Source organism: Chelonoidis abingdonii, chromosome 6 (genome assembly GCF_003597395.2).
Source record: "Chelonoidis abingdonii isolate Lonesome George chromosome 6, CheloAbing_2.0, whole genome shotgun sequence".
Lineage (NCBI taxonomy): Eukaryota > Metazoa > Chordata > Testudines > Testudinidae > Chelonoidis > Chelonoidis abingdonii.
The window spans coordinates 93,834,207-93,893,332 of NC_133774.1; the positions used below are offsets into that span (position 1 = coordinate 93,834,207).

Consider the following 59,126-nt stretch of genomic DNA (forward strand, 5'->3'; position numbering starts at 1 on the left):
TTTAGCCTCCGATTTTACAAAGTTGATGCTGTATGTCCCCACTATGCACATTCTATTGGTGGAGCACATCCTTGCTACCATGGCTAGCAACGACTCACGGAGCAAGGCACTGTGGGCAGCTATCCCACAGTTCCTGCTGCAAATTTGGACTTTCTGGGTTAGTCTCCCAATGCCTGATGGGACAAAACATTTTTGCCGGTTGTTTTGGATACATGTTGTCAGCCTCCCATGATGCACTTGCCTCCTCCATCCCTTCCTGCGGTCCCTGAAAAAAACAGCCAGCAGTCATTTTCGCGTCTAAGCTTGGGTTACCCGTGCAGATGCCATAGGATGGACCCCGCTCAGCTGTACACTGTTGTTGTGAGCATTGCAAACACTTCATGCATCGTCCTGCGGTATTGCAGAGCCTAACCAGGAGCAGCCACGTGGAAGAATGTGATGCCATGCAAATAGCCGAGCTGGAAGCCATGGAATGGAGCAATTTGCAGATGCTGGTGGCAGCAGCTGAGCTTGTTGACATGGTGGAATGCCGCCTTTGGGCCGGGGAAACGAGAACAGACTGGTGGGACTGCATTGTTATGCAGGTATGGGATGAGGAGCAGTGGGTGCATAACTTTCGAATGCATAAGGCCACTTTCATGGAACTTTGTGAATTGCTTTCCCCAGCCCTGAAATGCAGCAATACTAAAATGAGACCTGCTCTGACAGTTGAGAAGCGAGTGGCAATAGCCTTATGGAAGCTTGCAACACCAGACCACTACCAGTCAGTGGGGAATCAGTTTGGAGTGGGTAAAGCTACCATGGGGGCTGCTGTGATCCAAGTAGCCAGGGCAATCAATTCATTTCTGCTAAGAAGGGTAGTGACCCTGGGAATTGTGCAGGACACACACATGACAGCCCAGCCCTCCCTCTTCACCCTTCCCCTCCACCATGCTCATTTATGTCTCTACCAGCTACTCTAGGGGTATGTCTACACTACCTGTCGGATCGGCGGGTAGTGATCACTTTATGGGGGATCGATATATCATGTCTCATCTAGACGCGATTTATCAATCCCTGAATGCTCTCCCGTCGACTCCGGAACTCCACCAGAGCGAGCGGCGGTAGCAGAGTCGACAGGGGGAGCCACGGCCGTCGATCCCGCACCATGAGGACGGGAGGTAAGTTGAAATAAGATACTTTGACTTCAGCTACGCTATTCACGTAGCTGAAGTTGCGTCTCTTACATTGATCCTGCCCCCTAGTGTAGACCAGGCCACAGTGTCCAAACCAACCTGCCTAGTGCCGGGGAGGGGTGCCTGTCCGCTCTTGTGGCTTCCCTTTGCTTCCTCTTCAGAAATCCACAGGATCATGAATTCTGTGCACGTGCAGTGATGCACAATTCCCCCAGGAGTAGAAGTGATATTGAGACAATGAACTATTTGTCATGAACAGTAAACCAAGAAAATGAATAACTCTTTCTATATCTCAACTTCAAAGCCTTCTGTCTCCTGCGTGTACATTAATCAGAACCAAATCACCTCTGAGAAGACTCTCTCTTAAAGGGCATGTCTACGCTGCAATGTAAGCCCAAAGTTAGTGGGACTCAAGTCAGCAGACCCAGTGTTTGAGAACCCATGGCTTGAGCATCTAAATTCATGGCCAACCCTAGCTTAAGAATGCAATTGTGGTCAGTGCCGTAACGAGGGCAAGGCAAGTGAGGCACTTGCCTCAGGCGTGGAAAGTGAGGGGTGCAGAAAGTCTCTCCTTCAGCGGCAATTTGGCAGGAAGTACTTCCTTCCGAGAGGGACTGAGGGACCCGTCGCCAAATTGCTGCCGGTGGTCGGCAAGGGAGAGGGGCAGCACATCTGTCTCTGGCCAAAATTCAGCGGCTGGTCCTTCCCGCCGAGAGGAACCCATAGCTGAAGAGCCAGACGTGCCGCCCCGTCCCTTGCCTCAGGCGCAAAAATCTCTAGTTACGGCTCTGATTGTGGTTAATGTTTAATCTGAGGTAAACAATTGGGATACAGTGGTGGCCAATCCACCTACACAAAGGGTGCTCCCTGGAAAAGCCTGTTTATGTGCCAAGAGTTTCCACACCAAAAAATTTCCCCAGGGTGCCCTGACACCACCTACCCTTTTGTTTATGCTTACCATGCCTGCCTGCAAACTGAAATATGATGTCCAGCACTCTGCCATGTGTTGTACCTTACTGGTCGGTCCTTCGTTTAAAAGACAAAATGTGGCTGTGTACCTCAGGGAATGTATTTACTGCGGTGAAGTGTTTCATTCATTGCAAGAGTTAACCTTCTGTTTTCAACAATGTATGTTCTGTAAGGCTACCCTTGTGGTTTTTGTTTCCTTGCAGCTGCAGCCTTGTCTGTGGGTGCTTCCTCCACACTAGCACAAAGGCTTTCCCAGATTACAAGGCAAAAAAAGCAGACAAGGGAAGACATGTTCTGTGATTTGATGTGTTCCCCCGAGACTGACAGGGCTCAGCTGAATGCATGGAGGCTTACACTGTCGGAGAGCATGCACTCCAACCAAGAGGGCTGGAAAGCATGCCAGGAACAGGAGCGTAACACGCAAGAGATGTTGCAGCTTATGGGGCAGCAAACAGACATGTTGAGGCATCTGGTTGAAGTGCAGTAAAGGCAGCTAGACCATACAGTCCTGCTGCACCCAATGATGAACCAGCTGTCCTCCTCACCAAGTTCCATATTCTCCTCTCCCAGATGTCCTGTAATGTGGGGGAGAGGAGCTTCATTATCCCTTGAACTCAACTCCAGGGGATTCTTTATGGAGCAGAAGGCTCTCATTCTCACAGCTTTGATTGCTAGACAGTGCAATTGTAATAAGCTACGTGTCCTTGCCCTTCCTTCCGTGTCATCTTTGCTATTCATTGAGGTCTCTGTTCAATGTTTGTTAGCATAATGAAAATGCATGGATTGAGGACAACAGGCTCTTTATTCACTGTGCACACTATGGTTGGTGGGGGTTTAGTTTACAGGGCAGTACATGCAAAAAAGGGGGCAGCTTGCTAAGGAACAACACACAGAACTGTCACATCAGTGTTGTGTCATTCATGAAACTGGTTTTCAAAGCCTCTTGGAGATGCAGTGTGCCTCAATATGCTCTTCTCATTGTCCTTGGGGCTGGCTGCTCATAACTAGCAGCCAGGTGATCTGCCTCAACCTCCAACCCCACCAGAAACTTTTCCCCCTTACTTTCACAGATATTATGGAGCACACAGCAAGCAGCAACAACGAGAATATTGCTTTCGCTGAGGTCTAACCTAGTGAGTAAACTGCGCCAGCGCCCCTTTAAACATACAAAGGCACATTCCACCACCATTCTGCACTTGCTCAGCCTTTGGTTGAACTGTTTCTTATTGCTGTCCAGGGTGCCTGTGTACGGCTTCATGAGCCCTGGGAGCAAGGGGTAGGCTGGGTCTCCAAGGGTAACTATTGGCATTTCAATGTCACCAACAGTAATTTTCCCATCTGGGAAGAAAGTTCCTTCTTGCAGCTTTCTGAAGAGACCGGAGTTCCTAAGGATGCACACATTATGTACCTTTCCCGACCATTCCATTTTGATGTCGGTGAAATGGCACTTGTGATCCACTAGCGCTTGCAACACCACTGATAAGTTCCCCTTTGAGTTCACGTATTCTTTGGCAAGATGATCTAGTGTCAAGATAGGGATATGCATTCCGTCTATCACCCCACCACATTTAGGGAACCCCATCATGGCAAAACCATCCACTATGTCCAGGGCCGTCCTTAGGATTTCTGGTGCCCTAGGCGAGATTATTAAACTGGTGCCCCTGTGCCTGTCTTGCTCTTAGCAACACAAACATAAGCTTACAGTATTGGAAAACTTGCCACATGCATGTTACTAAAACCAGTTTAACTTAATTAAGCACACTGTAATGCTGATACATTTAGGATATATGTCAACAAGTTTGCTTGGTATGAAATCTGTAACATGCCATCATCGATTTTGCATGTGCAACAACTCAATTTTTCGTACAGTTCAAGTCCATTTAAATCAAAACGATCACAGTGCTCAGGAGCTCTCTAGGTCAGGGCGTCCCTACGTGGTCCGCAGGTGCCCTGGTGCCCGCAGGGCCTTCAGTGCACCCACGTACTGGCGAGGATGAGCATCTGCCGAAACGTCCACCAAAATTCGGCATCATTTCGGCGATGCTTCCTGCCACCACGGTCCTTCATCTGCTGCCCGCCAGATGAAAAGGTTGGGGACCACTGCTCTAGCTTCTTGCACTTTGTCATAGTTGCTCTTGTTTTCCTATTTTGTTGAATTTAGTCCCGCTCAGGCCCACTCATAGACTCATAGGTCAGAAGGACCAATATGATCATCTATCTGACCTCCTGCACAAAGCAGGCCACAGAACCCTACCGATCCACTTCTATAAAACCCCTAACCTATTTCCGAGTCATTGAAGTCTTCAAATTGTTGGTTTGAAGACCTTCAAGCAGAGGAATCACATCAGCAAGTGACCCATGCCCCACGCTGCAGGGAGCGAAAACCTCCAGAGCCTCTGCCAATCTGCCTGGAGGAAATCCTTCCCGACCCCATGGAATGGAACCCCAGTCCGACAGTGGGTTGAGTGGCTCAGCCGGGGTCTCAGTCGCCGTCCTGCTCACCGCTGCCAGCCTGGGGTTCGTTGGGGTCCCCAGCCCAGCAGTGGGAGCTGAGTGGGGCTGGTGGCCAGGACCCTGGGTGCCAATGGGGCAGCAGCTGGAACCCAGAGCAGTGGCGGGTTGAGCCACTCAGCTCACCGCTGTGTGCCATCAAAATCAGCTCACGTGCCACCTTTTCATGTGGTCCGTAGGTTGCCAACTCCTGCCTATACACTATGTAAGGAGATGAAGCATATACAGTATTGGGAGGGCTCATTAGCAGTTAACAGGGCTATAGGAAAGTCATTCACATTTTTTTGTTTCGAGACTGAAAACTTGGCCCACTCCCTCCCCACATACCAAGTTTGTACAAATAATTGTCAACAACTTAATTTTCTGTTTTGGCTAAGATTATTGATTTTTTTTTAAAAAAAATATTGAAATTGAATTCAGGATTGTTAGCAAGCATTTTGGCAAACAAGTTGTTAAATGAACTTTAACATGGCAACACAGTACTGCTTTCATGCTTGGTTCACTTTCAGCCTGCTGTCCAACAGCTGCGGTAGAGGAGAAGATAGGTAGAAAACTGCAGGACCCCAAAATCCACCTCTTGTGGTGCAGAGTGGCAACAGCAGCAGCAAACCCTAGGTCCGATCACACGCCAATGGGCACCGCCGCCAGCCCAACGGACCATGGTGAAGTTAGCACTGGCATCTGATCTCACGGATGGGGCACCTATGGAGCCACAGCAGCTCATCCTGCCCTGTGCAGCTCCCCTGGATGAGATGGATCACTGCCAGCCCAGGAGAGATACACTTCCCTAGCTTGGGTGACCAGATCCAGATGTCCTGATTTAAAGGGCCAGTCCTGATATTTGAAGCTTTGTCTTATTATAGGCACCAATTACCCTATCTAGGTGACCAACAGCAACTGTGAAAAATCAGGACAGGGGTAGGGGGAATAGGAGCCTATATAAGAAAAGACCCAAAATTGGACTGTCCCTAAGAAGTGGGACATCTGCTCACCCTACTCCAACTCCTGTCCTGATTTTTCGCACACACTATCTGGCTATCCCCAGCCCACGCCCTGTGCGACCATTCCAATCCTGGCTGCCTGCCGAGGAAGTGAGTTACTTTCACTTTCATTCCTCAGCAGGCAGCCAGCCAGTCTCCTCTCCCCGCCAGCACCTCACCAACCCAGCCCTGATGGAGGGGAGGGGAAAGAGAGGGGTGCTCATGAGGGGGAGGGAGAAACAGGGGGGTGGTCTGTGGGACAGAGGGGAGAAGAATGGACGTTATGGGGGACAACAAAGGATACTGCCAGAGCTGCCGAGCCTGCCTCACCTCACACCAGGGGAAAGAGTCACACTCACAGGTGATTTCCTTCCCAGAGACACCAGCAGCCAATCCTCTACCTCAGACTGTGCTGCATTCGGCTCTCTCTAGGACCCAGCAGCCCTGCTCTTACATGCTCCACTGCTTCTTGTCTGTTCAGGCTCTCCCAGAGTGGTGCCCCCAGACCTAGTGGTGTCCTAGGCGGCTGCCTATTCTGCCTATGGCTAAGGACAGCCTTGTGTGAGGGAGAGAGAGACTCTGTCCCTCTCGCTCACTATTGCAGCATGTTGGGTATGGAAAGGCAGGGCTTTCGGGGTGTTTCTGAGGAGGTAGGCATGGGACAGGCTCTATCCCCTCCAGCAGAGCAGACTGTAGTAGCCTGCCTGCTTAGTGAATTGTTCCATTGTTCTTAGTGAATTCCCCCTGGAGTATGAAACAGGTGTAAAAATTTTAAAGCTCCTTTACATTGCCAAAGTGGTGTAGAGGAGCCTTATTGTAAAGGAAAGTGTGGTCTTATAAATGCTTATGGTGTTTTAGTGATTAGAACTGGTCTAAATTTCTGGACTGAAAACATTTTCTATCAAAAGGTGCTTCATGAACTGTTTGCTATTGACCTTTCTGGAGATGTTCAGTAGCCAGTATAAATTTGTGAGTTTGAGTCCCCAGCCCTCACTTGCTCTTCAGTTGTGTATGATGTAACACTGAGCGTATGGCTGCATATATTTATAGACTAATAACTGGAAGTAAAGGGTCAATACCAGTTACATTATTAGAAGGGGTTTGTGGATTTCCTCCAATGCTCCCAAGCCCCATTCTCCATCCATTGTATTTTACTTTAAATAAATTACCAAAATAATTGAGACTAGCGTGATTATATTGTATAATTTTCCTCTGAGAGACTTGCTGTGCTCTGTATTAGTGTCACAGCTTCTGCTGTTTGTTTATTCAGTTAAAGTTAACAGACAGTTATGAAAATGTATGGAAATACATGAGACATATTTGCTCTTTGGACAGGCAGCTTTGTGCAGTACTACCACCTGAATTCTCTTTTCCCCTCTTCTGGTCCTTTCCATAGCCCAAAATAAACATGCCCCACCCTCTTCACTTTTTCATGAGAAAATGTTGGGGATAAAAGAAAAATCTCTAGACTGTTGAAACTAATGTGAATTCGATTTTGAATTCCTTTTGCATGTAAGAGTTTTGTACTCTACTAAGAGGCTTTTCTTGTATTATGACCTGTTTCAGTTTACAAGTGAAAGATGGAGGGAATGCCCTCTACCGGCTGGCTGCAAGAGAAATGACCTCTGATCAGATCCAGCCTCAGTCAGCTCAGCTTCTGACTGTATCAGGAGTTAGGCCAGGTCTACACTGCGACTTTAAATCGGTTTAATGGCCGATATACCGATTTAACGCTGTATCCGTTCACACGACGTCGTCATTAATATTGAGTTAAATGGCTCCTTAAATCGATTTCGGAACTCCTCCCAAACGAGAGGAGTAGCGCTAAATTCGATAGTGATAACTCGGATTAGGGTTCATGTGGACGGAAATCGACGTTATTGGCCTCCGGGCGGCATCCCAGAGTGCAGCACTGACCGCTCTGGACAGCAATCTGAACTCGGATGCAGCGGGCAGGTAAACAGGAAAAGCCCCGCGAACTTTTGAATTACATTTCCTGCTTGCCCAGCGTGGAGCTCTGATCAGCACGGCTGGCGATGCAGTTTGAAATCGAAAAAGAGCTCCAGCATAGACCGTACGGGAGATACTAGGTCTGATCGCTGTATGGGGAGACAAATCTGTTGTATCCAGCTCCGTTACAGAACACGAAATGCCAAAGCGTTTGAATTAAAAACTCCAGGATACACAGCGCTGTGTGACAAGCGTAACGGGAAGCCAGAGACTCAAATGGACGCTCATGAAGGGAGGGAGGGGGTACTGAGGACTCCAGCTATCCCACAGTCCACAGCAGTCTCTGAAAATTATTTGCATTCTTGGCTGAGCTCCCAATGTCTGTAGGTTCAAACACAGTGTCTGGCGTGGTTCAGGGAACAGCTCCTCAGTTTATTTCCCCCCACCACCACGTGAAAAAAAAAAGGGAAAGATTGCTGTGCTATGGCGTTTGCTCAATGCACTCCGCGAAAAAGGCGCCAAAGGGTTGTCTGCTGCCTTCACAAAGGGAGGGGTGAGGCTGTACCCAGCACCACCCGGGGCAGTGTTTTCTGCCCCATCAGGCACTGTGCTCTCAACACGGAAGTGGGAACTATGGGATAGCTGAGGAACAGCTACGCACAGTGCACCGCTCCTGAAATCGATGGTAGCTTTGGACCATGGACGCAAACAATCGATTTCGGCATCCCACTGTGGACACGCTAAACCGATTTTATTAGATCTGTTTTGTAATATCGGTTTAAGCTAATTCGAAATAATCGTGCAGTGTAGACGTACCTTAGTTTCTTCTCTGCCTGTGTGAATACGCACATGGTTCTTAGGGCTTTAACCATGTCACTGTTGCCTTAAGTGTTTTTTGTATGGTGATGGGGAGCTGTGAGGCTAATGTAGGGGAAAGGAAAGCTGATAAAATACACTTCCTGTCTTCTGCAACTCCTTTTGCTGTACCTCCATGCCTATACTCCAGTTTGTTGGAGCACCACAGTGGTGGTGTTACTTTTACAGTGCCCAGGCTACAAGTGTTTGGATAGCTTTACAGAACAACTAGTAAAAAACAAACCCTGCTCCCAAGACAAGTTGCAGCAAGTGATGGTAAGAAACATTACGGAGGGTATGAGGAATGGCAAAGTCATAACAACAAGATCACACAGTTACCCAGTTTAAGGATGTGATTGTCACAATGACTGAATTAAAAGTGCTTTTTTTATGTTTTTCTTCTTTTTAGTGTGTGATGTTATTCACTGACAAAAAGCATTGACTAACTCGGTGGGAGATAGGTGCCTAAATACCTTGAAGGCTCTGGGCCTGGGAATTTTGTAGTTAATTTTAATAGGAGCAGGAGCAGGCCTCAAGTCCCTAAGGATCAAATACTGAATTTTTATTCTCCTTCTCCAATTAAAATAATGCTTAAAATCAAATCACATGCTCCAGTGAACAGGCTTTCCTGACAGATTGCCCTGTGGGAAAATGGAGTGGCAGTAAAAGGATTATATCTTAAGATCAGCATATATTTACTTGACATAAACAAAGTCAAACTGAAAAACTGCTGAATCATTAGGTCCAAAATTAGGTCAAATCCTTTTGTTAAGAAACCAAACTTCCTTCCTGAGAAACATAGCTTAAAGGCTCTGTTCCATGGTATTTTTGATTGACGTTCAGGTCATATTGGAACATATGTATGGTGCAACATCCATCCAGCTGGACACAGGTTACAAAGTGCTATGCTAAGTGCTGAGTCAACTTTTCCGAGCACATAAGAGTGTTGTCAGTTGGTGAAGTCTCACAAAACTCTCTTCAATAAGGCAGAGAATTGGTTATGAAGTTTTAATTGACAGAATAATAAAATGTATGCAGTATTGGTGTTGTTTTGGTCCAAAGATAGTAGAGAGACAAGATGGATGAGGTAAAATCTTCCATTGGACCAACAAAAGATGGTCCAAAATACAATATTATCTTACCCACCTTGTCTGTTAGAATAATAAAACAGAACTTTGGCCTAGCATGCTGTCAACACTGATAGGTCTCAGATTTGCTTCTAGCCTGGAAAATAAATATTTTTGGTTTCCAAGTATCCCCAGTAATAAAAAGTCCAAACAAACACCATATGACTATTTTTTTAAAGGGGCCGAAACAATATTACAATTCTGATCCTCAAACTGAGGGTCCTTCGAATATAATAAACCTGGGACAGTGGGTTGCTTGCATTTCTACTCTCCCTGCTGCCTAAGTTCCAGTGAGCAGCAGGAGATTCAAATTTGTCCCCTATTTCAGTCCCTTGCCCATTCACAAAATGAATGGGACTAGTTTTACTTGATTAGGGACCATAGAATTTGCCATGAAGCCAGCAAGCAGCGGTAGGAGGAGGAGGTGAGATTCCTTTTTTCTTTTCTCATCTTTTAAAAAGATTTCATACCATCTACCACGTCAAGAATGTAAGACCTGTCTCTACAACCCTTACTCACTAGAGTAGTTCCTTGAATAATCATTAAATTCAAGTGATTCTGCTCTTAGGGAAGAATGGGCTTCTATTGGATTACTCAGGTAAATAAGGGATGAGGAACCAGGCTCTTATTTTGTAAATTAGTCTCTGGAATGCTGGGTACAATGCTTTGGCATTGCTGGCATTATAGGTCAGGTAAAAACGAAGGACATGGGGCCCAGTCCTAAAGTCCTTCCTTAGGTAAAACACCAAATGACTTCAAAAACTGGGTAAAGACTTCACTGAAATGACATGGATTTACACCAGCTGAAGATCTGGCCCCATATATTTTAAAAAACATTTTTCCTGACTTCTGTTACTAATGACAGTTTATTATAATGCAGATATTTACACAGATGATTAAACAAAGATTTTTCCATGTTGATTTAATTTCACACTTTTGTTGGTGCAGTTAATTTATTGTAACAGAGTATGAGTTGCAAACTTTGTGTGGGAATGATCATATATGCTTACTTTAAGGAAAATCCTGTTACCATTATTTTTTTTTTTAACAATGGAAATTTTTCCAGTAATTTTCTTTTCAATCAAACTTGTTTTTATTGGAAACTAATTTTTGTCCCCATAGTGTTCCCTTGTGGGGGTGGGGGAGGTGGGGTTGGGGAGAGAGAGAGAACAAATAAGGAACAAATGGAAAGAATAAAGCAAGAAATGCACTAACTCCAGCACTATGCCAGGAGGCCTTTAAAAATAAAAAAAGTTGTGTAGTGACACAGACTGCAGTGAAATTTATAAACATACTCTGACTTCAACATGTGAATTGCATCAGGTAAAAACAGACACTGTATTAGAATATGGAAACTTACAAAAAGACACCTTAAGTTTGTTGGGAATGTAGTCACTGCATTTCAACCTGTCCCTTCTCTTTCACGCCTGTTTGTTTAGCCAAGAGGTGTCACAACTACTGATTCTATGACTCAGATGGGAAAACATACAAGCAGGGAGGAAAGAAGATGGAGGTGCTTAGATTTTCTCCCTCGGGGGCTTATTCAGGTCTGTCAAATTTTGGACCAATTGATTATATATTTATTTACTAATCCAGGTATAGGGTGCCTTGCACAGATCAAATGCATCTTAGACTAAATTGAAGTAGCAAATCTCTAAAAGAAATAAAATCAGTTAAAGAACAGAGCCAAGGAAGCTGACAAAGACAGAATAGCAGTGACCATCAAGGCAAACCATTTGACAAAAGGTATTTGATAGTAATACAGGAGATGCCAGAAACATGAGCGAGGGCCCCAAATGGTAAGGGAATGGCTAATTGGAAGGGAAGAGTCTTTCGACGTGTGCTAAAAAGACAGCTAGTGAAGATGCCTGGTGGGCCAGTTCTGAAAGGGGCTTTTGTAGCAGAGGCCAGGGCTCTACCCTAGGAGAGACTTCCCCGGGTGTGGTCCTGACTTACTACAACCAATCATCAGTGTCAGCCAGGGACCCAGTCTCAGAGCAAGAGGCACGTAGGGGCTGAATTTCAGAGGTGCTGGTTATCTGCAACTTCCTGCTGAAGTTATGAATGACCGGCCCGTCTCAAAATTGGCCTCTCTCGACCTAGTTTATGACGGGCTTAATAGACCACTAGTAAGACTCTTGTGCTGTATTCTTTGGCCGACAGGCGGCCGGGCAGGAACATACTGAACGGAACTGAGCTGGGGACGTGAACTAAGCCGGCCTTTGCTTCCTGGCAGCAGGGAGTCCCCACAGCCAGGGCCCAGGGCTTCCGCGGTGAGGGAAGGGGGAATGGCTGCCGGTGTCTCCCCCATGTGACTCCTCGGACGCCGGCACCTCCCCCGCGAAACCCAGGTGGGGCGGCCCTAACCGAGGTGGTTTGACCCTTCTCCGGCCCCGTAGCATTCTTGCAGAGCAGCCTCCGCGCAGGCTGCCGGGCAGTGCCGGTTCCGTCTCTCTATGGAGCGGGGTGCGGCGGTGGCCGTGAGGCGGCTCCGCACCGCTGGCGGACAGCGGGAGCCCCGGGCTCCGCAGCCCCCGCCGTTGCCGGGGCGCGGGGAGGCGGACCCAGGTGGAAAGAAGCGGGACTGCCCCGCCGGCGGCTCCCGGTGGCGGCTGCTGCCTGAGGTCCGGGGGGCGCTGCTGGTGCTGCTCTACCTGCTGGCGCTGCGAGCCCTGGTGCAGCTCTCCCTGCGGCAGCTGCTGCGCCGGCCGGGGCCGCGGGACTTCAGCGCCCCCCGGGCCAGGTACGGGCAGCGCCTGCGACTCCCCGTCCCCTCTCCTCTCTCCCCATCCTCCCCCCTCATGTTCCTTCCAGCGCCCCCTCGCCGCGGCCTCCCCATCCCGCCCCTGCCCCCCAGCGCCTCGACATTCCCCGGGCAGGTACCGACAGCGCCTGCGACCCCTCCAGGCCCCTCTCCCGCCTCCCCATGTCCCCTCTGCTCGCCCCCGTCCTTCTCAGTGCCCCTACACACCACGTCCTTCCCAGCGCCCCCTCTCCCCGTCCCGCACCTCAGTGCCCTGTCCCTCTTCATCCTGCCCCCGGACCTCCCCATCTCACTCCTGGGTCAGGTACTGGCCAAGTGGGCCAGCTGTCTAATTGCAGTGGAAGAGTCACACTAGGTGTGATCTCTCTTGCACATCGTCCCCATCCCCACCACAAGGATTGTGCCCTCATTGACTTCTGTGCTGTCCAAATGCTTTCACAGAGTTTTCAGAGAGTAGCTAATTGGACATTCAGTAGAACCTCAGAATTACAAACATCTTGGGAGTGGAAGTTCTCTGTTCCTAACTGTGGACAAAACATTAGGGTTCTTTTAAAAGATTACAACTGAACATTGTATTAAGTCAACTTTGAAACTTTAGTATGTCTCTGCTGCCGCCTGATTGCATACTTCCGGTTCCAAATGATGTGTGTGGTTGATTGGTCATTGTGTAACTGGTGTTTGTAACTTGAGGGTCTACTGTACAATTCTGTTGATGAAACACAGTGACTAGAATCTATCTCTCTTAGCTGTGTTGGCTGTATATGGCTAACAGGACTAAAAAGCAGTAAACGTTTACTTTTTGCCACTGAGCAGATTTAATTTTGAGAAAACAAAAGGAAAATATCTAATTGCTATTTTTTTATTTATCAGTTTTCAGAGTGGAGCTCGGCTTTGAGGCCTGATTGTACCAGGCATTGTACAAACACAAAGACATGTTTGCTGCCCTGAAGAATTATAATTCTGGGAAAATGGGAGGGAGTTGCTCTCAGTTTTCTTCATGAAGAACATTAATTTCTGGAACTCCCCCCTTGGTCTGTCAGAGCCTAAAATTGTTAAATTTTCTGCCACTCAGCAAAGTCTCTGCGAGCTTATGGTGGCACAGCTGTCCTGATGTAGTTGTATTGCTGTAAGACTGCTTGTGTAGACTCTCTATGATGGTCGAGAGCTCTCCTGTCGACATAACAAAACCATCTCAACGAATGGCGGTAGCTATGTCCTTCGGAGAAACTTTCCTGCCGACACAGCGCTGTGCACACCATCACTTATGTCAGCAAAACTTATGTCGCTTAGGGGTTTGTTTTTCACATTGGTGAGCGACATAAGTTTTGCCGACATAAGTGGTAGTGTTGATATGGCCATTCTCTGTCTATTAGCCCTGGTCCCAATATCTACACTACTGTTGTTGTTACCCATGTTAGCTAAATTAAATTTAGTGTGGGTATGGCTGCCTGTACTAACACCTTCACTTCCAGTGTAGACATACCCTGGGGAGAAAATGGGCTAAATATTTAAGAGCTGTGGTTTCCTTTTAGCTTTCTCATGGGTTTTATTTTTGTGGTGAATAAATATTGTGTTAACGTTTGGGTCGGGGGTGGGCAAACTTTTTGGCCTGAGGGCTGCATCAGGTTTTGTAAATTGTATGGAGGGCTGGTTAGGGGAGGGGGTCATGGCCCAGCCCCAACCTCCTATCTGCCCCCCTCCCCTGGGACTCCTGCCCCATCCAACCCCCTGTTCCCTGATGGCCCCTCTGGGACCCCTGCCCCATCCACACATCCCCGCTCCCTGTCCCTGGACCCCCGCCGCCCCATCCAACCCCGCCTCTCATTCCTAATCGCCCCCCTGGGACTCCTGCCCCATCCAGCCACCGTTTCTCCCTGTCCCCTGACTGCTTCCAGAACCCCTGCTGCCCCTTCCTGACTGCCCCCGGTACCCCTGCCCCCATTCAACCCCCTATTTCCCCCTGACCACCATCCACACCCCCAGTCACCACCATGAACTCTCCTCTCTATCCAACCCCCCTGCTTCCCGCCCACTTACTGCGCTGACTGGAGCACCGGTGGCTGGCAGCACTACATCCGTGCTGCCCGTCTGGAGCTGGGCCTTGCTGTCACCACCACCACCGCCGCCACCACACAGCACAGAGGGTCAGGCCGGGCCTCAGGAGCTCACATCCCCGCTGCCCAGAGCATTGCACCATGGGTGGAGAGAGCGAGCTGAGGCTGTGGGGGAGAGGGGACAGTGAGGGAGGGGCGAGGGGCTAGTCTCCTGGGCCAGGAGCTCGAGGATCAGGCAGGATGGTCCTGTGGGCCGGATGTGTGCCGTAGTTTGCCCATCCCTGGTTTGGGTGATCAAGTTGTATATTCTTTTGGTGTTTGTTTGGGAAAGGTGGTTGACAAATTGAAATAAATATAAAATAAATCTATTATTTGGCTCCTTGTAAATCTTACTAAGAATGTGCTTGTTCAGACCTGCGGGGGATGGGTTGGGGAGTGTGATATATATGCATTAAAAAGCAAAGAATTTACTTGACAGTTTGCTCTCCCTTCATGGTTTTCTGTGCAGATTTTCACTGCTGATATTCTTATTTTGAAAGATAAAATAAGTGGATTGTCATATTGTCACACAGAAAGGGGGTGTTTAGTGCTGTCTCACTTCTCCCTGGTTCTGGTAGGCAACATGGCACTGAGCAAAAGGTTGTATACTCAGATCTTTGACCTTAATAGCATTAGGAATTTTAGCAGTGTTCAGATGGAGTACATGCTAGGTGATTCAAGCTTCTTCTGCTTAGCTTATGGAGTGGAAGGGTGTCTGAAAATGTACAAATTGTGGCCAAGTTGCATATTGAATGCATTTGTTACAAGAGAGCATTTGTTAATCCTTCAATTTATCTCTTGTAGGGAATATCTTGAAAATATAACAGCAGTTGGTCCCAGGACAGTTGGAAGTCCAGAAAATGAAATTCTCACAGTTAACTACCTCTTAGGACAAATTAAGGCAATTGAAAGCGAAAGCAGTGATGCACACAAGATTTCTGTAGATATACAGAGGCCAACAGGCTCCTTCAGCATTGACTTCTTAGGTGGCTTTACGAGTTACTATGCAAACATAACTAATATTGTGGTTAAGCTGGAGCCCAGAAGTGGAGCTAAGCATGCTGTGTTATCCAATTGTCACTTTGACTCAGTACCAAATACCCCAGGTAGGTGCATGTCTTTGTTGAACTTTTGTTGTCTTAATATGACAACTTATACCTTTTGGCTTCTAAAAGTTTTTCATAATGAAGAGTAAGCAGCTTCTGTTTTGTTAGAGCTTTTGGTGTTCTTTATAACGCTTTTTACAGCTATATAGTCATAGGAGCTGCTTGTGGACAAAGTGATTCATGTTACATGAGCAACAGAACTGTTTTCATGCAAGGAATTTGTTCTAATGTTTTTTTACACACAATGTCTTTTATATCCACTTATAAGAGGACTAGCCATGTCGAAGAGTCTCTCATGCCTGCATCAAATTACACAAAACATTTAGGGTGAAATTGTGACCCATTGCAGTTAGTCGGGCCAGGATTTCATCCTTGGTCTCTGACATGAAACCAAGAGTATTTTCCTGCCTGTGAATTCTGGAAGGTGTATTTACATCTAAATTTCTCATATTCCTCCGCATACTCCTCTGCATCGTGCATTTTACTTACTTGGCCCAGATCTTTCAATGTTACTTTCCACTGATTCAAATTGACTCTTGTTATCCAAATGGTGGCTTGATATACTAGATATTTTTATATTTTTAATTAATAAAGTCTGCATATGTATTTTATACAAATGTGTTAAATAATGTGATTTGGTCCTGGTGGCAGTTAAGCTTCAATTGCAAGGGCTATAACATTTCTAAGTGGAGGCTCTTTCCCTCCTAAAATCAAATCAAAGTTTGTTTGCAGCAGCATGTAATCAAACTATAGTTATTATTTTACTACCAAGTCTACTGTGGCTCAGCAGGCAAAATGAATTGTTTGTTTTTACTTTGAGAAACCTGACTGCAGACTATAACTTCCAAGCTCTGTTCAGCCTCTTAAAATCAAATCAGAGTATCTTGCAGCCTCTGCTGGTGGTGAATTTGCATGTCTCTTTAACAGTGGCTACACATCCTACTCTGACTTGACTGGAAAATTAAACTATTCCATACCTTCAGACAAAGAGATACTTACAGATGAAGCAGGATTCCTATCTATGGAAAAACTGCCACCCAGTCTCTTCTCTCACTAATTACCACAGATCTTTAATCAGAGGACTGAGAGATAATGCCTACAAACTGAGGGTTGGCCTTAAGCCTGCTTAGCTTGACCATGGTGGTCAGAGGAAATGCTTCAAAGACACATTGAAAGTGTATCTCAAGACAGCTGACATGGACATCACAAGCTGGGAGGAGCAAGCTACCAACTGACCTCAGTGGCACCACATCTTCCATCAGGCAGTAGCTTGCTTCAAGGAGAAGCACCTTGCCCTTGAAGCCGAAAAGAGAGAGAGAGAAGGAAGGAAAACGAAAGACCTTTCTCCCAGCAGGCAGCTGACCTGCCAGAAAATGTCTGTACCTACTGAAGACAGATCTGTGATTCCAGGCTCGTACTTCTGAGTCATCTCAGGACTCATATGTAAATCTGTGGTAGAGATCATCCTCGAATCAAGGGATTGCCAATTATGATGCTTAGCAGTGTCCTTCTTCCCGGCCCTCTTCTCTCAAGTCATTACTCATGTGGCTGTTCCCTGCTAGGCCGATTACCCTTCCCACTTGCTGGAAACTCAGAGCTAAACAGAGCAAATGGAACTTTCTCCTTGCCTCTTTTCTACATTCTCACTGAACTTCCTCTTAGATTGGTAGTTCAGTGCTGCTGTTCCTGGTTTCACTCAGCCTACCTAAGCCACCTCTGTTGTCCTTATCTGGTAGGCAGAAAACCTGATGCTTTTGTGCATCAGGATGGTGCTCTTACTTGTCAGGGGCTTCTGGGAGGTCAGATTATTTTTCCCAAAGCTAAGATGGATGTGACATTACCCAGGCTACAGTCTGGACCCTTGAACAGCTGTGTCCCCTTAGTTCTCTAGACTGGGGTGCTTTTTACACTGCATTGCTGTGAAACATTCACTCCTGGCCTGCTCTCTCAGCCTTCAGCATGCAAATTAACTCCTAACTAAATTCTTGAGCACTCTGACCTGTCACTCATGAATTACATACAGGGCAGCTCCTGCAGATTCCCCCTCCTAGCCTTGTCCCCCCAGAAATGTGTGTCTTATATGGCTCAGTACCCTTCTGAACAATACAAGCTCATAGGAAGTCCGTCATTTCATGAAAGGAAAATGATAATGCACAAACCTTGTTATTCCCAGTGGAGTTTTCCATACTAATCCAAACACATTGGTTAAGATAAAACAGTAAGATAGGTGTAGACAGAGATTTTAAGTGATTACAAGTGATGATGCATAAATTTCAGGATTGGTTACCAAAAAAAAAAAAGCAAAATGCAAGCTAATACCTAACTTAACACGCTAAGTGAACTTAAAAGCAAATGGTTTTCTCTCACCATATGCTGCAGTAAATTTTACAGGCTGGGTTTCCTTTCAGACTGGGACTCCTCCCTCTTATTTCAGTGTCCTTCCAGTATTCTTTAATGTCACAAGCAGAGAGATTGGAGAAGTGAGCTGAAGACTACTGTCTCACATTCTTATGCCCCTCTCCCCTCTGTGAGGGCTACACCTTGCTGGAGTGCAGGCGACAAACAAACTTTTGTGGACGTGAGGTTTGAACCATTCTTATGATGCAATATACATTTCTTATTCACACCTTCCCTCTGCTGCAGAATGGCACTTAGGCAGGTGATAGCTTTTCAACGCCAGTGTGTCTTTGTCTCTGAAAAAACTGGTTTATGGGCTCTACCCAGAGTCACAACATATTTCAGTAACAATCCTTCAGCAGAATCTTTTAACTTCACTTATGGTGTTGCTGCACATATTTCACCAGGATAATGACATTCAACAGATTCTGACTTTTCAAATGAAACCTCACAAGACATGCTTTATACAAAGTTTATCATAGTCTTGTAAAAGTGGTGAACATAATAGTATAGACTGTCAGTGGGTGAATACGGTTGCCAGAAAAGTAGTCCTGGCCTTATGGACATAAAGTCAATGAAAAAGTAATGATTCTTTTCTGCAGACTTTCTTATGGGTTCAGGGTTTGGAGTGTACCTGTCACTGACCTGCAGAGGGACAGCAGAGTCTGTCTAGGCTGAGCAGGGAGTACTTGTGTGGCCAGTGGAATTAGGAAGCTGAGACATGGCTGCACAGATAAGACTTCCTCACAGCTGTGGTAGCGAGGTGCCTCACAACCTTGGTTACCTTGGTAAATGTCACAGTTCTATGCTTAAATCGGCTGTGAGGAGTGGCTTGTTGGACGGGGAAACTGCATAGTTCCATTCTGTCATAATTCCTATTGTGGACCAGACTGTGCATGCACCATTCTCATAGACTGACTGAGCATGTTCCTCCAGCCTAGGGGTACAGGCATGAAGCTGGGCTTTCCCTTTAATTGCAAGCTGCTCTGGGCATGGTTAGGGGTGGGCACTGGTACTTGAGAGCAGAGAGCCTGTCTCTCTTGTGCTCTCAGTGACTTCCCTGCTGACCCTAAAGCAGTATAGCATAGGAAGCTATCTGACCTGAAATCTAGAACTGGGGGAGGGAAAGCAGATGGGGACAAGGAGTCTGGGAAAGTGGAGGCGGAGAGAACTGGGGAGGGAAATGGGGAGGTAAGGGGGGACTGGGAGCCAGTTAGCTGGAGAGGAGGATCACAGAGGTTGCGGGGAGGGATAGCTCAGTAGTTTGAGCATTGGCCTGCTAAATCCAGGGTTGTGAGTTCAATCCTTGAGGGGGGCAACTTAGGGATATGGGGCAAAATCAGTACTTGGTCCTGCTAGTGAAGGCAGGAGGCTGGACTCAGTGACCTGTCAGGGTCCCTTCCAGCTCTATGAGATAGGTATATCTCCATTTATTATTATTATGTATTTATTTATTTATTTTATTTATTAGACTAAGAGCTGTGGGGACATTGGAGCAAGGAGCCCAGGTAGGTATGTGTGAGAAGGAGACTGAGACTGGATGAGAAGCCCAGGCAGTGAAACTAGGATTAGGAGCAAGTGTTGGCAGAGAAGGGAGACATCAGACAAGATGCGGAAGTGGGGCAAAGACTAGGACTGGCTGGGCAAGGAGACTGGTACTAAGTAGTAAAGGAGAACGGGAATGGGACAAAGCTTTGGGGAGGGAGGAGGAAGAGGTATGAAAGGGACAGGCTGGAGGGGATGGAGCAGAAGGATCAAGTTTGGAGGGAATGGGCAGAAGAGCCTGTGTCCACTCAAGCATACACCCCTCCAGAACCTGAAAAGAAACTTGAGATCCCAGAGCTTTGCTATTCCTTTGCCATCAACAAATACCCGTGAAAACCAGTGGCAGAGTGTGTCTCGCCTGCCTTTACTGTTGGTCCACATAGACTATGATGACCTACCACTGCTATCAATCATTCCATTAGCTCAAGGGGAAGCTGTGCCGTAGATGTAGAGGTTCCAGTTCCAAGGAACTGTGTGGGTGTCAGCATGATACTGTATGACAGAATTTCTGCTTTTGCTTTTCTAAAAAATCTAGGAAATTGCAGCACAAAAACCATGTTAAAAGAACATGATTAGAATTGCAAAGTTAACACTCAAAAAGTTAGGAAATGCCAGTGTGACGTTAAGCCCCCATATTCTTCATAGAAATATCATGATATGAATATGACATAACTAAGATTATGTTTTATGCAAGATGGGTCATGTGAGGAATTTTGAAAGGTTATAATTTACTGAATGTAATTATCCAATTTGTATGTATGTATCATTTCTGTATCTGAAGTTAGGAATATTGACTAGGTAACAATTGCAACTGTGTATAGTTTGGGAACGCTCACCGTACAGTATGCAGTCAGCCTGGATGGGCCATTAGGAAAGACAGTGGGTCTTTGAAGATGCTGATCTCCCATCTTCCTGGAGTTCCTTCCTGTGGATGTGGCCGTATATTGAACCATGAGGAGACAATAAAATATTGACTAGATCCTCATTAAGGGAAAATAGTCCCTCTTATACGCTGAATGAGGCTGGGGCACTATGGAAAGGGTAGTATGTAATTAAGGACCATGAATGCATGTTTCTGGCATTTTATACCTTTTGAGTACTTGACTTTGCAACCCTAATAATGTTTTAATGTATGTTCTTTGTATGTAATTATTTAAATGTTGCTGCATAAATATGTTACAGAATTCTCTTTGGTTTACTTCTGTGAAGAGGCTTTTTATCAGTTTTCACATTGAGTATGCTCTATATCAGTGGTTCCCAAACTTTTACAACCTGAGAACCCCTTTCATGAAAATACCAAATCTCGGGAACCCCCTCCTAAAAATGAATATTTCCGCGGATTTTCTCCCTTGTCTGAGAATAAATTATAGAAGCAGTTATCTTAGAAATAATTTGTTTTTTTTATGGCACGCTTATTACACTCTATTTATTACGTATCAGAAGGGTAGCCATGTTAGTCTGGAAGTGTAAAGGCAGCAAAAAGTCCTGTGGCACCTTATAGACTAACAGACGTATTGGAGCATGAGCTTTCATGGGTGAAGTCTATAAGGTACCACAGGACTCTTTGCCACTATTTATTACATTATTTATCTTTACATTATTTTATTACATTATGAAAAAGGCAACACTCTTCCAAGATTTCACTTTTATAGCTCATATCATTTCAATAAAGCCTGTTATAGGACAAGGCTACTACATGTTTCATCAAGGAGTACCAGACATGAACCAGCATGAAGCCAATTCAAATAAAGAGGTCCTTCCACAAGCATTTGAATCTTAAGTAGCTCAGGCAAACAATGCACAACTATACCAATGCTTAAACTTGTTCTTCATAATAATTTAAAAAACACTAGCAGCCTATTTAATTTTAGAAATAGCAACAAATATCCACCTCCCTTTCCATTTCTCATAAGGAGTCTTAAAGTTTAAATGAATGTGCTTGCTTTGATCTGCATAGCTCTTGGAAGTCTAGAACCACTGGAGAAAGATAAAAGTCTCAGGTCTGGTTTGGCACTGAGTCTGCTTCTGTATTCCGTTTTCAGATGTGCATACGAGGAAAATGCTTTCTCGCATAAGTATGTTGAAAACAGTAACAAAACTATAGTAGCTTTTTCTGCTAGCAGGGGGTACTTGTTTCTTAAACTCATCCAAAAGTTGATCAATGACAGACTTCTAAAACTCCTTTTCAGTTTGTAATCACAGGAGATCTCAATCAATTTCTCTTTTTCGTCAGTGTTCAATATTGGCATTGAGAAAGTGGTATCATCAAAGGAGTTGCAAATCCAGTCATTATCGCCTGACATAGCTGAAAAGTATTTCCTGAATGTTGTGCAAAGTCCTTTTAGGTGTGCAGTTATATTGGTTTTAGTGCACTTATCCAACTGAAGTTTGTTCTGCCAGGAAGTCATGAAGAATATTGAAACACTCAGTTTGATTGTTTTCCAAACACCTTTCCCAGAACTGCAACTTCTTTATCATGGATCCAGCTCAGTCTTGCACGTTGAAAACTGTTATATTGAGGCCTTGAAGAGACAAATTTAGGTCATTAACGCTCAAGAAAATGTTTGCTAAATAAGCTAGGCTCTGGAGCCAGACATAATTTTCCATACAGCTGTCGAGGCGGAAAGGGTGGTTGCTGGAAAAAAACAAGGATTTCCGTTCTAAGCTCAAACAAGCACAAAGATTTTGCCATGTGAGAGCCATCTAACTTTGGTATGGGACAACGGATAATTGTGTCCACGACCCATTTCTTCACAAAGTATGTGAAATATTCTGGAATTTGTTGGCTATGATTTTATGAAATTCACCATTTTCACTGCATTGTTCAGCACTTCCTTCAGTCCATCAAGCATGCGTTTTGCTGCGAGGGCTTGTCTATGGATACTGCAATAAGTCCAAGAGATATTTTGATGCAACCTGTTTTTTGTTTGAGCTACAAATCCGGTCTATTCCCCACTGATGTGGCCTCATCAGTGCAAATGCCTAGGCAATGAGACCAATCTATTTCCTTTTCCTGAAAATATGCATTAGTCAGATTGAAGATATCTTCTCCAGTTGTCTGTTCTTTCCGTGGTCGGCAAAACAACAGGTTGTCTTCAACCAGACCTTCGTTCACATAACCTACAAACACTAGCAGAATACCTTAGCAACATCAGTTGATTCATCCAATAATATATCATAATATGGACTATTTTTCAGTCTGTGTACAATTGTGGTCTCTACATTACTTGACGTCATTAATTTTTCGTGACAAAAGTACTGTGTCATTGGACAAAGGTACTATGTCAATCCTTTTTTCAGCCTTTTCTCTGAGCATGCAATGAACTGTCTTTTATTAATGGACCAATCAAGCTCTCTTCTATGATATGGGCTTCTGATGCTTTCACTACTCGGTAGCTCACTTGATATGACATTTCAAGTGCATTTTCATTATCAGTACTTGCGTTGGATACAAAACTGGTAATGTCACTTTTCCACTCGACTGATTTTTGCTTGAAAAAATCAACACGCTTGACGAGTTTCGTGTGGGGTCCCTAGTTTCTAAGTTGTGCCAAAGTAGAGAAGGTTTGTGGCTGCTGTTTGCTAGAACATGATCACAAATTATGCACTGTGGTTTTGGACATTTTTGATCACCAGTGCACGTAAAGCTATATTTTATATAATAGTTGTCATATTTTCTTTTCTTCAGAAGGAACTTTTCAGGACCATCATGATCATTTGACTTAGATTTTCCACACTTCGGACTTGTCGAAACACTAGCTGATGTCAAATGTTCATTTTCTCATATCTTTACACTTTCCGTTTTCAGCCACTTGTCCATATTGGGTATACAACAGTTCAAATAAAAGTAAAACACTGGAACACTAACAAACGAACAACCTAATAAATGAGAAGATTCACTCATGTCTCATTGGAGCAAAACAGCACGCTACAGAGAATGACTAAGTATGAACTAACTGAGGGTCGTTACCGCTGCTTTGGCTACAGTGACCTTGGTTCTGGCTGATTTGGCGTGCAAATACTTTTTCTTCCACCATCGGGGGTGGCGGGGCCAGGGATTAGCCTGACCGGCCCCCCAGGTACAGCTCCCCCTCTTACTTTGCCCCAAATGCTTCTCGACTTCCCCTGTCTGCCAATGACAGGGTCTCAGCTGCCGCTGGCACACCTGGGGTCCTGGCTGCTGGCCCTGCGCTCCACAGGGCTCAGGCTGCTGGCCCTCCCGTCTGGGGTCCCTAGGGATGGCTCTGTGCACCATTACAGATTTTTTTCTGAGAACCCCCTAATACATTTCGCGAACCTCAGTTTGGGAGCCACTGCTCTATGTCAATGTTTGTTCATGTAATGATTAAGGATAAACAACCCACAGACTTAAAGATTACTTTACGTGTGCAGTGTGGTGACGTGCCAAAAGCTAACTCTCATCAGAAGCTGGATTATTACACAAGTGCTTTTAAATAATACTTGAAACTTTTTATTTTAAGAGAAGAATGAATGTTTGGTCCAGTATTTTAAAACCATTTTACACTGTTTCCTCTAGCACTATTTTTTGCATACACTGCAGGTACAATTAATATAATTTATTATGAAAATATCATAATATAAATATTAAAGGAATACATGACTTTAAATCTGTTCAGTTTACTTTTAACTTTTTTTTAAATCTTAAATACTATATCTTTCCCTGAGTCTACTTGGCAGTTTTTGCTTTTAAATGTTTTTTTTTCTTTGTCATTGCTGTAAAGGACTTGTACAAATATAGGAAACTGATTATGCAAGGGGAAACACCGAAACTTCATTTGTTTACACATTGTGTGTAGTCTGAATAAAATTAGTGAGGAATAAATACATTTTTTAAAAATCTTCTGTAGTGTTATGACATGTCGCTTGTAATAATATTAGGTTTTCAAAAATGAGGTGGATGATGTACTCTTTAAATATGTTTGAGTAGTTAAGGGTCAAGTTGAGGGCACAGGTCTTAACCATGTTAAAAATCTCACATTAACTGCTCTGTTCCACTTATTAAGGTGCCAGTGATGATGCTGTTAGTTGCTCAGTGATGCTTGAAATACTGAACACTCTCTCAAAGTCATCTGATCCCTTGCAACATGCTGTCATATTCCTTTTCAATGGCGCAGAAGAAAATATCTTGCAGGTAAGATTAATTAGTATGCTAGATTTATAAAACATGCATAATCAGAACCCTTAATTAAAGATGATTGACAAAGGAAATAATAATTATAGGTATAACTTGTATTTTACAAGTCTAAATCTCAGTTACAGATGTTAATCTGCTTTTTAATTATCTGAGGAAAAGCGACTTGCTACTTAAAGTTAATTTTATACCTGAATTATGAATGCTCACAATGTTGCCTCAATAAGTAGGTTCCTAAGTGTTGCAAGTAAGATGCAGCATCATCTGTTGCTCAGCTCAGAGGACTGAGAATCTTCTACTCCCAGCTCTACCTCTCACTGGTGTGATGTTGAGTTTAAAAAACTGTGTATCATTTAGACTTGCTTTCAGATGGGTGAAATACTTAATATTTGTAAACTTTTGATTTCCTATGACAGACGTTACAGACGTGCAAATTGATTATTTTATTTGTTTGCTTTAACGTGTCTTTTGTCACACTTAGGCCATTCGTTTCCTCCTTTGCCCTTCCCTGAAAAAGTATTTTAATGCTGTATAACTTTCTGTCGGTGAAAGTTAACAGATCTTGTAACTCTAAAGGCTCATGTACTCTACAAGCATGATTCTCACTTAGATTAAGGTCACTTTTTTACATTATTCTGGAAGTGTAAAGTAGTCTTAGTGTTCAATTTACATTTACACTACAAGTCTAGCCATATTAGTGTACTGTTATGGAAGTCTGTGTACTGTTATGTGGTTCTTCATTTATAATTCAGGTGGAACAATTTGGTTAGTAAGCCATAGTAGAGAAACTGTTGCATTCATGATAATCAGTAGTAATTAGCTAAATATATTTTATTTTGTTATTACAAAAACAGATTGTAAACTGTGCTAAACTGTTGTGTGTAGGCATGTAAGCTCTTTGAGATAAACACTGTGTGTCTGTGTTTGTAAAGGGCCTGGCTGATTGGACTCTCTAGTATGTAATGATATACATATTAAATATTTGGATTCGACACGAAACAGTGAGCATGAACATAAGGGTTTTTGAGGGCATGAAAGAAAGAGGAGACATGTTGTGGTGGTGGTGTCATGGATGCAGATGAGTGAATTCTGTGATGTTGATGGCTTCTCTTCTTTGTGCTCTCAGATAAACTTCTGGCTTCACTTGAATGCACCTATGATCTTTCCCTGTCAAAATCTGAATTTTAGGTGCTTCTGTTGGAAAACAATCTCTAGGCTTTGTCTTAAAGATATTTGACCTATATCATCTTTGGTTCCTGTCAAGGCTAGTCATGGCTTCATTACACAACACCGTTGGGCCGAGTCGATTAGAGCATTTATTAACCTGGAGGCAGCAGGCGTAGGAGGGAAAGAGCTTGTGTTTCAAACAGGTATGATCATGCATAACATTTCCCACTTGTGTACATGAGTTGGTTGTGTTTTATTTAGAACAAAAAACAAACTAAAGCTTTCTTATTAGAAACAAACTTCTTAAAGAATGTTGAAAATAACCCATGAGGTCGATGAGAATACATTTCACACCATGCAGAATCCCCATCTTATCCTTACCTTACAGATAACAAACGACTGAACAGGTTTAATTACCCAAAGGCTGTGGCACAAGCAGAGACAGTCATTGTGAAGACATGAGACAACATGTCGTCTTAATGCCAATTTTTGGTAATTTATTCCATAATGAATTTTAAATGGAATATTGGCTTTAATCTTGGTTTCCTGGCTCTCATCTGTCAACCTTAAATTTTTAACCATAAAATACACTTTGGGATCCTTTAAGATTCCATCTGATTCTTTATGTTAAAAAACAAAAAAAAACAAAAAAAAACTGTTTTATGCTGTGAAATTCACTGGCAGGAAATCCTCTGCGGCACAACTAGGGCTTTAATAGCAGCAGTTGTAGTTCCATTTTGTGTTGAAGTAGTTGGTACCAAACAGATCAGTGGAATGGTGGGATAATCCTAACATTTTAAATGAGTGCATTTTGTTTTTTCTGTTGGAAGCACAGACCTGGTTCTTTCCAGAGCTTTCTGCTGACCACAGCTCTGCAGAAATTTAAATGGGCTCGTGATAAATTTCTGTTGTGTCCTGGTTGAGCTGCAGATTTCCCTCTGCTGCACCAGTTTATTTATTGCTTCTACGGAAAACTTCAGTAGAGTTTTTTTCAAAACAATGAATTTGACAGATTGCTGGAGAAATAATGTGGGAGCAGAGGAGTCTCCCAAACATATCCTTAGGTAGTGGGGAGGAGGGATCCGAAAGCATTGAAAAGGAGACAGTCAAAACAAAGTCCTAAAATATGAAACATATCAAAATATTCAGATTCCTGCACTGACACTTGTTTTTCCTAAGAATTACTTGATATCTGCCTAAGGAACAATAGAGGTCTTGCTGTGCTTGAGTGCATTAATCCATGCTACTGTGTTGTCATTTTAATGACTATATACATTATAAATGACTCCTGTATATCCAGTTATTACATTAAAGGAGCTCTTGAATTAAGTGTTGGTTAGAGCAGAAGTTCTCAAGCTCTCCAGACCAGACTCCTGAAAGGGGTACAGTGATTTGTCTTGTGTACCCACAAGCTTCCTCACTTAAAAACTACTTGCTTACAATTAAGACAAAAATGTTACAGAACACTATTACTGAAAAATTGCTTACTTTCTCATTTTTACCATATAATTATAAAATAAACCAATTGGAATATAAATATTGTACTTACATTTCTATGTAGTATATAGAACAATATAAACAAGTCATTGTCTGTATGAAATTTTAGTTTGTACTGACTTCGCTAGTGCTTTTCATGTAGCCTGTTGTAAAACTAGGCAAGTATCTAGATGAGTTGATGTACCTTCTGGAAGACCTCTGCATACCCCAGCTTGAAGACCACTGGGGTAGAGTAATGAACCTGAGACAGGAAGTCAGGAATGTCTGAGAACTGATCCCAGTTTTACCAGTGACTCACTATGTTGTCATCACCGTGTTAGTTAATCTATTTCTCAGTCAGTGAAGTGGGAGATTAATACTGCTAATACCTCTTCAAGAATTTTGAGGATTTGGTAGAAGTTTATACATTGCTTTAAAGATCTAAAGTACTAAATGAAGGTTAAATATTGCTACCCTTCAGATGAAGTAAGAAATACTCCCTTAGGGGAAAGTGATTTACTTTGTTATGCATTTTCAAACAATTATGTCTCTTACTTCCTTTCCAGGTGTTACATTGATAATTAAATGCATATCAAGAAATGGTTCTTGAAAAAATGCTTAAGTTAATCTTCTTCTTTGACAATAGTGGTGTTCAAAACAGCATTTAAAAAGTGTTGTTCACTTGTTTAAACTAATTTAATCTTCTGAAGTGTTGGCCATCAACAAACTTCTGTACTAAGCAGGAAAGTATTTACAAGATCAACAAGCAAAAAGCCAGGTGAATCACTGCAGAAGTGCTCTGTGTTCTGGAAGTAGCCAAGAGGGCCCATTGTCACAACCAATGCCATGATTTCAGTATAAGATTATTAGTCTGGAGAGACACAGAGAGAGTCATTCTGGAAGGAGTTTTAAAATGAAGAAGGGCATTTCAAAAAACCTTGTGCTATTGTGCCACTAGATCACCCTGTTATGTTACTTCTAAGGAGAGTTAATTGCTCCTGTCACTATAGATATTCAAATGTGAAATTAGTTCTCAGTCCTCCAGTAGAACGTAATGATAACACCCTAACTGATGTCAATGCGAGCAAGATATGGCTCTTGAGACTGTTCTGTAGGGAACAGTACTGACTGGAATTGAAAGAGATGGACTGAATGATCTGACAGGGCTCTTCCATTAAGAGTGACATGAGATTTCAATAAGTGGTGATTATTTAGGATGGTATTGACTATTTCCAGTACATGTTGCTATGGTGCTAACAGTTTGTAGCACAAAGTCAGTGGTATGTAAGTTTAATTTAAAAAAAAAATCAAACTTGTAACTGCTTTAAAGAGCTGACTGAGGGGAAGAGTAGAAAAACATGTCTGTTTCAGTGAATTCTTGAACTTCTCAAAAACCCTTCTCTCTCCCCCATTTTTTTATCACAGTGAACTAAATAGTCGTCTTTTCTCTGTCTTTGAAGCTTGTAATCTTGGCATCTTCTTTGACTGAGCCCTCTCCTTTGACCAGCATGTCTAAACCTTGCTGATTCTTCCTGTACAACATCTCCAAGATCCTACATTTCCTCTTTGCTCACACTGCTAAAACTCTAGTCCATGCCATGGTCATCTTCTGCCATGATTACTGTTAATACCACCTCTCTGGCACTGAAGCCTGCAGCTTCCCCCACTCAAATCTATACAGAATGTGGCTGCTAAGATACCATTCCTGGCTCACTGCTCTGTCAGGCCCATCTGAAGTCCCTTGACTGGCATCTCCTCTTCCAGTGCGTCAAGCAAAAACATATTGTCCTTACTTTCAAAATCCTCCACAACTTTCCCCCAACCTACTTAGCCACGCTGTTATCACAGGGTCCTCTCTTGGCACCACTCTGCCCATGATGCCAGCCTTGATTGCCTGACTGTCCGAGCACTTTCAGGCTTTCTCTCTCATACATCATCTTATGAGTGGGGGAAAAAGCTCAAGTCAAAATCTATAAAGCTGCTTGCCACCTTACCGTCATCAAAACTTGCCTCTTGTGTAATGCATACCATAAATTACAGCCTGATAATGGCTAGGAAAGTGGTGAGCTGTAGTCACTGCTACTAAATGGCTAATCATGCTCATGTGATATTTATCTGTTATCCTGTCTTCCCCATCCTAGCCTGCTTGTTTGTCTCCTCTGCCTGTGATATCATCTTTTTTTTTTTTTTTTTAAAGAAATCTCGTAGGAGGATTGGGGTGGGAACTGTCATTTTTGTACAGTGGCTAGCACCATGGGACCCAAATTAATTGCGGGGTCTATGTGCTACTGCTATATAAATGTTTATTGATCAACAATATGTCCTAAAGAGTTACTTAGATTTATACATTATGAAAAGAGACTGTGTAGTTTAAGGCTCAGATTAGGAAGGATTTTGGTTTGGGGGCAGGAGGAGGCTTTTGTAAAACCTTAATCAAACCATCCTTTCATCTTGGATTAAAACCTCTCCAGAAGAGTGTGTAGGTCAAACACTACATCTATGTGCTATTGCACAAGAGTCAGAAAGTGAAACTGATTGTAATCAAGTGAGATTTATTTTTTTTTTAAGTTGTGGTAGGGACCACAGTGCTAAATTCCCCAGTACCTCTGTCAGCTCTATGCTGTTCTGATGGTGTGAAGAATCCATAAACCTGCCAATTGAAGAATCCCCTTTGCCTGGGGAAAACTCAGGTGATGTAGAGTCATGGTAGTGGCTCCTGGGCTATGGAGCCAGCCCCTGAGGGTGCTCAAATCCATGTTGGGGTCTTCATGGTGCAGAGCTGGCATCAAAATATGGGTGGGGTGTAAACATGGTTTAAATAGGGGAGCAAATTTTGGTTGGATTTATTCCTGGAGGGTTCATCACATGACATAATCTTTAATTAAAGTTTAATCTTTAATTCTTGGGGACTCCAGGACAATCTTGGAGGACTGGCAACACTAGGCTTAAAGCCACCTTGGCTAACTTCCTTCCTAAGGTGTGTTAAAATGGGCTCGGTGCGTTGCTAAAACATAGAACACCATGCTAGCTTATTTTCAGTGTCCAAAATGAACAAAGTATAAACAGTAAAAATGGTTTAAATAGTGAAAAATAAATTAATGCAATTCATACCATTTTAAAAATCCTTGTTTGTAATAATGTCACAGGTAAAGGCTTGTGTACTACTTGAATCTTTTGTATGGTGATTTAAGAAATTTACTGAATGACATTAGCAAACTTATGTTGAAAACTGTGGGGATTTGAACAGTTTATTTTAGATTGACTTTAATCTCTCATGATGAAAGGGCTTTAACTTGTTTTTAAACACTGAGATTAGTGTTTGTTGCATGGGAAAGTGGGATTTGAGCATTGTGAACTGGAGATGTGTAGTAATCCTTACTGTTTTATGTTGAACCTATAATTGTATTTAATCACTGATACAGTTGTGATTAAGGCTGGTTGCTTGTCATGGGGAACACCTTAGTTTAAAAATAAGGTCATAAAAGCATATAAATTTCCCTTAGGAAATTATGAGAAGAGAAGGATTTACAATAAAATTGATAATCATGTGTCATGGAGCCACAAAGCACTCTGTGCCTCCAACCAACCTTTATGTGGTGTCTCTGGGAGTGTAATTATCTTTTTCCTAGGCCTCCCCTTCTGACAGGGGACAGCCCTGCCACTCAACTACTCCAAGACTGGGTCCCTGGCTTCAACGCCTCTTTTTCTCACCAGGGGTCCTTCAGCAGGTCCAAAAGAGCTCAAACCCCTATTGGAGACTTGCCCTCTTGGGAGGTCTACAGCAACACAGGACAGCCGTTTCAAAACAAGATATCATTTGTTAGTCAACTGTAATATAATATTTAGGTTCTTAGGCTTTGCTTTACCATTCTAATCTACCTACATGTGTGTGCTGCAGCATAGAGTGCATGTCTTACCCAAACATCCAGGATTTCACTCTCTACTGCACTGGGCTGTAGCATTCTTATTATAGTCTAAAATCTCAGTTCTTTGTTTCAGGCTCCAGTCACACTTCTTTCACATGTTCAGCCTGCCTTGGCTGGCAGTCATTAAAAGTTGAGATCAGCGGATGGTCTTCCATTATACCTCCACAGTAACACCATTCATATGTTGATGGTTCTTGTTTGGTCATGCATATGCCTACTGATGCACATGCAGCCACTTCATTACTTTCCCTCTGCCCTATGATAGAAATTAGCCCCTTCAGACCCTGTGGCCAAAAATGATATGTGACTCCATTTCCCTGATCACTTTTGTATTAATTTTTTAAAAATAGAGAAATTTCCCATATTTTTCATGACCTCTTCTTAGTTACTAATATTCCATTATGCTGGATGTATAGAGAATATTTGTAAATGAATGCACTAAGAAGTGGGCTGGTTGGAATGAAGGACAATGACATGAAAAATCCTACAAGTAATTTTTTTTTTTTTTAATCATAGAGGTCATGGCCCTCAAACTCAATATGATATAGATATGATCCTGATAAAACTTCAGTTTTCTCTCTCTTCCCATCCACTTCCAATCTGGTTTACAGTCCTTACTCTCAGGGTATGGCTACACTTGTAGCTGTACAGCGTGGCAGTGCTTTGACGTGCGAGTGTGGTCGTGGTGCCAGCGCTGGGAGAGCACTCGCCCAGCGCTATAGGTACTCCACCTCTCTGTGGGGATTAGCTTACAGCACTGGGAGCCATGCTTCCAGCTCTGGGGCACTGTTTACACTGGCGCTTTACAGCGCTGTAACTTGCTGCGTTGTAAAGCACCAGTGTAGCCAAGGCCTCAGCCTTATGCTCTCACACAGCAACATATTTGAGAGATTAACTAAGGAACAGCATGGAACTTATTTAAGGGAGAAATTGTGGAAACATGGAAGAAAAGTTTTCCATTCAGGTCTGTTTTTATGGATGAACACTGATACTTACTCCAGAGACTGGCTAGATGTAATTGAATGTGCCTAGTTCTTCTTGGAGTATTTGCTTTGTTTTGGGGTAGGTAGGTTCAGAATCTACTCCTTCATATCAGATAGACCTGCCTACAAGATGCAGTTAATTAAGATGTTTCCCAGGAATCAGATATTTAAGCCCAATGATGCCTCCTCTTAGCAGCCTTCACTCCTTTAGTTTTGATTTTGTATATGATTCTCCAGTTTTTGTAAATCTTTTGCTTTCTATTGGCAGGGCCTGAAAATCCTTGGTTGGTACAAGCATATGTCTTTGCAGCCAAACATCCCTTTGCCTCTGTGGTGGCACAGGAAGTGTTTCAGAGTGGAATTATCCCTGCAGATACAGACTTCCGTATCTACAGGGACTTCGGGAATATTCCAGGTATGTTATCAGAGAACCTGTCAATGGGGGCATTATTTAACCCTTATCTAGATTTATAACAAGGGGCCAATCCTGTAAATGTTCACTCATGTAACGGTTTTAGGGTTTGGGCTCTAGGCCATTAACTCCAAACTGAAACTTGACTAGATATCTGTTTTAAGTTTAGGAGGAACATATTATATTTCTCCCCTAGGAAAATAAACCCTCATGGTTTTTGGTATCCCACACAGACTTGGGGCATTCACTCAAGGTCCTGAGTGTTCTCTATTTCAGTGTGTCTTCATTCTCTGTCAGCCCCCTGACTTCTAGCACACTAATGCTAAATGCCATGGCACACTGAAAATTCTCTGACTTTTAAGTTGTGGATTAATATATTAATAATACTGAGCTACAGTTGATCTTAAACCGAAAAGGTACCGCATTGTCAAAGTACAGCAGGTTTGAAAATATAAAATGCTTTCCTCTGTGACAGCATTGACCACAGTATCACATTATAGCTGAGGTTAATACCACTTCACATGTATAGGTTATGGAAAGCTGCTACCCTTGTCACTTTGTGGTCCAGGTATATGGTCTACAGAAACTTGCTCATTTCTGGCATATGAGTTGGCAATGGCGGTTTTTGCAACCAGTGTTAATAAATCCAGTGGGTCTCCCAAGGAGAAAGAGAGCCTATTACAGGGGCCAACCACATGGGGAAAATTACTTACTTAAAAATCAGGAAAATCTCTTGGAAATCAAATATATATTATAGCATAGTTACATTTAAAGCATTTAAATTCAAAATGGGGGAAGAAAGCCCACTTGGAACCAAGAATTAAAAGAAAAATTATGTATGTAAGGGATAGATGGGGGAAAAAAGAAGCATCACTTTTAGATTTGTAACTGTTATGGCTGCAGTCTTACTAGGCCTCGTCTACACTATGCCTTTAAACCGATTTTAGCAGCGTTAAACCGATTTAACGCTGTACCCGTCCACACTACAAGGCCCTTTATAGCGATATAAAGGGCTCTTTAAATTGGTTTCTGTACTCCTCCTTGAGGAGAGGAGTAGCGCTAAAATTGGTATTACCATATCGTATTAGGGTTAGTGTGGCCGCAAATCGACGGTATTGGCCTCCGGGCGGTATCCCACAGTGCACCACTGTGACCGCTCTGGACAGCAATCTGAACTCGGATGCTGTGGCCAGGTAAACAGGAAAAGCCCTCCGAAATTTAGATTTTCATTTCTCTTTCCCCAGCATGGGCGCTGATCAGCACGGGTGCAATGCGATTCCCAAATCCAAAAAGACTTGAGCATAGGACCAATACAAGGAGAATACTGGATCTGATCGCTATGGGAAAACAAATCTTTACATCCAGCTAACCGTTACCAGAAAGACAAAATGCCAAAACCATTTGAAAAAAAATCCCCAGGCTGACACAATGCTGTGTACAACATAACGGAAAGCCAGAAGACTCAATTGACGCTCAAATAGGAGGAGGGGGTTCTGAGGACTCCAGCTATCCCACAGTCCAAGCAGTCTCCGATAAGTATTGCATGCTGGCTGGCTCCCAGTGCCTGGTAGGTTCAAAACACAGTGTCCGGCGTTGTTCAGGAAAATAGCGTCCAATTACCTCCTCCCACCCGTGAAAAATAGGAAAGAAATTGTTTCTTGACTTTCTTTCAAATGTCACCCTATGTCTACTAATGCTGCTGGTAGACGTAGCGTGCAGCAGTGAAGTGCATTCTATTCGTCCTCTCCCCTCCCCGGTGGCGAGATGGTGCAGTATGGACTGGTAACATCCTTAATCAACACCGTGAGTGCTCCAATGCTTGATAACTGCTGGAATACCCTGGCGGCCTGAGGTGAAGCTCGCGGGGGAGCGCCTGAAAAATAGGAAATATTCCTGGTCATATTCCCAGTATGATGGACAGAACGGCTGTAACCCTCGTCTTCATTCATAGCACTGCGGGCTGAGCTTCAATCAGCCCCCTCCCTTTCAAAGTGTTGATGAAAAGATTCGTACTGCCTGACTATCAATAGCAAGTGGGGAGCTGGCTTCTCTCTCCCACACCACTTAATGTCTGCCTTGGAGCTAGCACATAGCACCGGGAGGCTGCCCCCCCCCCCATTTTATGTCACTCTAAAAATCAGTGTTTCTTATTCCTGCATTCTTTATAACTTCATGACACAAATGGGGGACCTGCAACGGTAGCCCAGGACGGTTGGGGAGAGGGAAGCAATGGGGTTTGGGTTGTTGCATGGGCATCCCCCCGTGAATTGGCATTAGCTCTATCATTTTCTGCGGATCTGACATGAAGCAGCTGTCTCTCTGATACACTGGTTCTCTAGTACACTTGCCCATATTCTATGCAGGACTGACTCTATTTTTAGAAACCAATAAAGAGAGTATGACGTCCGGAGTCATTCCCAGTTTTGCTTTGCGCCCCCAGCCGCTCTCAGCCAGGGGCACCCATGATAGCAGCAGACAGTAAGAGGGACAGATAACCGCATCTTCATTGCCAATTTTACCAACCGGCAAGCAGACGGTCAGAACAACTGAAACCGTCTCTGCATCATGCAAAAGCAATGAATGCTGCTGTGTAGTGCTGTAGTCTCGCCTCTTGCCTGCGGCATCAGTCATACATATGGTGACTCGTAACAAAAAAAAAAAAAAAAAAATGTGAAACGGGCTCCATGGTTGCGTGCTTGGCGTCTGCAAGGGCAATCCGGAAAAAAGGGCGCAAAATGATTGTCTGCCGTTGCTTTCGGGAGAAGGAATGACTGACGACATTTACCCAGAACCACCTGCGACAGTGATTTTTGCCCCATCAGCCACTGGGTTCTCAACCCAGAATTCTAAGGGGCAGGGGAGACTGCGGGAACTATGGGATAACTATGGAATAGCTACCCACAGTGCAACATCTGGAAATCGACGCTAGCCTCGGACCATGGACGCACACTACCGAATTAATGTGCTTAGTGTGGCCGCATGCACTCGACTTTATACAATCTGTTTTATAAAACCAGTTTATGTAAAATCGGAATAATCCCGTAGTGTAGATGTACCCCTAGTTTCATTGCAGTTGTCATGCTCCAGATGGTCAGGAATGGGGACTTTTGAATCCTTAGTTTACAATTCACCTTAATCCCTTTTTCCTAACTACTTAAATAATGGGTGGTTTAATTGGAGAAGACAACACAAAATGACATCTCATTTGGCACAAATGCTAAAGGAAAATAGATTTCTATAGGAGGAGGAGGATTTAAGGTATTTTAATATGTCTAGCTCTGAATGAACACTGAGGTATCTTGTTCTCTAGAAAAGTGGTCTGCACAGAGTGACGCGTAAGGACATGGCTAAAACAAAGTATTGTACTGCGTGCTCTGAACTGTTCTAAACCACACTTTTAATCTCAAAATGGATTGTGTAATCAAAGTACATCCAGATGTAGCTATTCTGGGTCCATCTGTGTTTGGAAAACTATCTGCTGTATTAGGTGACAAATGAATTTTTATTGCCTTTCTTCTGATAGCCATGCAGAGCAAAAACCGCTGTGTTTGAGAAATGATTCTATTCCTTTTTGTGCACCAACAGAATTATTTGTTTTTGATCAGCTACATCGATACAAAATCAGTGACAGCACTAAGTATGCAGGTACTACTGTGAGCGTACACACTATAAATTGCACAGGGGTACACTGAAGCCATTATTTGGCTTGCAGAACCTCTGCTAGTGGTGATTCATGGGAAGGAAAGAAATCAGCTTGATTCTTGGAGCCCAGGTAGACTTTGCAGGACTAGCAATTACAAAAAAAATCTCTTTTTACCTGTAAGCTGACAACACAGAATTGTTAAGTGGTGGTAGTCATGCAATCTCAGGATTACATTTTCTAGTTGCTTTTCTGTGTAGAACCACACTGAATCTTTAGCAATGATGTTGGGAAAGCACAGAATTTGGAATTTGGCCGTTGACTGGTAAGAGTGATATTCTACTGCTTCAGGCAGACAACCAGTCTGCAAATAAACTATGGAAGGTGATAGGGGGCTTATGCAGTCCTTGGAGGCTAGAGGTTAGCCTCATTAGAGAATCAGGTGATTAGGAATATTGGTATAGGCATGACTTCCTACAGTAGAGGGAAGTTTTGTGTGTGTGTGTAAACACCAGGCATGACAGTAAAATACAGAAGGACCAAATATTTTCATATACTTTTAATTAAATATGTCCATGTTCTGTTACAAAATTTGGTTCTTAAGCAGTCTTACTACATTTGGTAAGCTGTTCAAGTCATAGTAGTCAAAAGTGATTTTTGGGTTATATTGGTAGAACAAAACTATTTTTTATTTTGTAAAATGTTCTGCAAGCTTTCAAGTGTTTGATTAGGTTTAGGTAATTTTAATCATACTTCTTTTCTGTCTTCATAGGAATAGACTTGGCTTTTATTGAAAATGGCTACATTTACCATACAAAATATGACACACCAGACAGAATTCTAACGGATTCAATTCAGAGAGCAGGTTGGTATTCAGACTTCCATCAAAAATTTGATTAAGAATTTGGCTGAATGGAAATTGCTTCCTTTTCCCACTAATCCTTATTGTAGCCCCTATAAATTGGAAATTTCTTAACGATTAGTGATGCATAATCTAAACATTGGTAAACCTCAAAATAAAGAAAACTTCTCAGAATTCAGTGGCTTGTAATTTGTAACAATCTATGGAGCCTCTTTCAGATTGAAATCTGGCCAGGCCAGTGTTGACCAAATTCATCGCCCTCTGAGGACTGTTCAAAGATCTATCTCTGGCCATTTTCCTATGGGTAAATATCCACAATACTTTGCATCCTTGTTTAATATTCTCCACAAGGAGATTAAGGGTTAAATGGGCAGCATGGAGACTGAACCGCCTCTAGAACTGGTCCTTCCCGAACCAGGGCAGGATCAAAATGGCAGGACAGTCTTGGCAAACTTCTGCTGCCGCCACAGCCCATATTTTGTTATTTCCATGGATAAAGAGGAGAATTCACTTTCCTGGTTGGTCAGTATTTCACCTTTTATAAGCATTAAGTTTACTCTTAAATAAAGAATCTGTAAAAGTAATTAATAGATTTTTTTGAAAAACCACAACACCCAAAAGTATGTGTTAGCCACCACCAGGAATATTAACAAAATTAGTGTCTTCTTTCTTTGACTAGCAGAATTAAATCAGCTTTACTCTTTCCAGGCTTGTTTCTCAATCTTTTTATAGGCACTCAAGCAACAGTTGTCCTCTTGTAGTCATGAACAAATTATATAACTAATATTTGTTCGGTTTTAGTTGAAGGAATTGGGTCAGCAGCAGAGTTCTGTGAATAACTTTCATGGAGATCAGTTTTAAGTGTGTGTGTGTTTTTTTTGTTTTTTTTTTTTAAAGTGATACAGTTGCAAGATGCCCTAATGTACTTCTGTTTTTTCCCTTATCCCTATTGTAAAGCTGATGCTCCTCATTTTGATAATTTGTTACAGCAAAAGCAGCTCACTGCTTAGAGCTTGGTTCCCAAGGATGTTTATATCAAGGATCACTATGTAAGTTTAGAACAGTGGTTTTCAAACTATGGGTCAGGACCCCAAAGTGGGTTGTACCCCAATTTTAATGAGATCACCAGAGTTGGCTTAGACTTGCTGGGTCTCAGGGCTGAAGCCCAAGCCCCGCTGCCCCTGAGCAACAGGGCTTAGTTTACAGGCCCCCTGACTGGAGCTGAAGCCCTTGGGCTTTGGCTTTGACCCCTACCCTGCCCAGAGCAGTGAGGCTCGGGCTTTGGCTTTGGCACCCCACCTGGGGCAGTGGGAGTCAGGCAGACTTAGGGGTTGCATAGTGTTTTTTGTTGTCTGAAGGGGGTCGCGGTGAAGTTTGAGAAGTCCTAGTTTAGAAGAATATTTTGTGTTTGTGCGTAATCAAATATGAAATGACAGCTAAAAGATTCATTAAACATATTTCTAATGTGATGTAGAAGTATAATTTTAGGATGTAATATTTTTCTTTTTTTATAACATCTATATATAGAACTATGCTCTTGTCTTTCATATTTTCATGTTATATATATGTCTTTTTCCCCCTTAAACAGGTGACAATATTTTAGGAATGCTAAAATACTTAGCAACATCAGATAAATTGGCCAAATCTTTTGACTATCGACATGGAAATGTGGTCTTCTTTGATGTGTTTGGTCTGTTTGTCCTGGCCTACCCTGCTCGTGTTGGCACCATCATGAACTATATAATAACTGCAGTTACTGTCCTTTATCTAGGAAAAAAAATATTACAGCCCAGAAACAGGGGTAAGTTCAGCTAAGAACAATGTGATTTTTCTGAAGAGGAGGAACTTGGTAAGTTTTTAAATAAACAGGAGTTAATATGATAGGAAATTATCAGCAGATTATGCAATTACTTGCATAGATGAACTTTAAAATGGATAGTGTCTACTCAGTAGCTTGTGTCAGTTGCTTTGGAGCTCATTGTTTTAAGTCACTTGAGCATGAAATGACTACAGTGATCCCCTTGTAGACCCAAAAACAAGAATGTGTTTTAGCTCAGCTTTTCATGAAAATTTCAATGGCATTTTTTAAAAGTTAAAAACAGTCACCTGAAATTATTTCAAAATTACTCAGTGTCCAGTTTGTTATGTTAGTTTTAGTAACAGGGGCAGGGCTTTTTCCTTTTCATTCATTCATTTATTTATATTTATATACCTAGTCAGACCTTCTGCACATTGCAGGCCACACAGGGCCGGTGCAAGGAAGTTTCACGCCCTAGGTGAAACTTCCACCTTGCACCCCTCACCCAGCTAACCCTCCCCCCCCGGCAGCTAACTCAGCCCCCCACCCGGGGAGCCCCCCTGCAGCACTACCCCCCCCACCGCGACATCTAACCCTTCTCCTCCCTGTTCTCCCACAGGAACTAACCCTCCCTGGGGAGACCCCCCCCCAGCGGAAGCTAACCCTGCCTGGGTAGCCCGCCCCAGCTCACCTCAGCTCCGCCTCCTCCACTGAGCACGCTGGCGCTGCTCTAATCCTCCTCCCCACCCAGGCTTGCGGCGCTGATTGGAGGAGACTTAGAGCTAGGCTGTGTGCTCAGCGTAGGAGGCAGAGTGGAGGTGAGCTGGGGTGGGGAGCTGTTCCCCTGTGCGCCCCCTCCCCCATTACTGCGGGCAGCCCTCCCTGCGCACCCCCACCTGTGCGCCCCCTCCCCCCGCAGCTCACCTCCACTCCACCTCCTCGCCTGAGGGGGAGTTTTAGGTGCCCCCAACCACTAGGTGCCCTAGGTGGCCGCCTAGTTTGCCTAAATGGTTGCACCGACCCTGAGGCCACAGAATCTCACCCACTCCTGAAATAGACCCCTAAACCCTGGTTGAGTTACTGAAGTCCTCAACTCATGGTTTAAAGACTTCAAGTTACAGAGAATCCACCATTTGCACTAGTTTAAACCTGTAAGTGACCCATGCCACATGCTGCAGAGGAAGGTGATACCCCCCTGCCTCCCCAGGGTCTCAACCAATCTGATCTGGGGGGAAATGCCTTTCTGATCCCAAATGCTCTGCAATTAAGTCTCCTTTAATTATTGGGAGGGGAGAACAAGCACAGAACTAATAATTATATAATATAACTTAATAAGGAAATACTTTTAGCTAAACTTTATAAACAAACCCAAACCCATGGAAACTACCTTCTTTCGCTAGGAAACATAAACTGGAATCCTTAAAAAAAAATCTTTCCTGAAGTTTCCTAGGCTGTGGGATAATCTCTCAAGGGAAATGCCCTGAACAAATCACTAGTTTAGTAAGAAAGGATCTTGCAGTGATAAGAGCATGGGCTGGATAGCCTAGGCCCTGAGGCTGCAAAGGAATCTTCAGCAACAGACCCCTAAACCTACATTGCATCTTATTTAATGACCAAGATGATTATTGTAGTTTTAGTCCCAGTACAGCACCCTAACTGCAAGATGTAGCTAATAAAATGGCCTATTGCATTTGAGTTTACTATTTTTTCTCTCTTCCTTAGCTATTAACTACATGAAGGAGCTCTCCGTTGCATTTGGCTTCACACTGTTAAGTTGGTTCTCCACATTAGTGACTGTCCTTATTGTGGCAGTGTTCATCTCTCTCATCGGACAGTCTCTTTCTTGGTATAATCACTTCTATGTCTCCATCTTCTTGTATGGAACTGCAGCTGCAGCTAAATTAATCCTCGTGCACACGTTAGCCAAAAATTTCTACTATAAGGTAAGTGCTGATTCTTTGTGGTTTACTACTTGGTGACATAGACTAGAAAAATTAGATCATTACTGATGATGAACAGGGATTTAATAATCTGAACTGTGATAAGTGTTGACTTCTTGAAAGCCCATCAGTTCAGTTGGCTCATAAGCTTCATGAAGATTTGTATCTCTGTCAAACATGTATTTAAAAGACATCTCTTGGGGGTGTTAAGTTTAATATTTTTAAATTTATCAAACTGGATCAGTCCCTAGACCTATCCAGTCCAGAATATTGTGTCTGACAGTGACCAATACCAGATGCTTCAGAAGAAAGGGGAAGAACCACATGGTAGGCTAATTTAAGATAGTTCTTCCACATTAGGTCTCATCCTGGTCTCTAGTAGTTAAATTGGTTTAACCCTGAAGCATTCTTGTTATCACTAATTATGATAACTCTGCATATTCTTTATCTATGTAGTTATTCAGTCATTCTTTGAATCTTGTTAATTTTTTTGGCTTCAGATAACTGCCTATGACAATTAGTTCCTCCGATTAATCAGAGACTGTGTGGAAAAGTGATCCCTTTTATTTGTTTTGAATTTCCTACCTTATAAATTTTATTAAATGACACCTTGGTCTTGTGTTATAAGGCAGAGAGAACAGATGTTCCTAGTCTGCCTTCTCTATACTATTAATTAATTTATATACTTTTATCACATTCCCTCTTATTTATCTCCTTTTTAAGATAACAATCCCAATCTTTTCAATCTCTTCATATGAGTTTTTCCCTGGCTTTGATCATTCTCTTGTTGCTCTTCTTTGAATTTTTGATTCTGCACTCTCCATTTTGAGTACTGCATACAGCAGGGGTAGGCAACCTATGGTACACATGCCAAGGGCGGCACACGAGCTGATTTTCAGTGGCACTCTCACTACCCTGGTCCTGGCCACCGGTCCGGGGGGGCTCTGCATTTTAATTTAATTTTAAATGAAACTTCTTAAACATTTTAAAAACCTTATTTACTTTACATACAACAATAGTTTAGTTATATATTAGACTTCTAGAAAAAGACCTTCTAAAAACATTAAAATGTATTACTGGCACGCGAAACCTTAAATTAGAGTGAATAAATAAAGACTCGGCACACCACTTCTGAAAGTTGCCGACCCCTGGCATAGAGTATTCTAGGTGAGGCCATACCGTTGATTTATATAAAGGCATTATAATTTCCATGTTGTTCATCCCATTCCTTATGCATCCTAATTTCTTGTTTGCTTTTTTGACCACAGCTGCACATTGAGTAGAGGTCTTCATTGAGCTATCTAAAGTGATGTCCAAGTCCCTTTCTTGAGTTAATGTAGTTAATTTAGCACTCCGTAAGGTGTAGCGGTAGTTTTCATTTTCACCTCCTTTGAACGTTACTTTGTATTATTGACATTGAATTTCATTTGCCATCATGTTGCTATGACATTCCGGGGTGCAATCCAGACATTAAAGGGCTCTGTCACCTTTGTCCTGCAACCTGGGGTGCGTCACAGTGGTTTGCTGCCGTAACTTGCAACTTCGGTTCCTCAATAAACAACAAACAGCATGCAGGTCATACCCTGCGAGTTTGCTGGCAGGCTGCAGCTATACATGCTTCAGTCATACTCTGGTTTCCACCAGCCTCGGTTACCACTTGCATGGTGACCTCAACACACTCCGAGTCCCAAATTTCCCCTCAAAATGTGTATTCTGCACTGCCCAACCCTCTCCTGGACAACTCAGATATTTTAGGTCTGTTGCCCCTCTAAGGGGATCAATATCCAACAGTTCTGCTAGTTTAAATCTCACAGTCCAGTTTAACCACAACACTGGATTAGTTTTGATTAAAGACTAAAACAAGTTTATTTAAATACAAGAAGATAGGTTTTAAGTAAGTATAAGATATTAAAATCAGAAATGGTTACAAGAGAAATAAAGATGAAATGGTTTCTAGTACTAAAACTTAACAAACTTGACTTGGTGAAGGTGAAATCCCTTACCACATGTTTTCAGTAACATTGCTAACCAGTGTTAAAAATGTGCCTAATCTTGCCTGGTGCTTCCTTTGAAAAAAAATAAAATAACCCTCGCACTTGGACAATATAGAATACTGTATCAAAAAAAGGCTTTAATGTAATTGCATATGCAGTAGTAATACCGAGTATATAGGGAGAGGCATAGTTAACAGCTGCTGATAAAACTGAAACTCAGAATCTTCTTAAGTGTTTGTGAAATGTGTTTTCATGTAGTTACAGACAAACCATTTGCTAGATATGAAAGTAAAAAGCAATGTGCATAAACCATACATCTAGAAAATGTTGCCTTTCTTTTCCTTTAATTCGCGATTCCTTCCCTCCAACTTCCAAACTAATCTCCTGTTAAACTACTTTTTTGAATCTGCTCTGATGTAGCATCTAATTGTGTAGCTCCATAAAGGGAAAGAAATTGGTGTGTATAAAAGTATTTATAAAAGGATAGATGGTGACCAAACAAAACTCTAGCTGTGTATAAGCAACAGAAATTTGCAATAGTGGCCTTAAGAGATCTGATATATATACAGATCACTGAGCAGGCTAATTCTGTATTTTTGCTCTTTTTTTCCTTTACAGAATAGAAATGAGCAGTACCTGGGGGAGATGTTCTTTGATGTCTCACTTCTCATTTGGTCTATTGCATTGGTTCTAATCACTCAGCTAGGCCTTTGCTCAGCATTCATCTGTGCAATGTGGGTAGTGTTTCCTTTACTCACAAAGCTATTGACCTATAGAGAATTCAAACAAAAAGGTAAAAATGTATTTTATTATTTGACAACCTGGGAGCTCAATTATTATATGTCAGGGCATGATTACAGCCAGCTTGAACTAAATGGTTCATGAACATGTGGTTCTTTAAACAAAAATAACTTCTCTGAGCTCTGAATTATTCTGACTTAAGAAAACCAGTAGCATTTTTGTTAGAATAACTATAACCTTGACAGAAAGGCAGCTTTTAAGAATAGAGCAGATATGTAGGAGTGGCTTGAGTCATCTATATAATTAACGCCCTGAGTGGGTACAAAATTTGGATCTGCAAAAATGGTCCATGGATATCTGCCTCCATAGACGCAGATATCCATAGATGCAAAGCGGATGTCCATGGATTTGCAGGGCTCTCTAGATAATATTCCAGTATTGTCACCCTGAAGCCTAGAATGTCTGAGTCAGTGTGAAACTATGGAAACAGCAACAAGCATGTCTCTCTTGTTCAGAATATCACCAGGTTCAATCATCACTAGAGTTTGCAGTCTACCATCTACTTTCTAAATTCTCAGCTATTTTGACCTTACGAATTACACCTGTTTGGTGTATGGCTACATATCTATGCCATGCCAAGAGTCACAGACCACTGTGATATGAGAGGTAACTCAACCTGTCACCACCCTTACTTTACAACTAATTTGCATGCAACAATTTCTTTGCCCATTTGAGGGATGTTGCATAGATGTGGATTATTTGGCCCAAATGCTACACCCATGTGAGAGCGCCTCGGCTTTTGGCGACTAGTATAATATATATCAGTATAGACTCAGTGGGGCAAATTATCAGTGTGTTCAGTTATGATCATTGTTCAAATACACCTCTACCCTGATATAACGCTGTCCTCGGGAGCCAAAAAAATCTTACTGCATTATAGGTGAAACCGCGTTATATTGAACTTGCTTTGATCCGCTGGAGTGCGCAGCCCTACCCCCCTGCAATGCTGCTTTATCACGTTGTATCTGAGTTCGTGTTCTATCTGGGTAGAGTTGTATTTAGATGAAAGATGGGACCTAAACCAGTGTCATAGTTAGACACACGTATTGAGACACAAGTCTGTTTAGCTTTTTTCACAATACAAGTATAGTATTATGTGGCTTTAAAAATGTATTGCATTGGCATGGTCTGTACCAAATGGAGCCTTCTGTCCATGTAGATGGACCTCGCCCTTGGAAATAGCTTGCATTTGTCCCTTGATATTGTATACAGTAACTAATTAAAACTGCAAGTTCTGTATCTTATAGGCTACAGAATATCATGCTTGCTTGTTTTTTTTTTTCTCTCTCTCCTGTAGGTGCCACAATAAGATTTGTCATGATGTACATGCTGGGAATGTTTATTCCATACCTCTATATAATGTACCTCACCTGGACAATATTTGAAATGTTCATTCCCATCATGGGTCGAAGTGGTACAGAAATTCCACCTGATGTAGTGCTGGCAGCCTTTATCCTTAGCAGCACTGTAATTCTATCTTCCTATTTTGTAAGGAGTTTTTTTTTTTTTTTAAAAAAAACCTTGTAATCCATATATTGAGCTGCTTTTTAAAAGGAATATTTGAAATTAATGGTGGTTTAATTGTAGGCTAAAAAGCTAGCTGATCACAAGGAACTCCCATAAAAGTAACTAAATCAATACAGTAAAATTAAACTAGACTCTCTAGAGATGCTGTTTGTGGATACTTGAAAGCCAAATACTATCTTCATATAACGGTGTGCTCCTCTCAGTGAAGTTTGTTGGAATTGTGCATGTTACAGGGTTGAATTTTGTCCAATATCTGACTAGAGAGTTGGCTTTATACATGATATGAAAATGAGATGCTGATGAGGAAGTTCAGTGACTTTCCGCTATTGGTGAAGGAGTCCCTGAGAGGACCAGCAGAATACTGACCCAAAAAATGTACTGAAGTAACCCGCTGTCTATGAAAATGGGGGTTCATCCCATTGTAAACTTCCCTTCCTGTATTCAGGATGATTGTTTTGCATTCATGATAAGATTAAACTGAGCCATTGTACAGGAGAGAGTTTAAATGCAGTAAACAATACATTGTTAGTAGAAGAAAATCCATTTAGAATGAACACGAGCTAGGTCTGCTGTAGGATGGAGGTACATAGATGAGTGCAAGGGAAGACTGTCCTCAATAGAAAAACATAATTTAAGTTTCTTGAGAGATTTTAATTCTGGAGGGTAATTAGGACTTAGTGTAATTTAGGAAGAATGTGGCATTGAGTATAAATTGACCTGAATAATATATAGATAACTTCATGTTTCAGCACTGTTTTTAACAATGTGCCCTCACACAGTCCTGTAATTAAAAATAATCAGGTACCATTTGCTAATGAACATTTTAAAAAACAATGTGTGCTTTCTTAAAATTCTAGGAAGTCTGCACAGATCTATCATATCGGTTATTTAAGACTGCATGACTTAATGTCTTGTGCATCAAATTAAATAATGCTTGTGAAGATAATCACATTTTAAAATGTCCTCTGAATTCCATAAATTAGGTCTTTAGAAATACACTATCTTTTGACACTCAGTGCAGTAATTTCATAACTAGTGCCTGATATTTTTATTCTCTAGCTTAACTTCATCTATCTTGCCAAAAGTACAAAGAAGACACTAATAACATTAACTACAGTGTTTGGAGTTACACTAATTCTTGTTTGCAGTGGAGTATTCTTCCCATACAGTTCTGATTCCGCTAATCCAAAACCTAAGCGAGTCTTTCTCCAGGTAAGAGAAACCTTACATAATATATAGCCTACATCTTCTATTTTTTTCTCTCTCTTCAACTGTTTTTCCCCCTTCAAAGAAGGGCATTTTGTCCTTGGATATAGGACAATTCGTAAGAGGATTGTTCATTCCCAGGCAGTTAAAAAAATGTAGCTGCTTGAGATTATTGTAACTTTTTTTGTTTTCATTGCTCACAATGGGCCACACTCTTCCGTGACTTCTGTTTGGTTACACCAGGAATTAATTTGGCTCAATAAACATGTTTAAATACTTACATATATTTGTTCTGACAAACAGTATTCTTAGCATGCAGGAAACTAGGCAGACTGTCTCTCTTTTGATCCTTGTGGAACAGTCCATCTACTTTGTGTGGAGGCTGGCTCAGCTGCACTCTGTATACACTGATTTTGCTGGAGTGCTATGGTCAACTTGAATGGATAGGAAGTGAATCTTTTTAGCAGGGAAATGATTTGTCTTCCTCGTTTATTTTTAGAGTGCATACCTATTTTTAGAGTGCATATGTATGTGCGAAGAGTGGATGGAGTGACCAGTGTAGCTTTGCAATAGTTAAGTCTTACCAGACTTTGGAACAACACGAAGTGTAAAAACAAGAAGTGTATAAAATAAAGGCAAATTGTCTTGTTGCAGTTGGCTTGGAGCCTCTTTCTCTACTCATCTCCAGTTGAGAGATGTTACTTCAAGAAAACTTATTAATAACTTAAAAGACAACCAGTCCTGTTTCAGTGATATCCAGGTATTATCTACTGAAATTACTTTCTTAGTAGATTAGTGGGTAGTGGCAGTAACTTGGAAACTGGGATCATTGATTTTGCTCCTGACAACTTGTTCTTCTTTGAGTGATGGTGCCTATGTGTATTCCACACGTGGGACACCCATGTGTCGGAGTCTGGAATTTCTTGCAAGCAGTTTCCATTAGCTCACATGTGCCATAGTACTCGTGATGTAGGCTGACACCTCTCCAGTTCCTTCTGACCACCATATGGTCTGAGTCAGAATCTTCAGTGTCCTCGGCAGTCTTTGTTTTTTACTGCACTATTCCTGTAAGAATTATGTATAACTAGTTTCTTTAGTAATTTTTATAGTATAGTATAGCATGATCAGGGATAGTCAATTATTTTTTGTCAAGGTCCAAATTTCTTAGGCAGGGTATAGTCAAAGTCCAGACTCCAGAGAAAATAATAATCAAAAATAACAATAATGATAAGTAAATACAAATATTTTTGGAGTCTGTTCAAAAGCATGTTGCAAGATCTTCTGACATGACGTGGGGGCAAGATCACACATCCCAGTCCTACTCAGAGTCTGGTATTGGGCTGGGCATCAAAGATAGAATGCTCACGTTTCAAGAGGGTGCAATCTATATTTAGCTAAAGGAGTAGAGATTCTGCAATAAGTTGTTACTCACCTAACTGCAAGCATTTCTCTGCTTGGGCTCATCAACGCAATTTGCATTCTGATTCTGCAGGAATCCCTGCTATCTTAGAGTATACACTTACCTCAAGCCTTCAGGTCTTGCATTCAGTTCCCTGTGGGTGCACTTGGCTGCAATCTGCGCTTTCCATCCTCCACTTAATAATGATCTGATCTTCATGCACCCTCTCTCAGCTAGATTTTTGAATGAGATTCTCAGATCCTTTCCTCTAGTTGTGAAGATCAACCTCAGTGTGACCTCACTTGTGTTCTATCATCACTCAGTAAGACTCCTTTGAACTGCTGGCCACATGCATCTATCCATGAAGGTGGTCTTTCTGATAGCTAAAACGTCGGCCAGAAGAGTCAGTGAACTGGGAACGCTTATGGCAGGCCCCCCATATACTACTTTCTATAAAGAAAAGATCTTGTTATGCCCCCACCTCGGGTAGTTTGAGTTTCATAGGTCATCCACTTACCTGTATTTTTTCCAGACCACATGTCTCAGAAGAGAAGTGTCTCTGAATGTCTGAGGGATTTGGTCATTTATCTGAAAAGAACAAAGGATGTTAGAAAGTCATCAAAACTGTTTCCATAGCAGAGCAATCAAGAGGTCAATCTATATTGGTGCAGAGACTTTCAAAATGGATCTCAGGTTATATTACCCTTGATTACCATCTAGCCATGATGGGTAGAGGCACATTGCATAAGGGGGCAAGTTACTTCAGCTGCATCTCTGAGAGACATACCCATTCTGGAGATATGTAGGGCAGCTACTTGGAGCTCTTTGTATACCTTCCTGAGACATTATGTCCTGATAGTCATCAGCTGTGTATATGGCTGGGGGGACAGTCATAGTATAATTCCTCGATTTGAACCTTAGAGTTCAAATATGAGGTACTAGCATGAAGTCCTCTAAGCTTAATCTCCAGCTTAGATCTGATAGGCTGCCACCAGGTCAGGAATTTATAGGGCCTGACCCCCCTTTCCTCTCTCTGGTGTCCCCAACCCTCCCCTGGGGGGACCTCCAGATAACCTGTTTCTCTGCTTCCCAAGAGATAAGCGTTCTTTTCCCTCAGGACAATTGAGATGCAAAATACCAACAGCTTGGCTTTGCCTTCCCCCTTCCTGTCTTCCCATGAGGAAGACAGATACCTGGTACAGAGATTTCAATTTCTTTGCCTTACTAGAAAAAAAAACTTCCACAAGGTTTGAAAAAGAAAGCTTTATATAGAAAGAGAGAAAATGCAGAATAATAACTGCAGTTAACTGTCACTCCTGCATCCTCTCCACCTGTTTGACTACTGCGTGTTAATCTCCCATGTGTGGAATGCATAGGGACCTCACTCAAAGAAGAAATGCAGGTTATTCATGTGTATGCATATCTCGTGTGTGGAATACAGATAGGGACTACACATCTCACAGAACTCCAGTTACAGGTAGGTAACCTCCATTTATGGTCACCCAGGAAAGAAATATGAAAAATGTATAAGTACTGGGTTTGGAATTCCTGGATTTTTGGGATATGTGATTCACGCTTGGGCCTTGTCTACATTGGAAAGTCATTTTGGTATAATCTAAGGTGTGAATTATTAAACTGATATAATGCTTCATTTGGACACTCTTGTCCGCTACTTTTGTGTTTTTCAGTTTAGTTTTTGTAGATTAATAAATTCCAAGGCCAGAAGGAAATCCTGTGACCATCTAGTCTGATTGCCTATATGACACAGGCCATAGAACTTCCCCCCCAAAAAATTCGTGGAGCAGATCTTTTAGAAAAAATCTAATCTTGATTTAAAAATTGACAGCGATGGAGAATCCACCATGACCCTTGGTAAATTGTTCCAATGGGTCATTATCCTCACTTAAAAATGTATGCCTTATTTCCCATCTGAATTTGTCTAGCTTCAACTTTGACATTTGATCATTTTATATCTTTCTCTGCTAGATTAAAGAGCCCATTTTCAAATATTAGTTTCTCATGTAGATAATTATAGACTGTAATCAAGTCACCTCATAACCTTCTCTTTGTTAAGCTAAATAGAGGTAGTTAGTTTGGCAAGGGGTTTAACCTAAACGAAAAAAGGCATTTTTTAAAATACTAGAATAGGAATGCCCATGGGGTGGGGGGAAAAGGTGCTCAGTACAGGTCTAATGAAACCAGTATAAGGTTGTACCACACTCCTGGGTAAACAAGGCTTAAAGCAGGGTTGACTCAGTACTTTAGAAGGAGATTTAATTGAGTGTTAATTTTCTGTAAACTCCTAAATTCCTGCTCTCCAAAGTCTGTTGCTGCCTTTTCCCTTCCCAAGCTGGAGGCATCTGTTTACTGTCACTAGAGCTAAAAAGTGCTTAGACATCCATAACAGCCAATTCAGTAGTCCTCTACATTCTGCCATGCTTGAACTGTTCTTAGAAACTTAGGCTCAATTTAAAAGTCTCAGTACAGCCTCTCTGGTCATTCTGGACAAGTTCAAAGTATCTCCCCTCTAAGATTATGTCTACACAGCAACTAGACACCTGTGGCTGGCCTGTACTAGCTGAATAAAGCTCACGGGGCTCTGCCTGCAGGGCTGTTTCATTGCTGTGTAGATTTGTGGGCTTGGGTTGGAGCACTGGCTCTGGGACCCTCCCACCCTGCAATGTCCTAGAGCTCACACTCCAACCTGAGCCCGGAAATCTTCACAGCAATGAAATAGCCCCTTAGCCTGAGCCCCACAAGCCCAAGTTGCCTGGTATGGGCCAGCCTCTGGTTTTTATTTGCTGTGTAGATATATCCAAGTGCTTCAGTCAGGCAAACTATACATTACATCTCTGGGACTATTGCCAGTGTCACTGGGCTTCACTGACCTTATTCACAGGATGCAGTGAGTGCCTCTTGTAAAACATTTGGAAAGTGCAACCTAGGGACAGTCTTTCTTCCCTGAGTGGCTGGGGCTTAGTTTCTTTGCCTTGTAAAATTGTTTTACCTGAGATCAACCTCTGTACAAGGTCCAATAAGCATTGATATTTAAGAATGGCCTATTTGTGTCCTACAAGAAATATCTAGTGGCCAAATCTGCGCAGGGGCTCAGGTAACACCATGCTGGGGACCACATAAGTACCTTGAGAGAAACACATTTTCTAACGTACCATGGAAAGGGAGGGGTTCTCAACCTTTTTCTTCCTGAGACACCCCCCGCAACATGCTATAAAAACTCCATAGCCCACCTGTGCCACAATAACTGTTTCTCTGCATATAAAAGCCAGAGCCAGTGTTAAAGGACAGCAGACAGGGCAATTGCCCAGTGCCCCACGCCGCATGGGCCATTGTGAAGCTAGGTTGCTCAGGTCTCGGCTTCAGCTCCTGGTGGCAGGACTTGGACTCCCAGAGTTCAGACCCAGGTGGTGGGGCTTTCTGCCTTGGGCCCCAGCAGGTCTAATGCCAGCCCTGCTTGATGGACACCCTGAAACCTGCTCACGGACCCCCAGTGAGAACCAGTGCCATAGAATAGTGATTTTCAAACTCTTTTTGGAGGTGGGACCCAGTTGAAGAAGATAGTTGATGCCCACAATCCAGCGGATTTGAGGATGAGGGGTTTGGGGTGTGGGAGGGGCTCAGGGCGGGGAAGAGGATTGGGGTGAGGGCTGCGGGATGGGGCTGGAAAGAGAGGTTGGCGGGGCTCAGGGCTGGTGCAGAGGTTTGGGGTATGGGAGGCGGGTCAGGCTCTGGGCTAGGGATGAGGGGTTTGAGGTGCAGGAGGGGCTCTGGGTTTGGGATTGTTCAGGGCTGGTGCAGGAGGGGGTCAGGGCTCTGGGCTTGGGCTGAGGGGTTTGGGGTGCAGGAAGGGTTCCAGATTTGGGGGGATCAGTGCTGGGGAAGAGGGTTAGGGTGTGGGCGTAGACTTACTTCCAGCAGCTCCTGGTCAGCGGCGCAACCAGGATGTGCCGCAGACCACGCTCTGCCCTGGAAGCGGCCAGCAGCAGGTTTGGGTCATAGGCAGAGGCGCACAAGCGGCTCTGCATGACTCTCACCTGCAGGCACTGCCTCCCTCCCCCAGTTCCCATTGGCCGATTGCTTGCCAATGGGAGTGCAGAGCCGGGGCTCAGGGCAGGGGCAGCATGCGGAACCCCGTGGCTCTCCTGCCTAGAAGCCGGATCTGCTGCTAGCTGCTTCCGGGGCACAGCGCTGTGTTGGAAAAGGTAGGCAGTAGCCTGCCTTGGCTGAGCAGCACTGCCGACAGACCTTTTAACATCCTGGTTGGCAGTGCTGACCAGAGCAAGGTGACCCAGTGCCATACATGCATGCATACCCATGGTTTGAAAAATACTGCCACAGAAGACCTTATACTGTGCCAAAAATGTGTGGGTGGTAGTGGTGGGCATTTCAGAATCAGTTCTGACTTTATCAGGTTACACAAAATATTCCAAATGCCTGATGGTTTTTCTATTTGTTCCTTACTCTTCCAGCATGTGAGCAGAAGATTTTATGGCCTAAATGGAAACTTGGTAAAAAGTGACTCTGGAATATGGATTAATGGGTTGGACTATGCTGGCATATCTCACATCACTCCTCATATACCTGAACTCAATGATACTATCAGAACTAATTGTGAGGACAAGGCCCCTCTCTGTGGCTTTCCTTGGATTCTTCCTGTGCACTTTCTTCTCAGGTAACTTTCTTCTGAGTAATGCCACTGCCTGTTAGGACCACATGGAACTTAATTTCCAAGACACGTCAGACACTTTTGCAAAAGATCCATCGAAGGATGAAGAATAAAACTCATCTTGTAATGTTTTCGTCACTGCGAAAGGCTTTCTTTTTCATCATATTATAATGTCCCTGGCTGTAAATGTTTTGTCACAGAAACTTTAGGAGAAAACATTTGATAACTGATGTCATGGTCTTGTGTCCACCCAACGGTAGCAATTTGGAAATCTAAAAATTCCTTACTTTGGTTATTGTTTTAGCTTGTTTTACCTTAAGTTAACAGGTGGCTTGGTCAAGGAGAATGAGGTGAGGAATAAAGGGATGGTAGAGGCAATCCTGCTGTTCACTGAGTGTCCCTTTTAAATGTTTTGATTGTGGCCACAGACTATGAAAGCATTAATCTTCACCTCTAGGGTAAATGGCACTTGAACCTTTCATTTTGTAATAGCAAGGCTGCCTAGCCTTGTTGTACAAAGACTTGCATTTTGCCCAGAGTCTATAATCTTTTAGCACTATAAGGCACTTCTGAGTGTTGCGTTGGGCTTAAAAATGCTTTTTGTTGTAGAAAGAACTGGTATCTTCCTGCTGCAGAAATTTCTACCACAAACCCTGTTCACTTTAAACTTCTGGCCAAAGAGCAAATGTCCTGGGATTCTACAAAGTTAACCTTTGAAGTATCAGGTGAGTGGCTGTATGTCTATCAGCCTCTGATTTTGTGATTTTATTTTTTTTAATGCTTATTGTAAGCTTAAATTCTGATATTGAAAGTGGCTATGCTATCCCTGGGATAGCGGAGTGATTGGCACTATTGCAAAATTGGGAACCTGGCATCAACTTATTCAACTTCCCAGGCACTCCCAAAAATTGTGGCTGTATTGCAGTCGTAAACTTAAAGGCTCATTTGAATTAACAATTGACTTTTTTGTTAGCTAGAAATTTTTAAAGCCCATTTTATAACTCTGTCCCTCACTGCACAAGATCCACTATGGCTTCTTCTAAGGATAGCGGAGCTGCTTAGTTCTGTATCTTATATTGAGAGAGACAGCTGGCAGCATACTGGCTAAATCTCCCATACAAAATTATATTAAACAGCTGATTGGGGCACAGAAGAACCCATTGTAGCTAGAATGCAGTAGAAACCTGTTTCTCTTCACTTTCTTCTGCTAATACATCCAAATACATGTGCCTTTCTGATGTTGTAGGTCCCAGTCACATGTCACTGTACATTCGACCACATGAAGGGTCCACACTGTCCAGCTGGTCTCTTGGAGATGGAACTCCTGTTGCTAATATAGGAGGGGATTATTTTGTGTTTTACGCTCATGGGCTGCAGGCTGTGGCATGGAGCTTCTGGATCGAATTGAAGGTGAGGGTGAAAAATGTTTGAGAAAACTTTAAGAATAAACCCAACTTGCTTTATTAGATAGATTAATAGAAGCTAGAGGTGAGATTTAATTTGTCTTTTAGTCTGTCCTCCGTGGGCTGATACAAGAGGGTGTGTGTGAGAATATTTTAGTGCATTCTCTTGTCAAATTTTAAATGACCAAGGGATGGGGCTTCCATTATTTCCTCTGATAGACACTTTTACAGTCTTCTGTCTTGCCATTAGGATTTTTTTATATTTCTCAACTTTACCTTTTCTTAATAGTATCTCACTGCTCCTAATTAGAGCTGTTTTGTTGTAGTCTAAATAATTCCTCCCCATATACTCTGTTTACTTACTTTAGGAAACTAGGACTCTCTTAAGTGGTAAATCCATCCCCTTAGAAAGGGAGGAAGTTACAGACTTTGTTTTGTAAACTTCCTGTGGATGCTTTTACCCTTTTAAGGTGCCCCTTTGAGCAATTCCCAGTTTCTTTTTCAAGTTGAATGTTGATGGGACCATGGAAGTCACCTCTCATCATCTTACCTAAAGTTTCCCAGAAATAATTCACGGCATACCTGAAGCTTTTATTGCCGTAGAATTTAAGATGTCTGATTCCCTTGGAAATTTTTATAGGGAAACATACAGGTTCAGCAAGGGTTCGTTCCTGGATAGGGCGTTCTGATCACTTACCAAATAGTTTTCCGAAGTGGAGGAAAGAGATACTCACCAGCAGCCCTGCACCCAGTTGTGTGAAACAGGAGTCTGTTTTGTACTAGAGCTCTGCCAGATGGACAAGGAAATTTTATTTGTTACCTAAACTATGAGATTGAGGAGTTGGGAAGAGCTCCCAAAACTTGTAGCCCCGCTTTGGTAGTTATGATCAGGGGGCTGAACTCCGTTGTGTAGTAAACTGAAGGTAAACTAATTTCATTTAGTTGCTAGGAAAGGAACTCTGGTGTTTGGTGATGAGTGAGCCTGCTGCAGGGCCCATCAGAATCTTGACAAGCATATTAATCCAACAGGTGAAAGAGCAGCCCTATTCATCCCAGACTTTGGAAGCTTTTCACAGTAATTCTCTTCAGGCAGGAAGATTCACTTCCTTGTGTGCATTGGAGATTTGATCATACTGACCTCTTCATGGATACAGGGCCAAGTTCTGAGCACAGTTGAATGTGTGCAGTCTTAAGTAAATGGCATTGTACATGTGCAACGGAATACAGATCAGCTGGGATATCGGGTCAATATCAATACTTCTATTGATTCTCTCTTCTATCAGGGATCTCCATTCTGCAAAGTCTCTTCTGCATGGTGGTAAATCCATTTTCTTTCACATTAAATAATACTGCTGGTATATTTTAACATACATTAAGAAGGCTTTTAACTTTAAAAATAGTGAACCATGGGGCTGATGTAGTATATTGGACACTAGCTAGCTTGTAGGAAGACTCAGCACGGGTACCTGGAATGAACAATATCTAGAACCTATGAAAAGGCCAGGGGTAAAAATAATGCTTGGTAAATTTGGCATTGCCTTTTCTCACTTTCAGGCTGCAGAAAAGCACTCTGATGGAATGGTTTCCCTCGCCATAGCAGCACATTATTTCTTTGGGGAAGATCAAAAGTCACCTCAGCTGTATGCCTTAATGGAGAGATTTCCAAACTGGACATTTCCTTCTGGTTGGGTCTGCACCTATGACCTCTTTGTCTTTTAGTCTTGCAGCAATGCAGAGATAACAGATTAGTCTCACTGTGTCAGAAGCTGCAACACTCATTCATAATGAGTTCATTCTGGCAAGGTGCACAAGATAGTTTTTACAAATTTGTGAAAAACATTCTGGGCACAAGATTGTTTTTGTGGTAGCTTGACTGCTTAAGCAGGGTTCCTGTCCTCTTTCGCTGGGAGTGGGTGGTCTTGCCCTGTTGGGCTAGGGGAGAAGTGCCTCTATATTTATGCAACTATAATTCAGCTGTTTCTTGCACTGACGTGGCAGTTCGACTAGTGTAGATCTAACATGAAGACTGCATTTGAGGAGGTAACTATAGAGTAGCCCTCTGTGCACTGTAAATGAGGGTCTTTGTGAAGGAATTCCCCCAGTGTTGTAAAATACTCCCCAGGTTTTAAATGCATATGGGTGCTATCACCTACAAACACTTATTTTAATAGGACAGATAGGACTAAGGTTTTGGCTAAAAGATTGTGTATATGATGGAGCAGAAGCCGTTCTCTGAGTAAATATTACTGTGACCTCTGGATGAAACCAGTTTTGAAGTAGTCACTTAGACTATGCTGTGTCTTTGGAAAGACTGGAAATCTCATGCATGGAACTTGATGATCAGTCTGTTGCTTTCCCTAAGGATTTATGTAACTGTTGTGAAGAGAGACTTTTAAAGCACATGAAGTACTGACGTGTGGAGGACTGTTCTTAACTTAATCTTACAGCGTGGGATTTCGAAAAGCACGTACGTAGTTTAGGAACACAGCTCCCATTTAAAGTGAACAGGACTTGTGTTCCTAAGTTAGCTATGTGTTTTGGAAAATCCCACTCCTCTAAGAAAAATGCAGCCACCAAAAACAAATTGAATCTTTGATTTTGTTTTCCTAAACTGTATGTGTAAGGTGGGGAAACTTCTCCAAATTAATTCCAGCAGTCTGTACTGACCACTCTCTAGCACAGTGGTCTAAACTTAGTGCTTTTTCACCTGAATAAAACTTGTTGAATTATATGCACAGGATTATCTTTGTGCATGCACCAGTTAAAGCAAACAAGCTGTAGTGATGTGGATATCTACACAGTATGCGAGAAATTAATGCTTAAGATGACATTCCTCGTGACTTGCAGTTGGCCCTGAGGGATGATGGTTCTCATGATCAGGTTTATTGGCTTCCAATTTAATTTTTTTAATTGTTCGGTTAGAGTGTACTTAACCCAGCCTGGAACAATTCAGAATAGCGTGAGCATACATTTAGGGTGTTGCATGACTGATTCTCACAGACCAATTAAAGTATCTAATTGTTTTGGTTTGTGTATTGCATAAAGGAAACAAACCCACCAGATTAACACTGTTGGCTCAATAGCACCTGGTCTTCCATGTACAGTGCTTATCCCTATTCATTTAGAGTATTTAGCTATAAAGAGGGGTGTATTATTAGCTTTCTGTAAAACTATTAAAGTCTTAATAGCTTTCTTTAATGTATCATAGTTCTCAAATGCATTATTTTGTACTGCACTTTCACTAGAGTTGGCACAGTTAAGCCTGATGAAGGATTAAGGCTGTACCAGAATCATTCACTTTGTCTTCCCCAAAATTGGTATTTTTATTGTGCCTCTAACTTGTAAAAAAAAAAAAAAAAAAGTGCAGGAAGAGTCCATGGAGTGGGAAAATACCAATGTGCAGCATGTAGGTAACTTCTGGAACTTCAGTGAAGCGATAACTATATTTTGTTACTGTAAGAAAAAGTAAAATTACTAACTCAGGATCACCCTTTATTAAATAGCAGAATTAAATTGTTTGGGATGTCTCGTTATTGTGAATTCCTGCCTCTTTAACATGCTGATTTTGTTACTGGGAGATTTGATTGATTTTTGTTTCTAGCACTTAGAGCCCAAACCTTTTACTTGAAACTTGAGGAATTAAAATGACTGGTAAGACATGGCATGACCAAAGAATGTAAAAATATGCTCAATAAAGTGTGGACATGGAATGAGATGGTGATGTATCTGCATACCTGAACCTGAGTAATGCAGCATAGGCTTGCTGAATTGTTTAGAAGGTGTCAGGGTAACAGGTTTCTAAAAACTGTAATGGCACAAATTGTATGCAGGTAATTAGATGCCAGAGGGATTCAGATATATATTGGCTTTGTTGAATAAAAGCTGATTAGTTGTATATATGTATTAATGCAGTTTTTATGTGAAAATTCTGTAGAAGTATTCTATATTAACTTTTTCTGACTTCTAGAAATTCTGCAAGCTCTATGTGCAATTTACTCATTTCACGTTACAAGCAGTGCAGCCTTCAGCTAACAATTTCAGGAACTCACCTACCTTTTCTAATACTACAGTTTTCTTGCCTCAAACTCCTAATAAAGTACAGTATTGGACTTGATTGCCTTTGGGACATGCTTCACTCTCATTTGTTGAGTCGAAAGGTAAAAGGTGCACTGAGGTGGAAGCCTCTCTTTACTTATAGTGGATTAACTGTTCCATTTGAGGTGGCAGAAGTTTCTAGAGGTCTGGTCATCTTAAAATTGCTTTCATTTAGGCTAACTTTTACAGGTACTCCAGAAAAGTCTCATGGGGTAAGTCAGTCTTAATTTGAACTTTTATCAGTGGCATCTCTCTAAATAAACTACGTAAAAGTTTCAAAAGGCAAAGAAGTTTATTACCTTGCAGTAAGGGTGGGTCTGTGCATTCTGTCCACATGGATCACACTCTTGTACACAGGTGATCAGAATCTTTTACCAGCAGTGTGGGTTTAGGGGTGTGGATGTGCCCAGTATGCCTTCATGCTACCCCTCTTGAGGGTGCAGCATCCCCATCTGCATATAGAACATCTTGAAGAACCTCAGTTACTGTCAGGTAAGTAACCATTGTGTGTGTGTGTGTGTGTACATGTGTACTCATTACTTTGCTGAGACAGGAACTTAAGACTCATACTGGGTAGCAGAGATGGAGGCTGATACTTGTGAATGGAGATCTATGCTGGTGCTCAGCATTTCCAGGGTAGGCTAGAAACAACCCCTGTGATTACCTGCTCTGATCTCCTGCGTAACAGAGGCTCTGGGAGTCCCAGGAATTAATTCCTGCTTCAATTCCAAAGCTGTGGTTGACTGGTTTTCAATCTGTGGTCCATGGATCCCTTGAGGTCCACACACTGTGTAATATTTCCAAAGGCGAGGCAAATGAAAAAATGTTGAAAACCACTAGACTAGAGCATACCATGGGTTGTGGTGGACTCTCTCTCACTGGAGAATTGTTCCTCATGGTTTAGGCTGAAGAGCTTTAGCTTCAGTTTAGCTCTTGGTGAACACAAATTTGATAGAGAAATATAATCCATGTAGGTTTTAACTTGATCAGTCTAAGCACCTTGGAGTCTTATTATACACATTTTCAATAACTCTTGTGGCTCTTCTTTTCTTCCAATTTTTTATCCCCATTCCTGAATTGTGGGCACTGTTGCACCAGTGCTAATGAAGTAATACAAGTTTCCTACTCATGCAATCTTTAGATCTACAAGCAGAAGATTTTTTGGCTACAGCAGTGTGCATGTTCACCA

General features: G+C 42.5%; 1 protein-coding gene across 5 annotated transcripts; it reads left to right on the forward strand.

Moving 5' to 3' along the window:
* The first annotated feature begins 11,860 nt into the window (after positions 1 to 11,860).
* Positions 11,861 to 57,956, forward strand: ERMP1 (endoplasmic reticulum metallopeptidase 1). 5 transcript variants are annotated; one of them, XM_075067251.1, is made up of 15 exons: positions 11,861 to 11,918; positions 15,229 to 15,530; positions 24,497 to 24,624; positions 25,889 to 25,994; positions 32,445 to 32,591; positions 37,001 to 37,093; positions 38,679 to 38,891; positions 40,611 to 40,831; positions 43,441 to 43,615; positions 44,921 to 45,111; positions 46,210 to 46,362; positions 52,243 to 52,445; positions 53,049 to 53,164; positions 53,686 to 53,849; positions 55,397 to 57,956. In XM_075067251.1, exons 3-15 carry the CDS (start codon positions 24,529 to 24,531, stop codon positions 55,559 to 55,561), a joined length of 2,043 nt encoding a protein of 680 aa, XP_074923352.1. In that variant the 5' UTR covers positions 11,861 to 11,918; positions 15,229 to 15,530; positions 24,497 to 24,528; the 3' UTR covers positions 55,562 to 57,956. The 5 variants fall into 5 exon arrangements, with proteins under 5 accessions (XP_074923352.1, XP_032633930.1, XP_032633948.1 ...); XM_032778039.2 differs by lacking the exon at positions 11,861 to 11,918 and adding an exon at positions 11,939 to 12,310; XM_032778057.2 differs by lacking the exon at positions 11,861 to 11,918 and adding an exon at positions 11,939 to 12,310 and having other exon boundaries at positions 38,862 to 38,891.
* Positions 57,957 to 59,126: the final 1,170 nt, after the last annotated feature.

What these genes read in the sequence shown, in the direction of transcription:
- ERMP1 (XM_032778039.2), top strand. Translation starts at nt 12,024, where the DNA reads ATGGAGCGGGGTGCGGCGGTGGCCGTGAGGCGGCTCCGCACCGCTGGC. An exon ending in CCAAAAATTTCTACTATAAG is followed by an intron (nt 40,832 to 43,440) that starts GTAAGTGCTGAT and finishes TTTCCTTTACAG; the next exon opens with AATAGAAATGAGCAGTACCT. An exon ending in CCTGTGCACTTTCTTCTCAG is followed by an intron (nt 52,446 to 53,048) that starts GTAACTTTCTTC and finishes TTTTTGTTGTAG; the next exon opens with AAAGAACTGGTATCTTCCTG.